This window comes from Eumetopias jubatus, unplaced genomic scaffold (assembly GCF_037043125.1).
Source record: "Eumetopias jubatus isolate StellerSeaLion01/CBP00866 unplaced genomic scaffold, mEumJub1_p1.0 scaffold_145, whole genome shotgun sequence".
Taxonomy (NCBI): Eukaryota; Metazoa; Chordata; class Mammalia; order Carnivora; family Otariidae; genus Eumetopias; species Eumetopias jubatus.
Genome location: NW_028274951.1, coordinates 102589 through 174677, shown reverse-complemented (window position 1 = coordinate 174677; position 72089 = coordinate 102589).

Below are 72089 nucleotides of genomic sequence, written 5' to 3'. Positions count from 1 at the left end.
CAGGTTCTGTGACCACAGTTCCTTGAGCTCCCCCCAAGGGGCCATGGCTCTAGGCTCTACTCCACCTCAGCTACAGCTGCAGGGGGACTCCACATCAATGATATCCACAGGGCACTTGAGCTCCCACATCATCCATGGAAGTGAAAGGGAAAACCCCTAGGGAGAAGAGGAATCTGTAACTTTACTTTCCTCCTTCCTTCTCTCCAATTTATGACAGAATCTCAGCTCTGCATTTTAGAGGTAGCCACATTCCTCCATATCCACAGACACCCTCGAGTTTTCCATATGCACCTGTTCCCACTGTTCCTACTTGTCTCCTTCTCTCCTTTACTCTGTCCATCCACCCATCTACATGGAGCAGCCAGGAGGAATCTATGTGTCTCCCTCACATTCTCAGTGCTTTGGTGGCTAAGAGCAGAGAGTCCAACCCCCCGACTCCTCACTCCTGTCTGTACCTGCCACCCTCACCCCATGGGAACTTGTCCAGAGACAGGGAATTGTCCCAAGCTTCTGGCCTTCCTCTTCCCTGGTTCCCTCATCTTCTTGTCACATTTGCTCTTCAAAGTTCTGCATCCCATAGAAACAGGTAGTCAAGAAATACTTGCTGTGGAAGCGAGAGTTTGGAACCTTCACATCCGGGTCCAGACTCAAATTTGCCACAGCGTGAATGGTATGTCTAGGGGCAAAATCGTTTTTGCAGAAATAGGTCTGTATGGACAAAAGCATATTCTTTTCTTCCTGTTAAAATTGGGCTGAACTCATGAGCTGATCTTGGGTTCTGGAAATCAATATGTCTGATGGTGTTGATGGTGTGAGGCAGATTGTGCTCAGGGTCATCTCGGCATGCTTCAATGACACTTTCTCAGAGCCATGGAGACCCTTGCCCACCATCGGGAGAAGGTGATGATTCATACGGTGCAGTAATGACTTTAAGGCAGGCTGCACATCACAATCACCCAGGAGTCGTTTCTTGTGGATAAGTCGATCTGAATTGATGGTTTTAAATTATTTATTTAGTCCCCTGACAAATATTAAAACTTGCCACAAATCCACTCCTAGAGATGACCACACTTCTTCCAGCTCCCCTTTTATTCCATCTTGGATGGGTGGCTGCGGAGACTTCATCCCCTTGGACAACATTGCTTGGAAGCAAAAGCTTCCAGCAAGACCTTCATGTACCCAAAGTGTCTCCCCACCTTATGAATCTGAGCCTGTCTCTCACCCCACTATTCAGGTTGTTTTCCTAAGGTCTCCACCTCTCCTTCCAGGCAGGAGCACCTCTCCTTCCTCTGGAAGACCTTATTCAATGACTCCTCTGTACTCAGGGCCTAGGGTCTCTTCCATAGCTTCCTCCCAGACCCCCAAATGATCTTCTGCCATGCATTCTATTTCAAACTCTTCAAACGTTTGTTCTGGCTCCTCTTTTTGGGCATGATATCCTTTTCTCCTGAGGAGAACTCCCCAAAATAGAAAGCTACCCAGGTGACAAGCCAGAAGAATCTTAATCTGAAATTCATCTCAGGCCAGTGAAGATTTAATTTCCCTAGTGTCACCTTAGTTAAAGGGCTTCCAGTCAGCCCAGTGTTCAAGGGACTTGTTGGCCCAGTGCACAGAGCTGGGTTGGAGGAGTCATAACCAGAGGGCTCCCAGTCAACCTGTGTTCTGGGAACCCCATTTTCCTATGCTCTATTGGTTTGGAGGACGTTCACTCAGAGGTCTCCTGGTCAGCCTGGTGTCTGAGAGACTGGGCTCAATGCCAAGCTCAAACAGAAGCCCGACGTTCCAGGGGTCACAGTGGGCCTGGTGCTCTACGGACTCAATTGCCAGTGGTCTGCTTGGTAGATGGGCCTCAATTCAGAGGACGTTCAGTCATCCTGGTGTCCAAGTGAGTCCTTTGCCCACTGCCAAGCTGAGTTGGATGGCTTGGGGTCTGAAGGTTCCTGGGTGGCCCAGTACTGTGAAGACTCAGTTGCCCTATGCTTTGTTAGGATGAAGAAATCCTAGTTAGAGTATTCCTACTCAAGCCAGTGTGCAGGGGACTCCTTTCCCCTGTGTGCATTTGTGTTGGATGCGTCATGGTCTCAGGGCATCCAGTGGGCCTGGTGTTCCAGAGACATGGTTGCTGTGCTCTCTGCTACCTTAGAAGAGTACCCCTTTTGCCCCAGTGTCCAGGTGACTCATTTTCTTGGTGAAGAGTTGGGTTGGAGTGCTTGTATTAAGGCTCCTGTTTGGCCCACTGTTCAGATAATGCATTTGACCAATTCCAGGTCTGGTTGGAAGGGTTTTGGTCAGAGGGCTCCTGGAAATCCTGGTGTCCTGGAAACCTGATTGCTTTATGCTCTACTGGGTTAACTAGCTCATCATCTGAGTGTTCCTGCTCAGACTACTCTCCAGGCGATTCATTTGCCCAGTGCCAAACTGGATTGGACAGCTCCTAGCCTGAGATGGCCTGGTTTTCTGGGGACCTGATTGACATGTGCCACACTTGTGGTCTGAGTGCTCCTAGTCAGCATCGTGTTCAGAAGATTCTTGTGGCTAATGCTGAGCAACATTGGACAGCATGTGACTTGAGGACTCCCAGTGGTCTCGTGTTCTGGGAACCCCATGGCCCTGTGCTCTGTTTGGAGGAAAGGCTCCTAATCTCAGTCAGTCAGGTGTCCAGGTGACTCTTTTGCCATGTGCCCAGCTGGGTATTCGAGGAAGGCTCCTGCTTGGTCTGGTGTTGTTAGGACTCAATTGTACTGTGTTCTTCTGGTTTGGAGAGCTCCCAGTTAGAGGACTTCCACTCAGTCCAGTGTCCAGGGGTCTCCTTTACTAGTACCAAGCTGGGCTGGAGAGCTCATGGTCTGGAGACTCCTTGCAAGCATGGTGTTCTTTGGATTTGACTGCCTTGTGTTCTGCTGCACAAGAACAGCAGAAGGGAAGGCTCCTGTTCAGAGGACTGTCCCTCAGCCTTCTGTCCAGGGTCCTTATTTGCACAGTGCAGAGCACGGTTGGAGATTTCATATTCTCAAGGTTCCCAGGAGGCGTGGTGTTCTGCGGACTCAATTGCACTCTCCTCTGTTGCATTGGAAGGCTTGCACTTGGCCCAGTGACTTTGTGATTCCTTTGCCTGGTACAAAGCTGAGATGGAGTGCTTGTGGTCCTAAGGCTCCTGGTCACCCCTCTGTCCAGATGACATGTTTGTCTAGTGCCAAGCTTGGTTGGAGGAGGTTGCTCAGAGGGCTCCAGGAGACTTGACTGCCCTGTGGCTCTCCCACAGTTAAACAACAAAAAGAAATAAAAGAGGGCGCGGAGCAAGATGCCAGAGGAGTAGGAGACCTGGATTTCATCTGGTCTCAGGAATTCAGCTGAATAGGGATCAAACCAATCTCAACACTTACAAACTCAACAGGAGATCAAAGAGAAGAATAGCAACAACTCTCTGAACAGAAAAGCGACCACTTACTGGAAGGTAGGACATGCGGAGAAATGAATCCGAGGTGATACTGGGGAGGATAGATGGCGTGGGAGGGGACCTCTGTCGGCCACTTCTGGCAAGGGATAGAGCCGCGGAGCACAAAATTGGAACATTTAGAAGTCGGCTCCGCTGAGGGACATCACTCCAGTGGCTAACCTAGGGGTGGAACCCTCGCAGGACAGTGTGGTCTCAGGACCCTCGTGGTCACAGAAGGACCAAGGGTGTCTGAGTGCATCAGAGCCCCAGGTATCGGAGTGGGGAAGCCGGCTGCAGAGAGGGAGCCGAGGCGCGGGCTCTCAGGTTGGGTTTGCCATAAACCATGATTCGCGGCCCAGTCGGGCCACTGCTCCTCCAGCAGTTACCCAACTAGTGGCAGAGCCGGGGAGACTCCCCTTCCACCCCTGGGAGGAGCGGCATAGGAATGCACTGTAAGGATTTGCTGGGTTTGGAGACTCTACATGGGGTCGGGTGCCAGAGATAGAAACACTCGGTCACAGGCCGGGTGAGCATGGAGTGCGGCCGGAGACCGGGGAGACAGGACTGACAGCTTTTCTCTGGGGGCGCACTGAGGAGCGGGGCCCCGAGTTCTCAGCTCCTCCTGGCAGAGATTGGGAGGCCACCATTTTCACTCTGGTCCTCCAAAGCTGTACCGAGAGTTTGCAGGGAACAAAACTCCTGAGAGCAAACCCGAGCAGATTGCTTAGCCTGGGTAGAAAAGGGCGGGGCAATTCGCCTCTGGCGACATTTGGAAACCAGGGCAACAGGCCCCTCCCCCAGAAGATCAGCAGGAACAGCCCGCAATTCAAGACCAAGTTTACCGAACAAGGATAACGGGAGAACTCCAGCGCTAGGGGAATACTGCACATAGAATTCATAGCTTTTTTTTACCATGATTCATTAGTTTTTCAAAGTGAATTATTTTAACTGTTTTTTTTTTTTTTTGGAATTTTTCTTTTTCCCTTTTTCAACCAACATCTTATCAATCCCTTCTTTAAAAATCATTTTTTATTTTTCATTTTTAGAGTCATATTTTATTCCTTCATAATAGTTACCCTTATTTGGCATATATATATAAGTTGTTCTCTCTTTAAAATTTTGAGATACAGTTTCTTCTAACAGATCAAAATATACCCTATATCACTAGTGTATGGCTTTGTTCTAGTTTCCTGCCTGATCACATTCTCTCCCTTTTTTTTTCTTTCCTTTTCTTTTTTTTTTTAAATCTTCTTCCTTTTTTCAAACAACTTCTTATCTTATAAAATGCTTTTAAAAAATCTTTTATAATTTTCATCTGTACAGTCCTCTTCCATCCTTTCATTGTATCAATCCTTAATTTGAACATATATAAGTCTTTCTTCCTTTAAAATTTTAGGAGGCACTTTCTTCTAACAGACAAAAATACACCCAAAATCTAATGTGTGGCACTGATCTATGCACTAGCCTGATCATATTTGATCATATTCTTTTTTTTTTTAGTCTGTTTTTGTTTGTTTTTGTCTTTTTCTTTTTATGTTTATTTTTCTCTTTCTTTTTTCTTTCTTTCCCTTTCTTTTCCCCTGGTTTCAGGTCTCTTCTGATTTGTATAGAGCATATATTACTGGGGACGTTGTTAACCTGTTAGCATTTTGTTCTCTCATTCATCTATTCTCCTCTGGACAAAAAGGCAAGACGGAAAAAATCACCTCAGCAAAAAGAACAAGAGGTAGTACCGTCTCTCAGGGACCTACTCAATACGGACATTAGTACGATGTCGGAGATAGAGTTCAGACACATGACTTTAAAGATACTAGCTAGGCTTGAAAAAGCATGGAAGTTATTAGAGAAACCCTTTTTTGGAGAAATAAAAGAACTAAAATCTAACCAAGTCGAAATTAAAAAGGCTATTAATGAGGTGCAATAAAAAATGGGGGCAATAACCTCTAGGATAAATAAGGCAGAAGAGAGAATCAGCGATATAGAAGACCAAATGATGGAAAATAAACATGTTGAGAAGAAGGGAGATAAACAACTACAGGATCACGAGGGCAGAATTCGAGAGATAAGCGATACGATAAGAAGAAACAACATTACAATAATTGGGATCCCAGAAGAAGAAGAAAGAGAGAGAGGGGCAGAAGGTATATTGGAGCAAATCATAGCAGTGGACTTCCCTAATGTGGGGAAGGAAACAGGCATCACAATCCAGGAGGCACAGAGAACCCCTCTCAAAATCAATAAAAATAGGTCAACACCCCGACATCTAATAGTACACTTACGAGTCTCAGAGACAAGGAGAAAATCCTGGAAGCAGCATGGGAGAAGAGATATGTAACCCACAATGGAAGAAACATTAGATTGGCAACAGACCTAGTGCTCTGAAGATATCATGCCAGCACTTTCAGGCCTGCACTAAACGTGAAAGGCGTCCTCTAAGCAATGACAGAGGCTAAAAGCAGCATAGATCAGAAAGGAACACAGACAATATACAGTAACAGTCACGTTACAGGCAATCCAAAGGCAATAATTCATATCTTTCAATAGTTACCATGAATGAAAATGGGCTAAATGCCCCAATCAAAAGCACAGGATATCAGATTGGATTAAAAAACAAGATCCATTGATATACATTTTGCAAGAGACTCATTTTAGACCAAAGAAACCCCCACTTTGAACGTGAGGGGGCGGAAAACTATTTACCATGCTAATGGACACCAAAAGAAAGCTGGGGTGGCAATCCTTCTATCAGACAAATTAGACTTTAAAACAAAGACTGTAATAAGAGATGAGGAAGGACACTATATCCTACTTAAAGCATCTATCCAACAAGAAGATCGAACAATAGTAAATATCTATGCCCCTAACATAGGAGCAGCCAATTATATAAGGCAATTAATAACAAAAGCAAAGAAAAATATTGACAACAATACAATAATAGTGGGGGTCTTTAACACCCCCTGACTGAAAAGGACAGATCATCTATTCAAAAGATCAAAAAGGAAATAATACTTTAAATGAAACAGTGGGGCCAAATGGACTTCACAGATATATTCATAACATTCCATCCCAAAGCAACGGAATACACATTCTTCTCTAGTGCCCATGGAACATTTTCCAGAATTGATCACACATCCTAGGTCACAAATCCGGTCTCAGCTGGTACCAAAAGATTGCAATTATTCCCTGCATATTTTCAGAACACAATGCTTTGAAACTAGAACTCAATCACAAGAGGAAATTCAGAAAGAACTCAAATATATGGAGGCTAAAGAACATCCTCCTAAAGAATGAATGGGTCAACCAGGAAATTAAAGAAGAATTTAAAAAATTCATGGAAACCAATGAAAATGAAAACACAACTCTTCAAAATCTTTGGGATACAGCAAAGGCAGTCCTAAGAGGAAAGTATACAAGCCTTTCTCAAGAAAAAAAGAAAGGTCTTAAATACACAACGTAACCCTACACCTAAAGGAGGTAAAAAAAAAAAAAAAAACAGCAAATAAGCCTAAACCCAGCAGGAGAAGAGAAATAATAAAGATCAGAACAGAAATCAATGAACTAGAAACCAAAAGAACAGTAGAACAGATCAAAGAAACTAGGAGCTGGTTCATTGAAAGAATTAACAAGATTGAAAAACCACTGGCCAGACTATCAAAAAGAAAAGAGAAATGACCCAAATCAACAAAATCATGAGTGAAAGAGGAGAGATCACAACCAACACCAAAGAAACACAAACAAATGTAAGAATATATTATGCGCAACTATATGCCAGCAAATTAGATAATCTGAAAGAAATGAGTGCATTCCTAGAGATGTATCAACTACCAAAATTGAACCAGGAAGAAATAGAAAACCTAAACAGAACTATAACCACTAAGGAAATTGAAGCAGTCATCAAAAATCTCCCAAAAAACATAAGGCCAGGGCCAGATGGCTTCCCAGGGGAATTCTACCAAACATTTAAAGAAGAATTAATACCTATTCTCCTGAAACTGTTCCAAAAAATAGAAATGGAAGGGAAACTTCCAAACTCATTCTATGAGGCCACCATTACCTTGATCCTAAAAACCAGACAAAGACCCCATCAAAAAGGAGAATTATAGACCAATGTCCTTGATGAACATGGATGCAAAAATTCTCACCAAAATACTAGCCAATAGGATCCAACAGTACATTAAAACGATTATTCACCATGAGCAAGTGGAATTTATCCCTGGGTTGCAATTTTGGTTCAACATCTCTAAATCAATCAACGTGATACAATAGATTAACAAAAGAAAGAACAAGAATCATATGATCCTCTCAATAGATGCAGAAAAAGCATTTGACAAAGTACAGCATCCTTTCTTGATCAAAACTCTTCAGAGCAAAGGGATAGAGCGTACATACCTCTATATCATAAAAGCCATCTATGAAAAACCTACAGCAAATATCATTCTCAATGGGGAAAAGGTCAGCTTTTCCCCCTAAGGTCAGGAACGCGGCAGGGATGTCCACTCTCACCACTGCTATTCAACATAGTATTAGAAGTCCTAGCCACAGCATGATGAGCACTGGATGTTATAAGAAACCAATGATTCATTGAACACTACATCAAAAAATAATGATGTACTATATGTTGGCTGATTGAACATAATATATAAATAAAATAAAATAAAAATAAATTTTAAAAACAAAAGAAAAAGGAAAACATAATGGGAGGCATCACGATTCCAGTCTTTAGGTTATATTACAAATGTGTAGGAATCAATGTAATATGGTACAGTCATAAAAACGGACACATAGATTAATGGAACAGAACAAAGAATGCAGAAATAGATTCACACTTATATTAATGAAAAAATATATATACTAATACATTAATACTTGGCCATAAAAAAGGAATGATCTCTTGCCATTTGTAATGACATGAAAGAAGCTAAAGGTATTAAGCTAATTGAAATAAATCAGTCAGAGAAAGACAAATACCAAATGATTTAACTCATATGTAAATTTAAGACACTTGAGAGCAAAGGGAAATAAGGAGAGAGGCAAACCAATAAAAAAACCCTTAAGTCTAGAGAAAAAGCTGATGGTCAGAAGGGCACGGTGTGGGGGATTCCTTAAATAGGAGATAGGAATTAAGGATTGCACATTCCATACAATGGAATATTCCATTGCATATATGGACCACATCTTCTTTATCCATTCATCTGTTGAAGGGCATCTCGGCTCTTTCCACAGCTTGGCTATTGCAGACATTGCTGCTATGAACATTGGGGTGTATATGGGCGTTTTTTTCACTGCATCTGTGTCTTTGAGGTAAATACCCAGTTGTGCAAATGTTGGGTCATAGGGTAGCTCTATTTTTAATTTTTTGAGGTAAGCAGTGATTAAAAACCTCCCCAAAAAAGAGAGTCCAGGACCTGATGGAGTCCCTGGGGAATTCTACCAAACATTTAAGGAAGAAATAATACCTGTCCTCCTGAAGCTTTTTCAAGAAGTAGAAACAGAAGGAAAGCTTCCAGACTCATTCTATGAGGCCAGCATTACCTTAATGTTCAAACCAGGCAAAGACCCCATCAAAAAGGAGAATTTCAGACCGATATCCCTGATGAATATGGGTTCCAAAATTCTCAAAAAAAATCATAGCTAATAGGATCCAATAATACATTAAAAGGATCACCCACCATGACCAAGTGTGTCTTGTCCCCAGGATGCAAGGGTGGTTCAACATTCGCAAATCAATCAATGTAATAGAACACATTAAACAGGAGAGAGAAGAACCATATGATCCTCTCAATTGATGCAGAAAAATCATTTGACAAAATACAGCATCCTTTCCCGATTAACACTCTTCAGAGTATAGGGATAGGGGGAACATTCCTCAAGTTCATAAAATCCATCTATGAAAAATTCACAGTTAATATCATCCTCAATGGGGAAAAGCTGAGAACATTTCCCTTAAGATCAGGAACACGTGAAGAATGCCCACTCTCGCCACTATTGTTCAACATAGCACTTGAGTCCTAGCAACAGCAGTCAGACAACAAAAAGAAATAAAATGTATTCAAATTGGCAAAATAAGTCAAATTCTCTCTTTTGCAGATGACATGATACTTTATGTGGGAAATCCAAAAGATGCCACCCCCAAATTACTAGAACTCATACAGCAATTCAGTAATGTGGCAGGATACAAACTCAATGCACAGAAATCAGTTGTTTTCTTATACACTAGCAGTCTAACTGTAGAAAGAGAAATTAGAGAAACTATTCCATTTACAATAGCACCAAAAACCTTAAGATACCTCGGAATAAATCTAACCAAAGAGGTAAAGATCTACACTCTAGGAACTAGAGAACACTCATGAAAGGAATTGAAGAAGACACAAAAAGATGGAAAAACATTCCATGCTCTTGGATCGGAAGAATAAATATTTTTTAAAGATTTATTTACTTTGAGAGAGTGAGAATGAGAGAGAGAGTACATGAGAGGGGGGAGGGTTAGAGGGAGAAGCAGACTCCTTGCTGAGCCAGGAGCCCGATGCGGGACTTGATCCCGGGACTCCAGCATCATGACCTGAGCCAAAGGCAGTCGCTTAACCAACTGAGCCACCCAGGCGCCCCAGAAGAATACATATTGTTAAAATGTCTGTACTGCCCAGAGCAATCTATGCTTTCTACACCATCCCGATCAAAATTCCAAGGACATTTTTTAAAGTGCTGGAACAAACAATCCTAAAATCTGTATGGATCAGAAAAGATCCCAATTCTGCAAGGAAATATTGAAAATGAAAGTAAAGCTGGGGGCATCACGTTGCCTGATTTCAAACTATATTACAAAGCAGTGATCACCAAGACAGCATGGTATTGGCACAAAAACAGATATATAAACCAAAGGACTAGAATAGAGAGCCCAGATGTGGACCCTCAACACTATGGTTAAATAATCTTCGACAAAGCAGGTAAAAATATGCAACGGACAAAAGACAGTTTCTTCAATAAATAGTGCTGGGAAAATTGGATGAATATTTTCACTTTGCATTTAATTGCTGCAAATGGTTCTCAGTTTACATGTTTGGAAATAATTATGAGTTGTTGTTGTTGTTTTTTAATCTATATCAATGAGCAATCCTGCTGTTGATTAATTTAAAAAGCAATATAACGAATTCTCCTTGGAAAAATTAACATATATATCCATAAATAAAACACAAACATATATAACATACAAATAAAAAATGCAAAACACTGATGCATAATGAAACAAATAAACTTAGCACATTTGAAAGGGGAAAATTCCTGGATTCATGCCAATCTTTATCTTAGATAAGGTTTGTGAGATTTCATTTCCACCCACAGTAGACAGACACGTCATAGAACCGTCGTGGCTGTTAAGTTTTGATGAACTTCAGAAAGGGGTTCTTCTCTGTTCTCCACACCACCAGTGGTTCCTATCCTAAAAAATAATCATTCTTTTTCCCTGGATATCATCAACTTTGCTGCTTAAAGCTTGTCTGATTCAATTGAATTATAAATAGAAAATGCCTAGTAACCATCAGAGTTCTAAACCCATTGTTTGAAATGTACTTCATTTAATGTATAGCCATTCGGGTAAAAGACATGTAGTACAACAATGTTTCTAACATTTTTTTATAAGTGTACCAAGGCTCTGGGTGCCTGTGTAGCTCAGTTGGTGAAGTGTCTCACTCTTGATTTTGGCTCAGGTGATGTGACATGGAGCCCCACATTGGGATCCAAGCTGAATGTGGAACCTGCTTAAAATTCTCTCTCCCTTTCCTTCTTCCCCTCCCCCCACCACTCTACAAAACAAACAAAAAATGAAGTGTACAAATGCTTATATTCCCTTATGTAATGCAAAAAAAACCCTCTCATTTAAAAGAGATGCCAGTTCCTTTGCATATAGTCACATGTTCTTATCAGCATTAGGCACCTATAGGTTTTCATTTAAGTAATCCAGGGTGAGGTTCCATGGCCTGGTCACCTGTTTTATTTGTACAACACTTCCTTTCTTTAAACCTAGTCCAGGAAATCTGTGTTTCTATTTCCACATATTCAATAACCATGTCCTGATAAATTCAATAACCATGTTATGATAATAACACTGTTTCCAAAAAAAAGTGCCAACAAAGTGATATAAATTCAAACTATTTGGCTTTCAATCCAGCTCTCTTTGATTTTGAATACTATTAATACTGATTTTTTTAAGGGGCCTGATGAAACCAGAAATGCCCTTCAGTCTTTCCATGCTGGGAACACATCGAAGTTTAATCACTGAGACTGAGAGTCTTTCATGATGAGCAGCACTGGACAGGACTCGGGTTACAGGGCTGTGACTGACGCACTTCTCCTGCACCAGAAATGTTATCTCTGCTCAGGGAAGTACAGGGAGGGGAGTTCTCATGCACCCACCAGGTCCCAATCGAATCTCATACCTTTGGGGGGCAGGCATGCCAAGGGGTCCCCTGAGCTGTGCTGTTGAAACACTCCACAAGCTGTAGCATCTTGAGCATAAACATGTATAAATGGGATGAAACTAAATGCACCACTTCCTTTGATGCGTTTAAATGTTCTCTTTTTGTGGATTACTCCTGCTTCCCTTTCTTTTTCTCTTTGCCTCACAGTACTGTTCCTAACTGATTAGAGCATCTGACACAGGTTATGTGTTTTGGTTTTATATGGTTCTATGAACATGGCTTCAGCAAAGTGTTTTCTATTACTCTCTGATATTAGCACCAAATTATGCTTCTACTAAAGAAGTAGTCTAACCTGAGAAATAAAACCGATTCATTTCTTGGTTTATGCAGATTTGAATTTATACATAAGACACTTCCATAAAAGTAAATTCATTTGAAAATTCACAATATTCAATTACCAGCTACTTTTAATTGCAAATCAAAATAAGTGACTTCATCAGTGCATCTGCAACATGGGGACAAAGCTTTGTGAAAGCCTAACATGAAGCAGGAAGACTGGGAATTCCCTGAGGGCAGGAGCTCAGTAGGTGTTTCTTACCACTCAATCTCTAGCAGCTAGAGCAGGTCAGCAGACATTGGTTCTCCCAGCTGGGAAAGAGTTAGTATGTATTTGTGTATAGGTATTTTATTTATATATTCTTTCTTTATTTTTAAAAGATTTTATTTATTTATTTGACAGAGAGACAGATAGTGAGAGCAGGAACACAAGCAGGGGGAGAGGGAGCGGGAGAAGCAGGCTTCCTGCCGAGTAGGGAGACTAATGTGGGCTTCTGTCCCAGGACCCTGGAATCATGACCTGAGTTCAAGGCAGACACTTAATGACTGAGCCACCCAGGCGCCCTATATTTTCTTTATTTTAAACTGGTGCCCAAGGATGGGCAAGGAGCAAATTCAAGAACCAGAAAAGGGCACCACAGGGGAGGTTGCAGAAACAGAAGAGGAAGCAGGACAGAGAGGATTGCAGAGAAGAGCAGATGTTGATCTTTTGCTTATATGATCTGTCCATTTCAGTGCGGGAGGTGTTAAAGTCCCCCACTATTACTGTATTGTTGTCAATGTGTTTCTTTGCTTTTGTTATTAATTGCCTTATATAATTGGCTGCTCCCATGTTAGGGGCATAGATATTTACAATTGTTAGATCTTCTTGTTGGATAGCCCCTTACGTAGAATATACTGTCCTTCCTCATCTCTTATTACAGTCTCTGGTTTAAAATGTATTTTGTCTGATATAAGGATTGTCAGCCAAGCTTTCTTTTGGTGTCCATTAGCATGGTAAATGGTCTTCCACCCCCTCTTTCAATCTGGGGGTGTCTTTGGTTCTAAAATGTGTCTCTTGCAGACAGCATATCGATGGGTGTTGTTTTTTAATCCAATCTGATAGCCTGTGTCTTTTGATTGGGGCATTTAGCCCATTTATATTCAGGGTAACTATTGAAAGTTATGAATTCAATGCCATTGTATTGCCTGTAATGTGACTGTTACTGTATATTGTCCGTGTTCCTTTCTGGTCTATGTTGCTTTAGGCTCTCTCTTTGCTTAGGGGACCCCTTTCAATATTTCTGGTAGGACTGGTTTCGTGTTTCAAATTCATTTAGGTTTGGTTTGTCCTGGAAGCTTTTTATCTCTCCTTCAATTTCCAATGACAACCTAGCTGGATATAGTATTCTTGGCTGCATATTTTTCTTCTTTAGTGCTCTGAATATATCATCCCAGTCATTTCTGGCCTGCCAGGTCTCTGTGGATAGGTCTGTTGCCAATCTAATGTTTATACTATTGTAGTTTGCAGATGTCTTCTCCTGAGCTGCTTTCAGGATTGTCTGTCTCTGAGACTCTTAAGTTTTACTATTAGATGTTGGGGTGTTGACCTATTTTTATTGATTTTGAAAGGGGTTTTCTGTGCCTCCTGGATTTTGATGCCTGTTTCCTTCCCCACACTAGGGAAGTTCTCTGCTATAATTTGCTCCAATATACCTTCTGCCCTGCTCTCTCTTTCTTCTTCTTCTGGGATCCCAATTATTCTAATGTTGTTTCATTTTATGGGTCGCTTATCTCTCGAATTCTGACCTCATGATCCACCAGTTGTTTATTTCTCTTTTTCTCAGCTTCTTCTTCTTCCCTCATTTGGTCTTCTATATCGCCTATTCTATCTTCTGCCCCATTTATCCTACCAGTTAGTGCCCCCAATTTTGATTGCACCTCATTCACAGCCTTTTTGATTTCGATTTGGTTAGAGTTTAGTTCTTTTATTTCTCCAGGAAGGGTTTCTATAATAACTCCCATGCTTTTTTCAAGCCCAGCTAGTATCTTTAAAATCATGATTCTAAACTCTAGGTCCGACATCCTACTAATGTCCATATTGAGTAGGTCCCTGGCAGACTGTACTACCTCTTGTTCTTTTTGCTCAGGTGATTTTTTCCGTCTTATCATTTTCTTCAGAGGAGAATAGATGAAAGAGCGAACAAAATGCTAACAGGCTAACAATGTCCCCAGAAATTATACTCTAAAGAAATCAGAAAATTTCTGAAACCAGAGGAAAAGAAAGTGAAAGAGAGAAAAAAGAAAAAACAAGGGAACGATAAAAACAGAACGAAACAAAACAAAAAACAGAATATGATCAAATATGATCAGGCTGGTGCACAGATTATTACCACACACTAGATTTTGGGTGTATTTTTTTCTCTTAGAAGAAAGTGAGTCCCAAAATTTTAAAGAAATAAAATCTTTTATATGTACAAAAATAAGGGTTGATATGATGAAGGGATGGAACATGAATGTAAAGATGATAATTATAAAAAAATTTATAAATGGAATTGATGAAAGGAAGTTGTTTGAGAAAAGAAAGAAGAGGATTTAAAAAAAAGAGAAAATAAAAGGGAGAGAATGTGATCAGGCAGGAGACTAGAACAAAGCCAAACACTAGAGATATAAGGTAAATTTTGATCTGTTAGAAGAAACTGTATATCACAATTTTAAAGAGAGAGTAACATATATATATGCCAAAATAAGGGTAACTACTATGAAGGCACAGAATATGACTCTAAAACTGAAAATAAGAATGTTTTAAAAAAGGGATTGATAAGGTGTTGATTGAAAAAGGGAAAAAGAAAAATTCAAAAAAAAAAGAAAGTTTAAAAATTAACTTTGAAAGACTAAAGAATCATGGTAAAAAAGCCATGAATTCTATGTGCAGTATTTCCCTAGTGCTGGAGTTTTGCCGTTCTCATTGATGGGTAAAATTGGTCTTGGCTGGCTGTTCTTGCTGATCTTCTGGGGGAGGGGCCTGTTGCCGTGGTTCCCAAATGTCTTTGCCGGAGGTGGAGTAGCCCTGCCCTTGTCGCTCCAGGCTAAATAATCTGCTTTGCTTTGCTCTCAGGAGCTTTTGTTCCCTGCAAACTTTCCGTACAGCTTTGGAGAACAAGAGTGAAAATGGCGGCCTCCCAATCTACACCACGGAGGACAAGAGAACTCAGGGACCCCGCTCCTCAGTGCGCCCCCAGAGAAAAGCAGTCCTCACTCCCCCTTCCCTCGTCTGTGGCAGCACGCCATGCTCACCCGCCCTGTGACTGAGCGTTTCTCTCCCTGGCACCCGACTCGGTGTGGAGTCTCTATTCCCAGCAGATCCCTGCGGTGCGCTCCCACGCCGCTCCTCCCCGGGGAGGAAGGGGTGTCTCCCCAGATCTGCCGCATGTTGGGTCCCTGCTGAGGAGCAGTGGCCCAACTGTGCCGTGGGTCATGGTTTATGGCAACCCGGAGCTGAGAGCCCGCGCCTCAGCTCTGTCTCTGCACCCGGCTTCCCGCTCTGATACCTGGGAGCTCTGCAGTACTCAGGCACCCCCAATCTTTCTGTGACCCTACATCCTGAGACCACACTCTCCCGCGAGGGTTCCACCCCTGCTTAGCCACTGGAGCAACGTCCCTCAGCGGAGCCGACTTCTAAATTTCCGATTTTGTGCTCCGCTGCCCTCTCATTTGCCAGAAGCAACTGACGGAGGCCCCCTCCCCTGCCATCTATCCTCCTGAGTACCGCCTCGGATTCATTTCTCTGCATGTCCTACCTTCCAGAAAGTGGTCTCTTTTCTAATCAGAGAGTTGTTGCTATTCTTTTCGCTGATGTCCTGTTGAGTTTGTAATTGTTCAGAATTGTCTGATCCCTATCCAGCTGAATTCCTGGTACCAGATGAAATCCAGGCCTACTACTCCTCTGCCATCTTGCTCCACCCCCCATCCTCCACCCCCCCCCCCAACGCTGACAACTCTTATACACCAAAAGAGAAAAAACTGAAGTTGTCAATGAGAGTTAAACTTTTCTCCCAGCCACAAAAGCAGAGAGAGTCAAATCCAAATGCTGGTGTTGTTGATACAGAACCTCTAGATGCCAAGCTGTCAACATGGCCCATACGAAAATTGCCAGTAGAAGAACCAGCTGGATGTGAGCCTGCGAGGAAAGGGTTCAAAGCCTCTGAGTCAGAGGAGGTGGTTTGCCACACATATGCATGTGCAATCCCACAAGCAACTAATATTGTCGACCAAACCACACCACATACTTGGCGATGGCCAACTCCGCAATTTTCTTCTCACGTGCCACCCATCTAAGCTGACTGATTTCAGTTTCCTGCCTGGCTCCACACCTGTAGCTTCACAAGCTGCCTGGGAGCTGCCATGATGTCATCACAATCAGGTTCCCCAGATGGGGAGGGCATATAGACACCAAACTCTGTGGCTAACCAGTCCTGACTGTAAGAACAAAGGTTGAAAATACCAGGGCACTTACAAAATCAATATTAAAAAAAAAAGGTAATACCAAAAAAAAATAGAAAAATGAAGGTGAAAAACAAAAACATTCAAATGAAAAATGACGAAAGTTACAATACATAAGAAATAAATGTTAACGAAGAAAAGAAAGATAGAAAACAATGTAATGCAGGACAAGGGAACTTAATTAGGAGGCTTGTCTTGGGTGGCCAAAGGTGATTCGAGTTCCACACACACATATGCCAGAATCTGAAGGGATTATCGAAGGGCCTTCACCCAGTCTGGTCCTACACCAGAGTCCCAGAGTCTCAAAACCACGATTCGATGTCAAGGCTGTAATCCCGGAGTAAAGCTCGTGGGAGTGGGAAAGGCACATTGCATCCAGAGGAGAGGGGGCAGGGCATGTCCACCTGCCCAGGGAAAGCACTTGCCTCAAGTGGTCCCGATGTCCTCCTGAAGACCTCTTACACCAAATGTCTGAAAAACTGATGGCAGGGCTACCACAGGAAGCTGTCGAACTGATGGGGGTGGGACATCCAGGGGAGGGCCATCCCAGGCATTGATAAGTCCCATGCTCCGGGTCTTGCCCAGTCGACCAGCCAGTGCTCTGGAACCCAAGTGACTCCATCGACATGGCTCCCACCAGCACATCAAGGAGTAAGTTTCCACCTTATGCCCTGCTCCCTGCTTACATTCCCTAAAGTCCCTGATAATTTTCCAGGGTTTGGGAAAGTAGAAGAGACCAACTCAATTGTCGGCATACATGCTGGAGGGATTGTGATCCAGGGAGGATTGGGGGAAAGGGATAGAGTGAGGCTTGCATATGGCTGCTGTCAGAATGAAAACTGGAGTTGGTGGCCCGGAATCCCAACCAGAGTCCCTCTTTTGCAAATAGGCAATCTAGATCTCAGGTGGCAGAGAACAGGCAAATATTCAGGACCTATTTCAGGTGTCATTTACAACAAGTGAACTTTCACCTCATGGACCAGCACTTAGGATATGTTGTCGGAGTTGACCCTGATGATTTTTAGAAGTGGGTTCCTCTTTTTTTCTCCTAAGGTGCTTTCACCTCTTCATCCCCACCGCGGGTTTCCTCAGTTCATTGGCATGCCATCATATTGTTGGAGAGCAGTTGGTATTTCCCTAGATCTGTGCCTATCACTCATTCCCATAGGCAGGTGTTGGACTGCCTGTCCTATCCAGCAGACCCTTAGTTGGATCCGTGAATGACAAAGACACAGGAAGCGCCAGCCTGGGAAAGTTTCCACAGCTCAGAAAGTGAAGAGCTGAGACCGCACCACCAGTTTGCATTCCTATGAAAGCCTTCCTAATACGGTTGTCATTTTCCCTGCAACAGGCCCCCTCCCATGTGGATCCTGATGGAGGTGGCTTGTTTTGAAGCCAATGCAGCAAGGGGCTCTGCACGCATTGTTCGAGCAGAACCCGTACCCAGGCATCGCCACAAGAGAACGACTGGCCCGAGAGCTAGACATTCCAGAATCCAGGATCCAGGTAGGTTTCAGCTCCATTTGAATTTTCCCCTAGGGACAAGTCGTGGACACAATCAGGCCCAAGCCACTGCATGTCAATCTACATGCTCAGCTGGGGAGCTAAGAAGCTTTGGCCCCTATATGTGCATCTCTGTTCAGCTCATGCCCTTTGAAGTCATTCGAAGTCATTCACTCATGGAACCCAAGTACTATTGGAGCGCAGGCCTGGGACATTCCAACAGGTCAGTACATCTTCGCTGAATTTCCCTAGAGATCATTTTCCCAGTGTTATTGCATGGACCACACCAAACACCCTGAGACCTTAGTTATGAGGAAAAAACAAACATATGTCTATATATATATATATATATATATCATGTCCACCAGTGTTGCCTGACCTTTAGTTCTTTGTTTGCCAATTAGGTGTGGTTCCAGAACCTGCGCACGAGACACCTAAGGTACAGCCGATTGATGTCTGCCAAATCCCAAGGGGAAGGGACACCACATGGACAGGAAAAGCCTCCAGCTTGGACTCAAGGTAACTCCCCAGCATTCAAAACGGGTCTCTTCTTGAGCTTCTCCTTGACACAGGAACGGGTATGCATGGGCTTGCCATGTGTTTGGCAAGAAGGCTTAGCAGAGGGACACATGACCGCTGGTTCCAGCCACCTTTCTGTTCCCAGAGGTGAACAATGTGCATGCCCTTCCTGTTGGGCAAGTGAATTGTTCCTGGGCAAGAAAGGCTTTGAATCTTCTTGTCCTGAAATGGTGGGAAGGACAGAGTCCTCTTCTGGGATCACCTCAGACTTTAGATCCAAGCACTGGCTTGTGTGGGTGGGTCCATGCTGACCTCAGTGGACTCAGGGAAGGAGAGGCTATAGAGAAAATGGAGAAGAATGAGAGAACACACACACACACACACACACACACACACACACACACTCATGCGTGCACACGTACACCAATTTCTCTGTCTACACTGGATGTAGCCCTCCTTTCTAAATCTATTCTCTCTTTAGACATTTCCCAAAGGAAGGAAGGAGGAAACGGAAATCCATTTCTCCATCCCAAACCAGTATCCTCCTTCAATCCTTTGAAAAGAACTGCTTTCCAAGAATTGCTACCAGGGAACACCTGGCCAAACTCACAGGTGTTGCAGAATCCTGCATTCAGGTATATTTTCAGAGTGTGGCCTGTGAGATATTCAACATGGAAATGATAGTGGCACCTGAGACGTTGCTGGGGAATCGTGGGCTCCTTTGAGTTATCCACAGGATCCAGTGCCCAGGCAATGAGGGGAATATGTTGAACTTTCAAGTGAGAGACGGCACAAGGAAGAATTTCTAAACAAAATGCTGTGTGTGTGTAGGGGGGGAATAGGCAGTGTATATGCGTGTAGAAATAATGAGCAGACAAAAGAGGGGAAACGTAAACATTGGCACCTATGTAGAGATCACACAAACTGTCAGCTCTTGAGCAGCGTAGTTGCACTCTCCATGTGGCCCTCAGGATTTCCTGAGTGTGAGTGGGGTTGCTGTCTTGAGTGTGGCAACGTGTTTTTCATTGTCCTGGGCCTCAGGACCCCAGGGAAGGAATGGATTCTACACACAAACCACACCTTCTCTGGATAACCTAATCATCAAGGATAATTGTCCCAAGGATTATTGGCGGGTGGACGAGAGGTCCCATGTGCCATGGTTGAGAAGGCTCCGCAGAGAGTGGTTCCTGGTAAAGGAGTTGTGAAACGCCCTTATGGTATATGGAGGCAGACTCTCTGGAAGCCTCTCCTTTGGGACAAGAGCCAGTGACCCTGCTTCAAGCCGGCCTTCATGGGCCAGTACTCTGACAAATTTTATCCCTGAACACAGGGGAACCTCAACGTGCTCGTTCCTGAAAACTCTTTTTCCCATGTAGCAAATGGAGGAGATGGAGAGCCAAATCTGAATGTGAGTGTTGTTGATGAGGATTCCTGGCTGCCCATGCCTTCCTCTAGACCCATAAGAGTTTTGCTTGTAAACTTACCTATCATGTGTATGTGAGACCAGGAGGGCAATGTAGGGTCTGAACAGCAAGCAGAGCTGAGCGCCTGCCATTTAAGCTTATCAAAGGGGGATGGACTCCAGGCCAGGTGTCCACAATTTCCCTGGGTATTCACCTAGTTTCCAAAGGCCAGGTGAAAGTTATGGACAGAGTTCCCCTGAGATTCAGACCAAGCGTCCTGGCCTTCTCCGAGAGTGATCCCAGGTGGGGTTAGGGGGGAAAGAGAACTGACATCTATCCCTGTGCCTCCCCTGGGTTCCCTCAAAGTGAGCCTCTTGCCCTCAGATCACTTTGGCGTGGGAATGAGGGATCAAGAACAGGACACACATGTCTGCAAGACATCCTCTTGGGCCTTGAAGGCCCCTCCCAGTCTTGGTGAGAGTCAACTTCAGGCACTGCCTGGGGACCACCTGCACTGTAGGGACAGAGAAATCCATAAAAACAACTCAGAGCCACACCAATGGTCAATTACCCTAGCAGCTCCAAACAGGACTTGGCACTTGGAACACCTTGAGGGATTTATGCTTTCCTGAGAGGAACTTTGTTGAGGATGCTGCCCCCAGAAAAGGTGTAGGGCACCCTCTGTGCAGCCCTTTGCTCATGCCTCTCCTCAAGCTACAAGCCACCACTTGGACAAGGCCAGCCTGAAACAGACATTGGAGAGCCACCAACCACCTGGTCAATGTTGCAACCCTGGGGCTTCCAGTAGATGCGTTCCCTCTCTTTCTGTAGACGCTCTTTCTTTGACCTAAAGCCACTGGTTTCCCTGTCACCGAAACACAATTGCACACCAGCAAACCCTCAGACACACACACACTTACCCCTACAATGAGCGATTGCTAATCGACTGCCTTCAAGTCCTGGGAAAATGAGTCCCTTCACCACCTGTTTCAATTGGGTTCTACTTGTCTCCCTTGTAGTACACCTGATGGACGTTCAGAACCCTGTGGCCAAAAGGATACAGGAAGGGAATTTGGGTCTGTGTGTGCTATTTTGTTGGAATTGCTGGTAGTTTGTTTGCTTGCTTAGTTGTTTGGTTGGCCAGTTTCCTACCTGGCTGACACTGGGAGTCCATTGAAACGCTTGACTCGTCGCCCTTTCCAATGGATCTTCTTTTCAAACACCCAAGGGACTTTTACCATGAAGGGGGGTTGGTTACTTTGGAAGCAAACACACAGCACAACCACCACCTTCCCAACACAACAGAAACACCCCAACTTTGAATGAGATGCAACATGGCCCTCCGGTTTCTTTTTTGTTTTGAATTTGTATAATTTTTGTCATCTTCTTCTCATGTTCCTGGAACTGTCATCTCTTTCTCCAGGTCATTAAGTAGTGTTCTCCTTAGAGAGCTCAAAGTTCTCTTGACACACCCTTTCCAGAGCAGTCAAGAGCAAGGAACACCAGATGGAGCCAGTGGAAACCCAAAATGATGGACTCCAACAGAGCACAGACTATTTCTGGGAAACCTAGGGAGGCCTGAATCTGTATCAGACTATGGATAGCATTGCTTCCTTTGCACCAGGATCTGGTAGCATCTCCACTTGCCTTGAACACTGCACGTTCATGGGTCCCATGCTCTTCCTTCAAGTTTCTTCTTCCCATGTGCCCACAAGCACTGAGATTGTCGACCAACCCTCCCCACATACATGGCAATGGCCAACGCACAATTTCCCTTTCACGTGCCTCCTACCTAAGCTGTCTGATTTCACTCTCCTGCCTGGCTCCAAAATTTTGCTTCACAAGCTGCCTTGGAGCTGCCTGGGTGTCAATGGAAAATGGTTCCCCACATGAGGAGGGCATCTAGACAACAAATTAGGTGGCTATCCTGTTCCATTTGGTGAGGGGAAGGTTGAAAACACCAGGACTCTTACAAAATCTTAATTCAAAAACTAACCTAAAAAATAAATAAAGAAATGAAGGGGAAAAAATAAAACACTCACATGAAAAATGACAAAAGTTCCAATAATTAAAACATAAATATAAACCAAGAAAAGAAAGATAGAAAACAATGTATTTCAATACAAGAGAACTTCATTAGGAGGCCCTTCTTCAGTCACCAAAGGTGACTTGAGTTCCACACCCACATTCCAGGATCTGACGCGGTTGTGGAGGGGCCTTCACTGGGTCCGGTCTTCCACAGAATCCCCAGAGTCTCAACAGTACGATTAGATATGAGGGCTGTAATCCCGGAGAAAAGCTAGTGGGAGAGGAAAAGGCACATTGCATCCAGAAGAGAGGGGGTGGGGAACGTCCACCGGCCCAGGGCAAGCACTTGGCTCAAGTGGTCCCGATGTCCTCCTGAAGACATCTTCTACCAAAGGTCTGAACCACGGAAGACATGGCTACCCGCAGGAAGCTGATGGAATGATTGAGATTTGGCCATCCAGGGTGGGCCATCCCAGGCATTGATAAGTCCCACGCTGCCACATCCTGCCCAGTCGACCAGCCAGCATTCTGGAACCCAAAGGACACCATCGGCATGGCTCCCACCAGCACATCAAGGAGTAAGTTTCCGTCAGATGCCCTGCTCCCTGCTTGCATTCCCCAAAGCCCCTGATAACGTCCCAGGGTTTGGGAAATTAAAAGGGACTACCACAATGGCACGCACACGTGCTGGAGAGCTGTGATCTATGGAGGATTGGGGGAAGGGGATAGAGAGAGGCTTACATACGGATTCCGTCAGAATGAAAACTGAAGTGGGTGGCGAGGATTTCCACCAAGAGTCCCTCTTTTGAGAAGAGGAAAGCTAGATCTCAGGTGGCAGAGAACAGGTCAAGTTTCAGCACCTGAGTCAGTCGTCATTTATAAAAAGAGAAGTTTCACTTAATGGACCAATACTTAGGATTTGTTGTTGGAGTTTAATTTGATGTTTCTTAGGAGCAGCTGGAATCTCTTTGTTTCTCCCAAGGTGCTTTCGCGCCCTAACCCACACCCCGTGTCTCCACAATTCGTTGGCATGGCATCACATGGCATGATAGCCGTTGGTATTCCCTTGATTCTTCCTAACATCCATTCCCATAGGGAGATCGCAGACTGCCTATGTCCTATTGAGCACCCACTTACTTGGATCCATGAGTGGCCAAGTCACAGGAATCGCCAGACTGAGAAGATATTGACATGGCATAAAGTGAAGATTTGAGACCACACCACCAGTTTGCATTCATATGACAGCCTTCCTAATAAGGTTGCCATTTTCCCTGCAACAGGCCCACTCCCATGTGGATCCCGATGGAAGCAGCTTGTTTTGAAGCTGATGCAGCAAGTGGCTCTGCAAACATTTTGCCAGTAGAACCTGTACCCTGGCATCGCCACCAGAGAATGCCTGGACCAAGTGTTACACATTCCAGAATCCAGGAACCAGGTAAGATTGAGCTTCTTTTGTATTCTACCTGGGGGTCAAGGTTTGCATAAGATCCTGCTCAAGCCACTGCATGCCAATGTCCATGCTCAGCTGGGGAGCTCAGAAGCTTTGGCCCCTGTTTGTGCATTCCTTGGGAGCCCGTGACATTTGACATCATTCCAAATTATTCACTCGTGGAGCACAGGTACCATTGGAGGGGAAGGCCTGGGATATTCCACCAGGTCAGCACATCTTGGCTGACTTTCCCTAGAGATCCTTTGTCCAGATTTATGGCATGGCCCACTCAAAACACTCTGAGACCTTACCTGTGAGGAGAAAAGAAAGTATGGATCATGTCCACCAGTGTTGCCTGATCATAGAATCTTCTTTTTCCACTTATGTGTGGTTCCAGAACCAGCACATGAGACAAATAAGGCAGACCTGATTTGGGTCTGCAAACTCCCAAGGGGAAGGGCCATGTCATGGACAAGAACAGTCTACACCGTGGACTCAAGTTTACTCCCCAGCATATCAAACAGGTCTCTTCTTGAGCTTCTCCTTGACACAGGAACAGGTCTTCATGGGCTTGCCAAGTGTATGGCAAGAAGGTTTAGGATAGGAACCCATGCTATCTGGTTCCAGCTGCCTTTCTGTTCCCCCAGATTCAGAGAGCACCTCTCTGCCTATTACTCTTCATTCCCCTCAGATCCAGACCCTGTGCATCTCCTTGCTGACCAGAGAGCTCCATCTGAGCTCACTTTTTCAACAAGTAATTAATGGGAGATTACTGTGTGCCAGTGGGGAACAAAAATGGGAGCTTCCAGAACACATTCCTTTTTTGTTTTATAGTGTCAGAGGTAAAATTTAGTGATGCATCAGATTCATGTAACACCCAAAGCTCATTCCCAGTGCCCTTCCTAATGCCCATCAGCTAATTATGCCATCTCCACACCCACCTCCACACAAGCAACCGTGTTTCATCCCTGTAGTTAAGAGCTTCTTATGGTTTAGCTCCCTCTCTGTTTACATCTTATTTTATTTTGTCTTCCCTTCCCCTATGTTCATCGGTTTTGTTTCTTAATTTCCAAATATGAGTGTAATCATATGGTATTTGTCTATCTGTGACTGATAATTTCAAGTAGCATAATACCGACTAGTTCTACCCACATCATTGCAAATCGCAAGGTATTGATTTTCTTGGTGGCTGAGTATCATTCCATTGTGTATATGTAACAAATTTTCTTTATCCAGACATGAAAAATATCTGTATTTGCACCCTGCTGCTGATAATACTTTGCGGTAGCTTCCTCACGCAGACTCTCTCGTCTCCACTATATCCGCAGCTATATCAGAGCAGATTCAAGTCTCCACATTACCTCCCCACCTAACAGTGGTCCCTTTTCTACTTGTAGGCTTGCAGCGTTTATATTCTTAGATCTCTGATTGATCTCTTGGGAGTTCAGAATGATTTGATAAGTATGTAGTTGTATTTGAGGGATGAAACAAACTTAACTCTTCCCCTCAGTACTTTCTGATTGGATGCTGGATATGAAGACTGTGAACCTGGTGACAGGCTGGATTTTCTTGCCCCAATTCTATGAGAGCTGAATGTCCTTGTGTCAAGTAGGTAATGATTTGTGACACAGCTTCATCCTTTCCAGGGTTATGTTTATTGTGGGAAGATGTACCAAACATATATCTACCATTTTCAACACTTACATACAAGTTTTGATGGATGACTTGAGAATAGCATTTGCTCTAGTGCCATGTTGTCCAACGTACCCGTAAAGTGTGACCTTCCATAGGGTCTAATGGCCTATGTCTTCATTAATATCGGTGTCAGTGTTTCAGTGAATGGTGGGTCTTTGTGACACATTTAACTTAGTACTGGTTGAGTCTTTCAGCCTCACCATGAACTTCAGTATAAATACATCCTAAATATGATTTTTTTCTTCTTAAAGGAAACTTAACCTGTTTTCATTAAAAGATGGTTTCCAGGCAATGATGTCAGAGGGGTTACTGATAAGGCCATTGGTCATTGGCCAGTCAAGCTACAAGGGAATTGGCCCACCAAATAGTGTCAACTGGATAGCGCCATGGTGATTGGCCAGGGCATGGTGGTGACATCACAAGAAGGCACTGTGATGCACCAGGGCTGTCATAAAAGCACAAGAGCAGAGGCTAAACTGATGAGAGAGATGACACTTTGGCCACAGCTCTTCCTGCTATTCCTTGAGTTCTCTACTCTGTTCTCTGCTCCTACCCAGGGCAAGCCCCTGCCCACTCCTCCCGCACTGGACCTCTCACCAACGCCTCTGCACACCACCTTCATGTTTGCACTTATCTTTTTGTCCCTCCGTGGTCCTGAGAGGCCCTGAACTTGCACCGGGGAATCCTGGATCCATTTGCCACTCTGAGAATGGCCTGGCTGCTCAGGTACACACTTTGATTTGGCATGTGGTAGTAGGATACTGGGAATCAGTGTACAGTGGATTCTCAGCAAGCTGGGCTCCACACTTCTGAGGTCACATCCAGGCTTAGCATAGGTAACCTGAGTTCACAACCTGACGGAATCACATTATTGGACACAGTGGGAGTCCTTGTATCACAGGTCCTCAGACAATGAGTTGTCTGACCCACATCAGAGGGGACAAACTAATCCCCCAGAATCCTGCCTGATCAGGATCCCATAGACCACAAACCCTCGAAAACAGCAGAACATAAAGAAACTCTGCCCCCAAACAGAATACCCGGAACCTGAACCCTGGGATACCTCTGAAACAATTTGTCACTGGGCAGGTGAGTCACATGGATATGGGGTTGAAAAGGAGCCCTCACACCACAAGCTGGCCAGGCCAGTGTGACACAAGGCAAGTGAGTCCAGAGAACACGAGGCTTGCCATATGCAAAGTCTTGCTTCCCAGCTCAGCACTGGGAAAAGGACTCAACTGGACAGCAGGCTCATCATGTGCCTTTTGACTTGGAGACCAAGAAAGGAGCTCAGGGATAGGCTAAGCAGAAACCTGGACAGAGGGTTCGCTATGTGTCCTTGGGCCTTGAGACTAACAACCCAGCTAAGCACGTTGCTAACAATTCACCTAGACAATGTGATCACCATGTGCAGTTGGACCTGAGCCCTGTTCCACTGCTCTGCATTCAGCCAAGAAGTTACCTGGACAGTGGCCTCACCTCGTGTCCGTGGACCTGGAGAAAAACATATCACTATGCTGGCCCAAGCAGATACATGCACAGAAACCTCATCATGTGCCTTTGGACCTGGAGAACAACAGTGCAGCTCTGTGCTATGCCAGGCAGACACCAGGTTAGCAGGCCCACCATGTGCCCTTGGACCTGGAGACAAACAACTCAGCTCTGGTCTAATCCAAGTAGGCTACTTGACAGCAGGCTCCATCTCATCCCTTGGACCTGGAGACCAACAGTGTGCAGCATTGCTCTAGGCCAAGGAGTCACTTTGACAGTGGGCTCACGCTGTCCTTGGCCAAAATGGAGAGGGGGGCTCACCATGTGCTCTTAGACCTGGCGATCAACAACACATCTCTGTGCTATGGCAAGCAGGAATCTGAACAGAACCCAGCTTCTCTGCTAGGCCACACAAGCACCTGGATTGAGGTCTCACAATGTGCCTTTGGACCTGGAGACCAAGAACTCATATTTGTACTGGGCCAAGCAACCAGGACAGAGGGATCACGATGTGTTCATGGACCTGCAGACCAACAATGGAGCTCTGTGCTAGGCGAAGCAGGCACCTTGACAGCAATATCACTATTTGCCCTTGTACCTGGAGACCAAAACTGTAGCTCTGTGCTAGGCCAAGCACACACCTGGACAGAGGGATCAACATGTGCTCTTGAAACATAAGACCACCAACTCAGCTCTGTGCTAGGCCAAGCAGGCACCTGGACAGCGGGCTCACCATGTGCCCTAGGATGTGGATCCTTCCCCTCAGAGCACAGGGCACTCAAACACTGGGATTGCCAATTTATCTCAGGATATGAGACCTCCAAAGCTGCTCAGTACTACACCTATGTCTCCATTGGTCCTTTGGCCCCATGGGAGCTTTCAAACCAAGAGCCCTCCAGTCATGCTTCCTACTGCACTAAAAAGACACTGGGACAACAGCCTGATCCAAAACCCTCTGATTGGGTGCCTTCCAACTCTGCCGGCAAGTGAGCATTCAAGTCACTTCTCACCTGGGATTTGCTCCAGGGATGTGGGTTTTAAGCTCAGGTGATGTGCAGATCCCAGTGAGCTGGTGCCCACAGGTGACTACCCCTGTGCTGGAATGGGAAGGGCCTAGATCTGTGGTTCCGGGGCTGAGCTCAGTCAAGGCAGTGTGCTCATAACACCCGGGCATAAATGGTTGGAATCAGGAGGAAGCTCCTTTGGGGATGAGAAGTGAACTTCAGGGGCTTGGGAAGTGGGTGGCTTACATCCTTAAGATAGATGGTGCATCAGGTGTTTTGAGGGTGCTGTTTTCAGGAGCCAGTGTGGAGGCTGGTAGAGTGCAGTTCACTTAGATGTAAGGGGGAAGTGGGTCGCTTATGTGATCCCAACACTTAGAATCTCCTGTGCTTAGCTGCTCAGACCTTGCTCACAATACCTTGGGCTCCACAAACATGAGGCTCCTGGGAGGCCTGGCACCCAGAGCTGCTCCCCCCTTGAATCCCTATTCCTTCATTTGTAAAATGGGGGTAACTTTTTTGGGAGGTGTTTGTGTGAGCAGGAGGCAGGAGATGGCAGGTTTGGGGAGGGGATCTACAAGGGCAGGTGACAGATGCCGCCCAGAGGAGGGAGGGAAGAAGGGGGGGTGAGACTGTGAGCCTGGTCCTTGTTCTGGCCTTTCCTGCCCAAAGGCAAAACATCAGCTTTGGGAGGACCGCAGTGTGGGAGTTGCCTCTGTCCCATACCTGGCCTTCTCTGCCCCTAAGGATCACAGGGCATCATAGCCGAGCAGCTGCTGTGTCACAGACCAGCACCAGATCCCTCCTGCCTCCTTCACTGCTGCTTGACACCCACAGGCAGGGTTCTGAGGTCTTTAGTGAAGCTTGGAACTTCCAGCGACCAGGGTGGGACTGCTGGTTTGAGTGACTATTCCGAGGTGTGCTGACAGGCAGAGAACAACTACAGGTAGGTATGGAGGTAGAGCCTTAGAATTATACAGATTCACAGGAAGCCGCAGGTAGTTCAGAAAGATCCCTTCAGAGAGGCACCATTCACTCCTTTTGATTGTTTCCAGTCTTTCAGCAATTACAAATAAACCCGCAGTGAAAATCGTGCACTCATTACCTGGGACCCCATTAACACAGATATCATTTCTCTTTATGGAATCATTGACTATCCAAGTATCCCTTATGACCCAATAGATTTCTTTCTCTCTGCTTCTCAGCCCTCTATTTTCCATCATTTTATCTTCTATAGCACTGATTTGTTCTTCTGCATCATTCATCCACTTTGTTTAGCTTTTACTTGGACTGTACCTGAGTAATAGCATATTTAATGTTGGCCTGTGTAGATTTTAGTTCTTTTATGTCGACAGTAAGGGATTCTCTAGTGCCTTCTATGCTAGAGAGTGCCTTCTGTGCTAGTTTCAAGTCCAGCCAGAATCTGTGTAATCATTGTTTTCAATTCAAGTTCAGACATCGCAATTATGTCCATATTGATTAAATCACTGGCAGTGAGTACAACATCCTGTTCTATCTTTTGGAGTGAATTTCTCCATCTCGTCATTTTCTCCAGGAAGAAAAGAAGAAAAAAAAAGTAATACCAATGATAGCAGAGAAAAACAAGACCAACAAAATTCAAAACAGAAACAATTAAGAAAGATACAAAAAAAAAAAAGTATGCCCTGGTCGTGTTTGATCCGCCTTCCAAAGAATTTAGATACCAAAATAAGAAAATGTATAAAGTTTTGAAAGGAAATATATATGATTTACATAAAAATGGACATCAATATGAATTAAAAAGAATTGAAAGATAAGAAAATAACTGAAAAATAATAAAATATAATAATAAAAATGGAAATAATGTCATATACGGTTTTCCCCAAGAGCTGACGCTTTGCAGCCCTCTTTGATCAGTTAACTTGGTGTGAGCGAGTTGTTTGTGGGAAACTTCTGGGCGAGGAGCCCGTTGAGATGATTCTCAAGTGGACTTGTCCTAGGGGAATAGCTCTCCTAGAGTGCACATGGAGGCATGGCTGGGTGTATGCTCCCCCAGCCTCCAGTAAGTGGCACTGGTTTGCTCCCTGCAGGGTTTCAGAGCTGATGGGTAGGATGAATGTGGCAGTGACCCCATTTCTAGCCCTGGAGCTGAAAATTCCGTCCCCCCACTCTTCAGTGAACCCTCTCATGACAACAATCAATCAGTCTTCCCTCCCTGGTTTCCATCAGAACTCTGTGTTCACCCTGCCTGTGCCTGAGTATTTTAACTCAGGCATGTGACAGAGTTTCAAAAGTCCAAATGTTCAACATGGACCCCAACAATTCTCCCTGTTCAGGATCTCCTGTGCTGCTGCTATTTGCCACCCTATCCCAGGAAAGTGACCGCGTTACCATGCAGCGTTCGCAGTTTATGGCAACACAAAGCAGAAAACCGGCACCTAGTCTGACTGTTCTCAGCCTGCTTTCCCGTTCCTAAAGCTGGGTCATTAGGTAGTTCCAATATTAAATTTTTTGGGGGGGTTTCCTTTTTTTTAATTTTAAGTTCAATTAATTAACAATATAGTGTATTATTAGTTTTAGAGTTCAGTGATTCATCAGTTCCAATATTAAATTTTTGATGTCTGGGAACTCTGCCACAATCAGGCACCGCCCATTCTTCTTGGAACCGTGCCAATCCTGGGACCACTCTGTCACACCTGGGATCCTTCCTGGCCTCCACCTGAGCACATTTAAACCAGGCACATCCCCCACTGTATCAGACTTCTAAAAGTTACGACTTTGTGCTCTGATGCATATAATACTTCGCAGTAGCCTCTTCAAGCAGGATCCCTCCCTTCCACCATGTCCTCGGCTATATCACAGAGGATTCAAACTTTCTATCTCCTACGTTCCAAACCTTAGCAGTTTTTCTACTTGTGGACTTGCACCATTTGTTTTCTCACATCTCTGATTTCTTAGGTGTTGGGAATGATTTGATAACATCATATTTGTATCCAAGGGACAAGACAAATTTAGGCACCCCCTGTGTCCCCACCATCTTAACGTAGGCACATACAGTTGAAGGACCAGATTTCTGATTCTGATTGGCTGGATAAGTTTTAAGCCCTGTAAAAAGGACTCCAAGTCCCCAAGGCAGCCCTCCCTTACACATGCCCAGCAGATGAGCAAAAGTGCCCCACAAGCTCAGGATGCTCTCCTATCTTGAACCCACACATCACCTGCTCCAGTACCCTGCTGGGCCCACAGATACTGAGGTGCCTGACCTTGATGCCTGCCAGGAGCAAGGCTCAACAGCACCCCAATGTTTGCTCAGCATCCCTAACACTAAGAGGCAGTCTCTAGTTGTGGGTTGTAATAAAGATTCAGGAACAGAGAGGGGCTGGATTTTTGCAACATACTGGTTTCTAACTCACTTTTCCTATTGGTTTCTAATCTAATTGTTTTTTAGGTGTAATTGGACTAGATCTAAATATGGCCACATGAAAATTCGAAATGTTTTAATTACACCTAGACCGACCTTTGAAAACAAAATGAAAGCAGTGTCACTGTCCTGTGTAATGAGCTCCATTTGTGACAGTTGTTTTCTTGCATTGAAAAGTCAACCATAATGCTTTCTTTCCTGTTCATTTGTTGAAATATATTTAAGATACAGTGTCATATTAATTTCAGTGGTACAGTACAGTGATTCGACAAATCTGTACCTTCCTCAGTGCTCATCATGATAAGCGTGCTCTTCATCCCTTTTTCTCTTCCTCCCATCCCCCACCCACCTGCCCGCTGGGAACCATCTATTTGTTCTCTAGTTAAGTCTGTTCCTTCATTCGTCTCTCTTTTTCCTTTGATTGCTTGTTTTCTTTCTTAATATTCCACATAAGAGTGAAATTACAGGGTATCTGTCTTTCTTAGACTTATTTGGCTTAGGGTTATACTCTCTATCTCTACACATGTCATTGCAAATGGCAAGACTTTATCCTTCTTGATCACTGAGCAATATTCCCTTGTGTGTATATACCACATCTTCTTTATCCATTCATCAGGCAATGGACACAGAACTGTTTCCATAATTTGCTGATTGTAGATGATGGCGCTAAAAATTAGCGGTGCACGTAATCCTTTGATTGAGTGTTTTTGTATTTTGGAGGTAAATACCCAGTAGTGCGATTGCTGGGTTATATGGTAGTTCTACAATTAACTTTTTGAAGAACCTCCTTAAAGTTTTCCACATTGGCTTCACCAGCTTGCAATCCCACCAACAGTGTAAGAATGTTCCCCTTTCTCTGCATCCTTGACAACATCTCTTGTTTCCCGAGTGGTTAATTTTACCCATTCTGAGAAGTATGAGGTGGTATCTCATTGTGGTTTTGGTTAGCATTTCCCTCATCATAAGTGATGGTGAGCATCCTTTCATGTGTTTGTTGACCATCTGGATATCTTCTTTGGAAATAGTTTTTCAGGCCTTCTCCCTCATTTTTGATTGGATTATTTGATTTTGGGGTGTTGAATTGTATAAATTCTTTATATATTCTAGATACTAACCCTTACAATAATTTAGAGATGGAGAGTGAAATAAATAAATTCTCAAAATGATTTATAAGCTTCTTTTGTTGTTGTTGACTGACATCTTTAGCAACTTATTCTGAGGAAAATTTGGAAAAATTTTAATGGTCATGCAACTGGACATGTCCATTCCTGAATGTGTTCCTTCACTTATGATATAACAGTGAGAACATTCATCAATGCTGACAGGTTCCTTCCAATTTCAAAAAGAAATAAAAAGGACTCTATCTGTCTTCTTTTGTGCCATTAGCCAAGATTGGTCACATAAACAACATGGAAATAAAAGAACCCTGAAGACATCGTTCATCTCTACAAGAGGTTGATTAAAACCTGGCATTTCTTTTCTCTGTAACACCAAGTATCTGGAAGGAGTGGTATATAATTTAGCTGACAATGACTAGAACTGGGTGAGGGCAAGTCAGCAGTAAGTCAGTCCTGAACTGTGTGTCCCTCCACAGTTGGCATCTCAGTACCATCCATGGAGTGGAACAATAATGCTTGTCAGTTATGGGCTTACTAAAATATTTTCACTCCCACTAATCATTAGAAGCGTGGTCACTCCCTTGTCCACATAGGCACTGATTTTATTGAAGCCTCTCTTGCAGCATCTGAGGGCCCACTCAACAGCACACACCATCCCCTCCCAGAATCATTCTGGGCGTTTTCCCAGACTAAAAGGACAGAGCACCAGTGCCAACACCTGGCATGCCACAGGTACTCAAAAATATTGTGACATGAAACATACATGATAAATCAATGCATCATCTCTACTTTGATATACACGGACTTGAGATTTGAATCTTTGTCCCTGGGTGTGAAGTTCCTGTGAGCAGAGCCAGCATATCATCCTCTGGAGCCTTGTCCTATCCCTTACCGTCAAAGCCACTACAACCTTGGCCAAAGTAGACACGATTAAATAAATGCATATGGAATGATGGAGCATAGTCTTACATTTCTGGCTTCATAATTCCCAACTGTGCAAGGATACCAAGGATTGACTATCAGTCAAATTTTATCAGAGATACCAGCCTCCTTCTGCTTCTGTGCTCAGATTTACAGCCTCTCCAGCAGTGGCTCTCAGGTCTCCCTCTTTTTCACAGTAATAACTGTAGGGCTTTCCAGCTGCAAATCTTCCTTCACAATCAGAGTGATCTTCCTGCCTGGGTTTCATCACCCCATGCCTCTCTGCGCAGCAGCTGCCTGCTCCCACAGGGACTCAGCCCTGCCACTATCTTCTGACCATTCTATTAACCAACTGTCAAGAACCATGCCAGGCACCAGAGGTTTATTGTCATTGGGGGTGAGAAGCTACAACCACAGGGCAAAACTCTTCTGAATGAAAAGGGAACCCAGGACCTGCTTCTGCCCTTAACATATGTGATTTAAAGACAGAAGGTAAGGTGTAAAAAAAATGTGTAAAACTGGTTTCATGAAAACTGCAGTCAATGGGCACTGTGGATAATCATATTTGATTGTATATTTGAAGGTTGCTAGACAAAATTCTTAAATATTCTTTTCACAAGAAAACGTGAAACTGTGGGGAGATGCTAACCAGAATGAAGTGGTGATTATTTCACAATATATACAGATATCAGTCTGTCATACACCCAAAAGGAATATAATGTTACCCATTAATTATACCTCAATTATTAAAAATAAATGAATAAAACAGGAATTGGCAAGATGTAAAGTCAGTGCAACCAAAAATAACTGCTTTTACTCATGTAATTGTAGGTGAACCAGGAAAAGTGGAAGTCAATGAAAAGAAATCTGGATGTGAAAATCAGGGAAGACTTCACAGGGGAGGAATTCCACCAGATTAAGAACAGAAGCTATCCAGTTTGAGAAGGTAGGACCTGGTGGGAGAGGGTGTACACCTACACGTTTCAACCTGCAACTGCAAATAATCTTCCTTCACTTTAAACGAATCATAATCGTTCCTTGAGAGGGATGAAAGCCCCTTCTCCCTCCTAGGCTCCCAGTCTCTTCTTTCTTCCAGTCAATTTCTGCAAAATCCACTCCTCAATACAGCCCAGGACCCATCTCTCTGTGTGTCCTCTTCTGGTCAATCCACACCCCCGACCATTGACTGCTTCACACGGCTGGCATTTTAGTGTAGAATGTTGTAGTCTCCAACCCCATTTATTAATTCCTTGTCACATCATGTTCTTTGGATTTCTTTGCTCACTTTCTCCCCCTAATGAACTGATTCCTCACGTTTTTAGTGGTTTGTCTAGGAAGGTATGAATATACACAGTATATTTTTTATTAAACAAATGACAATTTTTTTAACAAAGTAAAAATGAATTACAAGTGTAATTTAATCTACAAATCACACAGGTCTTACAATGAAATGCTTAGGGGGTAGGGCTCACCTAGGATTCTTACCATGAAGTACAAAATACACTTATTTCTCCTTAAAGTGATAATTAAGGTGTTCTTCAAATTTCCTTCATTGTGTCTTCACCAGATAATCTTCCCACCGATAACCTTTCTAAGAAAACTGATTGAGAGCTCATTGACAAGTTAGAGCAATATTGTCAAGCAACATGTTCACATCTCCACCATCAAGGGCTGCATGCATTACAATTCTCCAATGTCCCTCAAATCTGATAGAAACCTCAATAGCAGAGTTTTGTTAATTTTTAATTAAATTCAATTTAATTAACACATACAGCATTTTTAGTTTCAGAAGAATACAGTGATTCATCAGTGACAAATAACATCTAGTGCTCATCCCATCAAGTGCCCTCCTTAATGTGCATTATGCAATTACTCCATCTCCCCACCAGCCCTCCAGCAACCTTCAATCTGTTCCCTACAGTGAAGAATCTCTTGTGATTTCCCTCCTTCTCTAATTTCCTCTTATTTTACTTTTCCTTCCCTTCCCATATGTACATTTGTTTTGTTTCTTAATTTCCATATATGAGTGAGATCCTATGATATTTTTTCTTCCTCTGACTGACTTATTTCACTAAGCATAATACCCTCTATTTCCGTGCATGGCATTGCAAATGGCAAGATTCATTCTTTTTGATGCTGGAGTAATATTCCATTGAGTATATACAAGTGGCCAAAGACACATGAGAAGATGCTCTACATCACTCAGCATTAAAAAAAATCAAATTAAAACCACAATGAGAGACCACTTCACACTGGTAAGAATGGCTAAAATTAACAAGAAAGGAAACAACAAATGTTGGTGAGAATTGCAGAGAAAGGAGAACCCCTAACAATGTTGGTGGGAATGCAAGCTGGTACATCCATTCTGGAAACAGTTTTGGAGGTTCCTCAAAAAGTTAAAAATAGAACTACCTGGGTCATCTGGGTGTCTCAGTCGATTAAGCATCTGCCTTTAGCTCAGGTCATGGTCCCAGGGTAGGGATCGAGCCCCACAATAGGAGACCTGCTCAGCGGGGAATCTGCTTTCCCTCTGCTTGCTCCCCCTCCCCACCTTATGCTTGTTCTCTCAAATAAATATTACCAATCTCAAAAAAATATATAGAACAACATTATGACCCAGCAAATGCAATACTCTGTATTTATCCAAAGCATAGAAACATTATGATTCAAAGAGGCACTTGTATCCTCAAAGATTATAGCAGAAATGTCCACAATAGCCAATATATGGAAAGAGCCCAGGTGTCCGTGGGCACAGGAATTGAGAGAGAAGATGTGGTATATGTATTCAGTAGCAATTTTAAGCTCATCTCTTTTATTTAACAGTTAACTCCACCCAAGTACAACAGAATCTCTACTCTTTCAATCCTTTCTTCTGATTCTAGGGTATCAGGAGAAACAATTGAAGTTGGCATTTTTAGCCTCTTGTGAAGGGGCTAAATGCTTTCATAGTCTGTATTACCAAGACCAAAGGAAAAAAAAAACCCACCACCTGTTTGCCACCTTAACATTTTTTAAGTTAAGGGAGAACTAGAAAACACTATCAGAGCCCCTTCCCCACCCTCCACCACACCACTTATCTCAGCTAAAGACTAAAACTGGAGCCAGCCTCCAGTGCTTTCTTCACCAGCTCCAACCAGAAGACAGTGGCAAACCTAGTGGAGAACAAACAACCCTGAAGTGTGAGTCTTGGGCACGGAAGTGGTCCTTTCTCCTGCACTGACCAGGCTGACTGCATCTGGTTATGACAGCCAGTAGTCTCAGCAGTAACATTTATCAGATCTACCTTTTATCCAGTTTCCACTTGAGGTCCTAAACAGTAAGAATGTCTGCAGTGGTTAAAGGCATAGATAGGGGAAAGCACATTCCATGAACTTTAATCAATGACTAGAGCTGTAAAAGGCAGAGGACGACCCCAGGAGAGTTTTCCCACCTCTAGCAAAGGCTTTCACCAATCAGGCAGTTAACTGTGGTGCTAGTCTCATTGTACCCAGGGCCTCTGGCCTCTTGTTTTGCCCATCTCTCCAGAGGACAGGAAGGGAGGCTTCAGTTAGTGTATCTCAAGTGCAGTTCCTGGTGGGGATGAGCTGGTGAAACCCCCACAGATACTGGGAGGACCCCCAACCCTTGAGCACTTCCTCTGCTCAGGTCTGGGTACTGGTCAGAACTTGGGGAGCTGGACCAGGGAGGAAGAGGGGTTGAGGTGAGGAAGTGCTCCTGAGGGTATTTGCAGGAGCCCTGTCCTGGCTCAAAGACCAGCTGTCCGCATGGGGAGAGGCAGGCACACAGGAGACACCTTCCCTGACAGGAAACAAAAGCCAAATGCCCACCATCAGCACTGGTGCCCTGAGAGCCATTTGGGATCCCCAGGAATCCAGTGCCCGCTGCTCTCCCTCTGCCCAATAACTCATGCCCATTGGTGCCCTCTGTGCTGCTTGCCAGCAGGGCTGATGGACTTGAATGTGGGAGGGATGTGGCTGTAGCTCTCCTATTTTTTTCATAGTCAAAAGTATATTTAGGCGTGCATTGCTTTTATAGTCTAAAAGTTACAGAAAAAGACGAAATCTCAATGTTTTGTTTGTTATTTGTGTGTGTGTGTTTAATTATGTTCAATTCGCCAAAATGTAGCTCTTTTTTCAAGTGCATCTCTCTATTTGTTCCCTGGGTATGAATTCCAGGACTCTTGGCTACTTCCTCCCAGAACCCTCCCCACTCCCACAGTGCTGTCCAAGCTGAGCAAATACCTTCTGTCTGCTCTTCTCTGCAATCCTCTCTGCCTGCTTCCTCTTCTGTTTCTGCAACCTCTCCTGTGGTGCCCTTTTCTGGTTCTTGATTTGCTACTTGCCCATCCTTGGGAGCGAGTTTAAAATAAAGAAAATATAGGGCGCCTGGGTGGCTCAGTCATTAAGTGTCTGCCTTCGGCTCAGGTCATGATCCCAGGGTCCTGGGATCGAGCCCCACATTGGTCTCCCTACTCGGCAGGAAGCCTGCTTCTCCCGCTCCCTCTCCCCCTGCTTGTGTTCCTGCTCTCGCTATCTGTCACTCTGTCAAATAAATAAATAAAATCTCTTAAAAAATAAAGAAAGAAAATATAAATATAATATCTATATACAAATACATACTAACTCTTTCCCAACTGGGAGAACCAAGGTCTACTGACCTGCTCTAGCTGCTAGATATTGAGTGGTAATAAACACCTACTGAGCTCCTTCCCTCACGGAATTCCTAGGCTTCCTGCTTCATATTAGGCTTTCACAAAGCTTTGTCCCCATGTTGCAGATGCACTGATGAAGTCACTTAGTTTGATTTGCAATTAAAAGTACCTGTAGGGCGACTGGGTGGCTCAGTCCATTGAGCGACTTCCTTCAGCTTGGGTCATGATCCTGGAGTCTTGCGATCGAGTCCCGCCTCGGGCTCCCTGCTTGGCGGGAAGTCGGCTTCTCCCTCTGACCATCCCCCATCTCATGTGCTTTCTCTCTCTCTCTTTCAAATAAATAAATAAATATTTTTTTTAAAAAGTAGCTGGTAATTGAAGATTGTGAATTTTCATTTGAATTTACTTTTATGGAAGTGTCTTATGTATAAATTCAAGTCTGCATTAACAAAGAAATGAATCGGTTTTATTTCTCAGGTTAGACCACTTCTTTAGTAGAAGCATACTTTGGTGCTAATATTAAAGAGAAATAGAAAACAATTTGCTGAAGCCATGATCATACAAACATATAAAACCAAACCACACAACCTGTGTCAGATGCTCTAATCAGTTAGGAATAGTGATGTGGGGCAAAGAGCAACAGAATTGGAACCAGGAAGAATCCACACCAAGAGAACATTTAAACACATCAAAGGAAGTGGTGCATTTAGTTTCATCCCATTTATACATGTTTATGCTCAAGATGCTACAGCCTTGTGGAGTGTTTCAACAGCACACCTCAGGGGACCCCTTGGCATGCCTGCCCCCCAAAGGTATGAGATTCGATTGGGACCCGTTGGGTGCATGAGAACTCCCCTCCCTGTACTTCCCTGAGCAGAGATACAATTTCTGGTGCAGGACAAGTGCTTCAGTCACAGCCCTGTAACCCCAGTCCTGTCCAGTGCTGCTCATCATGAAAGACTCTCAGTCTCAGTGACTAAACTTCAACGTGTTCCCAGCATGGAAAGAGTGAAGGGCATTTCTAGTTTCATCAGGCCCCTTAAACAATCACTATTAATAGGATTCAAAATCAAAGAGAGCTGGATTGAAAGCCAAATGGTGTGAATTTATATCACCTTGTAAGCACTTTTTTTTTGAAACAGTGTTATTATCATAACATGGTTATTGAATGTATCAGTACATTGTTATTGAATATATGGAAAGAGAAACACAGTTTTCCTGGACTAGGTTTAACTAAAGGAAGTGTTGTACAAATAAAATAGGTGACCAGGCCATGGAACCTCATCCTGGATTAATTAATGAAAATGTATATGTGTGTAATGCTGATAACAACATATGATTATATGCAAAGGAACTGGCATCTCTTTTAAATAAGAGGGTTTTTTTTGCATTACATATGGGAATATAAGCATTTGTACACTTCATTTTTTTTGTTTTTTAGAGTGGTGGGGGGAGGGGAAGAAGGAAAGGGAGAGAGAATTTTAAGCAGGTTCCACACTCAGCTTGGATCCCAATGTGGGGCTCCATGTCACATCACCTGAGCCAAAATCAAGAGTGAGCCACTTAACTGAGCTACCCAGGCACCCAGAGCCTTGGTACACTTATAAAAAAATGTTAGAAACATTGTTGTACTAAATGTCTTTTACCCGAATTGCTATACATTAAATGAAGTACATTTCAAACAATAGGTTTTAGAACTCTGATGGTTACTAGGCATTTTCTATTTATAATTCAATTGAATCAGACAAGCTTTAAGCAGCAAAGTTGATGATATCCAGGGAAAAAGAATGGTGATTTTTCAGGATAGGAACCACTGGTGGTGTGGAGAACAGAGAAGAACCCCTTTCTGAAGTTCATCAAAACTTAACAGCCACGACGGTTCTATGACGTGTCTGTCTACTGTGGGTGGAAATGAAATCTCACAAACCTTATCTAAGATAAAGATTGGCATTAATCCAGGAATTTTCCCCTTTCAAATGTGCTAAGTTTATTTGTTTCTTTATGCATCAGTGTTTTGCAATGTATATTTGTATGTTATATATGTTTGTGTTATATTTATGGATATATATTAATTTTTCCAAGGAGAATTCAGTTATATTGCTTTATTAATTAATCAACAGCAGGATTGCTTATTGATACAGATTAAAAAATAACAACAACAACTCATAATTGTTTCCAAACATGTACACTGAGATCCATTTGCAACAATTCAATGCAAAGTGAAAAGAGCTGTCCAATTTTCCCAGCACCATTTATTGAAGAGACTGTCTTTTTTCCATTGCATATTTTTACCTGCTTTGTCAAAGATTATTTAACCATATTGTTGAGGGTCCACATCTGGGCTCTTTATTCCGGTCCATTGGTCTATGTATCCGTTTTTGTGCCAGTACCTTGCTGTCTTGGTGATCACTGCTTTGTAATATAGTTTGAAATCAGGCAACGCGATGTCCCCAGCTTTACTTTCATTTTCAATATTTCCTTGCAGATTTGGGATCTTTTCTGATTCCATACAAATTGTAGGATTGTTTCTTCCAGCACTTTAAAAAATGTCATTGGAATTTTGATTGGGATGGTGTAGAAAGTATAGATTGCTCTGGGCAGTATAGACATCTTAACAATTTTTATTCTTCTGATCCAAGAGCAATGAATGTTTTTCCATCTATTTGTGTCTTCTTCAATTTCTTTCATGAGTGTTCTGTAGATCCTAGAGTGTAGATCTTTTACCTCTTTGGTTAGGTTTTTCCCGAGGTATCTTATGATTTTTGGTGCTATTATAAATGGAATAGGTTCTCTAATTTCTCCTTCTACAGTTTCACTGCTAGTGTATAAGAAAGCAAGATATTTCTGTGCATTGAGTTTGTATCCTGCCACATTACTGAATTGCTGTATGGGTTCTAGTAATTTGGGGGGTGGAGTCTTTTGGATTTCCCCCATAAAGCATCATGTCATCCGCAAAAAAGAGAGAGTTTGACTTATTTTCCCAATTTGAATACATTTTATTTCTTTTTGTTGTCTGACTTCTGTTGCTAGGACTTCAAATATTATGTTGAACAATAGTGGCGAGAGTGGGCATTTTTCACGTGTTCCTGATCTTAAGGGAAATGTTCTCAGCTTTTCCCCATTGAGGATGATATTCACTGTGAGGTTTTCATAGATGAATTTTATGAACTTGAGGAATGTTCCCCCTATCCCTATACTCTGAAGACTGTTAATCAGGAAAGGATGCTGAATTTTGTCAAATGCTTTTCTGCATCAATTGAGAGGATCATATGGTTCTTCTCTCTCCTGTTTAATGTGTTCTATCACATTGATTGATTTGTGAATGTTGAACCACCATTGCAACCCGGGGACAAGTCCCACTTGTTCATGGTGGGTGATCCTTTTAATGTAATGTTGGATCCTATTAGCTATGATTTTCTTGAGAATTTTGGAACCCATATTCATCAGGGATATCGGTCTGAAATTCTCCTTTTTGATGGGGTCTTGCCTGGTTTGCATATTAAGCTAATGCTGGCCTCATAGAATGATTCTGGAAGCTTTCCTTCTGTTTCTATTTCTTGAAAGAGCATCAAGAGGAGAGGTATTATTTCTTCTTTGAATGTTTGGTAGAATTCCCCAGGGACTCCATCAGGTCCTGGACTCTCGTTTTTTGGGGGAGGTTTTTAATCACTGCTTACCTCAGAAAATTAAAAATAGAACTACCGTATGACCCAACAATTGCACAAGTGGATATTTACCCCAAAGACACAGATGTAGTGAAAAGAACAGCCATATGCACCCCAATGTTCATAGCAGCACTGTCTGCAATAGCCAAACTGTGGAAAGAGCCGATGCCCTTCAACAGATGAATGGATAAAGAAGATGTGGTCCATATACACAATGGAATATTACTGAGCCATCAGAAAGCATGAATACCCAACTTTTACATCAGCATGGATGGGACTGGAGGAGATTATGCTAAGTGAAATAAGTCAAGCAGAGAAATCCGATTATCATATGGTTTGACTTATTTGTGGAACATAAGTAAGAGCATGGAGGATATTAGTGAGAGGAATGGAAAAATGAAGGGGAGGGAATTGGGGGAAGCACTTGATCATGAGAGACTATGGACTCTGAGAAACAAACTGAGGGTTTTTGAGGGGAGGGTGTTGGGGGATGGGTTATCCCGGTGATGGGTATTAAGGAGGGCACGTACTGCATGGAGCACTGGGTGTTATACGAAAACAATGGATCGTGGGTCACTACATCGAAAACTAATGATGTACTGTTTGGTGACTAACATAACATAGTAAAAAATAAATTAAAAAAACTAATGATATTCTGTGTGGTGACTAACATATTAAAAGATAAAAAAATTAAAAATGAAGGTTTATATAATGGGGCAGAATGAAAGTAAAAAAATGCATGTTCAATAAGAAAAATGGTGTTCTGAGGATTGTAAGGTTAAATAGGGTAGAGAAAGAAAGGAAAAAATGTTTCATTAATCGATATTTCAGAAAATTGAATGAAGGCAGTAATCTGCATGAGAGAATAATTTTTCATATAGTATTTTATTCACAATAATAGCAAGAGGACTTAAACATTATATAAGAGAAGAATTTTATAATATATAGGATAACTATCTAAAAGTCTCTAAATTAGCGCAAGAAACTATAAACCAGCTTCACCTGGCATGCATGGGTCGATACTCTGACAACTCTTATACACAGATAGAGAAAAAGTGAAGGTGCCAGTGAGAGTTAAACTTTTCATCCAGCCACAAGAGGAGAGAGAGGCAAATCCAAATGCAGGTGTTGTTGATTAGGAACTTCTGGATGCCCAAGCCTTCCCCTTGGCCCAAGAGAGATGTGCCAGTAGAGGTACCAGGTGAATGTGAGGCCTGGAGGAAAAGGTCCAAAGGCTCTCAATCAGGGGAGCTGCTTTGCCACACACACTCATGTGTGCAAGCCCACAAGCAACTCAGAGTCTCGACCAATCTTCCCCACATACATTGCGATGGTCAACTCTGCACTTTCCCTCTCACGTGCCTCCTATCTAAGCCGACTGATTTCGGTGTCCTGCCTGGCTCCACAACTATGACTTCACTAACTGCTTGGAAGCTGCCATGATGTCATCAGAATCGGGTTCCCCAGATGCGGAGAGCATCTAGACACCAAAATAAGTGGGTAACCAGTCCTGATTGGTGGGCGGTTGGTTGAAATTGCCAGGGTGCGCGCGCGCGCGCACACACACACACACAAATAAATAAATAAATAAATAAATAAATAAATAAATAAATAAATAAAGATTTAATTTATTTGACAGAGAGAGACACAGCAAGAGAGGGAACACAAGCAGGGGATTGGGAGAGAGAGAAGCAGGCCTCCCACTGAGAAGAGAGCCCGATGTGGGACTTGATCCTAGGATCCTGTGGTCATACCTGAGCCAAAGGCAGATGCGTAATGACTGAGCCACCCAGGCCCCCACAAAATCAAAATTAAAAAATAAATGTAGTACCAAAAAATAAAAATATAAATGAACGGGAAAAATGAGAACAGTCAAATGAAAACTGACAAAACTTCCAATAAACCAAAATAAATGTAAACAAAGAAAATAAAGATAGAAAACAATGTAGTTAAATACAAGGGAACTTAATTAGGAGGCACTTCTTGGGTGGCCAAAGGTGATTCGAGTTCCGGAGAGAGGCTTGCCTATGGCTGCTGTCAGAATGAAAACTGAAGTTGGTGGCCAGCATTCCCACCAAGAATTCCTCTTTTGATATAGGCAAGCTAGATGTCAGGTGGCAGAGAACGGGTCAGGATTCATCACTTTTTCAGGTGTCATTTACAAAAATATAGCATATACCTCATGGATCCACACTTAGGATGTATTGTTGGAGTTTACCTTGATGTTTCTTCGGAACAGTGGGCTTTTCCTTGTTTCTCCTAAAGTGTTTCTTTTTAACTATTTTTTTCCGTTTTTTCAACCAACATCTTATCAATCCTTTTTTTAAGAAACATTATTATTTTTAATTTATAGAGCCATATTCTGTCCCTTCATAGTAGTTACCCTTATTTTTGGCTTGTTCTCTCTTGAAAATTTTGAGATACATTTTCTTTTAACGTCAAAATATGCCTTAAATATCTAGTGTATTGCTTTGTTCTAGTCTCCTGACAGATCACATTTTTTCCCTTTTTTTCCTTTCTTTTTTTTAAATCCTCTTCTTTTTTTCTCAATCAACTTCTTATCTCATCAATTCCTTTTATAAAATTTTTTATAATTATCATCTTTATATATTCCATCCCTTCATCATACCAACCTTCATTTTTGTACATATGTAAGTTTTACTTTCTTTAAAATTTTGGGGGCACTTTTTTCTAAGAGACCAAAATACAGCTAAAATCTAGTGTGTTGTAATGATCTTTACAGCACCTTGACCATATTTGATCATATTCTGTTTTTATCTTTTTCTTTTTCATTTTTTGCTTCTTTTTTTTTTTTTTTATTTCCCTTTCTATCCCCCTGGTTTCAGGTCTTTTCTGATTTGTTTAGAGTATATTTTCTGAGGACATTGTTACCCTGTTAGCATTTTGTTCTCTCATTCATCTATTCTCCTCTGGACAAAATGACAAGACGGAAAATAACACCTAAACAAAAAGAAGCAGAGTTAGTACCAACTCCCAGGGACCTACTCAATATGAACATTAGTTCGGCATTGGACCTAGAGTTCAGAAACATGATTTTAAGGATATTATCTGGACATGAAAAAGCATGGAAGTTATTAGAGAAACCCTTTCTGGAGAAGTAAAAGAACTAAAATTTAACCAAGGCAAACAAAAAGGCTATGAATGAGGTGCAATCAAAAATGGGGGCACTAACTGCTAGGATAAATGAGGCAAAAGAGAATCAGTGATATAGAAGACCAAATGTTGTAATATAAAGACGCTGAGAAAAAGAGAGATAAACAACTACTGGATCACGAGGGCAGAATTCGAGAGAAAAGCGATACCCTAAGACAAAACAACATTAGAATAATTGGAATCCCAGAAGAAGAAGAAAGAGAGAGAGGTGCAGAAGATATAGTGGAGCAAATTATAGCAGAGAACTTCCCTAATTTGCAGAAGCAAACAGGCACCAATTCCAGGAGGCACAGAGAACCCCTCTCAAAATCAATAAAAATAGGTCACCACCCCGACATCTAATAGTAAAACTTACGAGTCTCAGAGACAAAGAGATATTCCTCAAAGCAGCTCAGGAGAAGAGATCTGCATAATACAATGGTAGAAACATTAGATTGGCAACAGACCTATCTATAGAGACCTGGCAGTCCAGAAAGTACTGGAATGATATATTCAGGGCACTAAACAAGAAAAATATGCAACGAAGAATACTATATCCAGCTAGGCTGTCATTGAACATAGAAGGAGAGATAAAAAGCTTGCAGGACAACAAGAGCCAAACTGTGGAAAGAGCCAAGATGTCCATGAACAGATGAATGGATAAAGAAGATGTGTATAAATGAAATCTTTAAAAAAAACAAATAATAAATAAAATCTTAAAAAAAAATAAGGGGCGCCTGTGTGGCTCAGTTGTTAAGCGTATGCCTTCGGCTCAGGTCATGATCCCAGGGTCCTGGGATCGAGCCCTACATCGGGCTCCCTGCTCTGCGGGAAGCCTGCTTCTCCCTCTCCCACTCCCCCTGCTCGTGTTTCCTCTCTCACTGTCTCTCTCTGTCAAATAAATAAATAAAATCTTAAAAAAAAGAAGTGGTATATATGCACAATGGAATATTATGCAGCCATCAACAGGAATTAGATCTTGCCATTTGCAATGATGTGGATGGAAATGGATTGTGTTATGCTGAGTGAAATAAGTCAATCAGAGAAAGACATGTATCATATGACCTCACTGATATGAGGAATTCGTAATTTCAGGAAACAAACTGATGGTTGCTTGAGTGGTGGGGGGTGGGAGGGATGGGGTGGCTGGGTGATAGACATTGGGGAAGGTACGTGCTATGGAGAGTGCTGTGAATTGTGCAAGACTGTTGAATCACAGATCTGTACCTCTGAAACAAATAATGCAATATATGGTAAGAAAAAAAAGAAGAAGAAGATAGCAGGAGGGGAAGAATGAAAGGGGGGAAATCGGAGGGGGAGACCAAACATGAGAGACGATGGACTCTGAAAAACAAACTGAGGGTTCTGGAGGGGAGGGAGGTGGGGGGATGGGTAGCTGGGTGATGGGTATTAAAGAGGGCACGTTCTGCCTGGAGCAATGGTTTTTATGCACAAACAATAAATCATGGAACACTACTTCCAAAACTAATGATGTAATGTATGGTGATTAAAATAACAATTAAAAAAAAGCTTCCAGGACAAACCAAAACTAAAGGAATTGGTAACACAACACCAGCCCTACAAGAAATATTGAAAGGGGTCCTCTAAGCAAAGAGAGACATAAAAGCAACATTGACCAGAAAGGAATACAGACAATACACAGTAACAGTCAGCTTAGAAGCAATACAATGGCACTAAATTCCTAACTTTCATTAGTTACCCTGAATATAAATGGGCTAAATGCCCCAATCAAAAGACACAGGCTAACAGATTGGAATCAAAAAACAAGACCCATGCACATGCTGTCTGCAAGTGACTCATTTTAGATCCAAAAACACCACCTGATTGAATGTGAAGGGGTAGAAAATCAGTTACGGTGCTAACTGACACTAAAAAAAGCTGGGGTGGCAATCCTTATATAAGACAAATTAGATTTTAAACCAAAGACTGCAATAAGTGTTGAGGAAGGACACTATATCATTCTTAAAGTGTCTCTCCAACAAGAAGATCTTACAATTGTCAATAGCTATACCCCTAACATGGGAGCAGCCAATTACATAAGGCAATTAATAATGAAAGCAAAGAAACACATTGACAACAAAAAATAAGAGCGGGGAAATTCAACAGCAACCTCACTGAAATGGACAGATCATCTAATCCAAGGATCAACAAGGATATAAAGACTTTAAATTCAGGGGACTAGGTGAAATAGGGTCCCCTACTTCTCTGCCATCCTGCCTCCCCCCCAAGTAGCCTAGACATTTTAAAAATATTTGTTCTTCCAATCCATAAGCATGGGATATTTCTCCATTTCCTTCTGTCTTTTCAATTTCAGTTATATGTATTCTGTAGTTTTTAGAGTTCAGATCTTTTATCGCTTTGGTTAGGTTTATTCCTGGGTATCTTACGGGTTTTGGTGCAATTCTAAATAAGATCGATTCCTTAATTTCTCTTTCTTCTGTCTTGATGTTAGTGTACAGAAATGCAACTGTTGGGGCGCCTGGGTGGCTCAGTTGGTTAAGCGACTGCCTTCGGCTCAGGTCATGATCCTGGAGTCCCGGGATCGAGTCCCACATCGGGCTCCCTGCTCAGCGGGGAGTCTGCTTCTCCCCCTGACCCTCCCCCCTCTCGTGCTCTCTATTTCTCATTCTCTCTCTCTAATAAATAAATAAATAAATAAATAAATAAATAAATAAAAGAAATGCAACTGTCTTCTGTGCTTTGATTTATATCCTGCTACTTTGTTGAATTCCTACATGATTTCTAGCAATTTTGGGGTGGGATATTTTGGGTTTTCAATATAGAGAACCATGTCATCTGTGAAGAGTGAAAGGTTGACTTCTTCTTTGCCAGTTTAGATGCCTTTTATTGCTTTTTGTTGCCTGATTTCTAAGGTGGAACTTCTAGCATTATGTTGATTAACTGTGGTGAGACTGGACATCCCTGTCATGTTCCTGCCCTTACGGAAATGCTTTCATTTTTTCCCCATTGAGAATAATATTCTCTGCGTGCTTTTTGTATATGGATTTTATGATACTGAAGAATGTTACCTCCAGACCTGCACTGCAGAGAGTTTTAATCAAGAAAGTATACTGCATTTTGTGAAATATTTTTTTGCATCTATTTAAAAGATTATGTGGTTCTCGTCCTTTCTTATATTAATGTAGTGTATCACATTGATTGATTTGTGTATTTTGAACCACACTTGCAGCCCTGGAATAATTTGTACTTGGTTGGTGTGAATAATCCTTTTAATGTAATGTTGGATCTTATTAGCTAGTATCATGGTGAGAATTTTGGGATCCATGTTCATCAGGGATATTAGTCTTTAATTCTCCTTTTGGGTGGGTCTTTGGTTTTTTCTTCAAGGTATTGCTGGCCTCATAGAATGAGTTTGGAAGTTTTCCTTATGTTTCTATTTTTTTAAAAAGCTTAGTACACTATATATTATTTTTTAAAAATGTTTGATAGGATTCTCCTGGGAGGCAAACTAGTCCTGGACTCTGGTTTGTTGGGAGATTTTAATTACTCCTTCAATTTCTTTGTTCGTTAAGCATCTTTTCAGGTTTTCCATTTCTTCCTGTTTCAATTTTGATAGTTCATATGTTTCTAGGACTAAAGGCAACCTATGGAATGAGAGAAGATATTTAGAAATGGCTTATCAGATAAATGACTAGTATCCAAAATCTACAAATAATTTCTCAAACTCAACAGCCAATAAGCAAAATATCCTGTCAAGAAAAGGGGAGAAGCCATGGACAGACATTTCTCCAAATAAGACATACAAGTGGTCAAGAGACACATGAAAAAATACTCAACATCACTTAGCATCTGGGAAATACAAATCAAAAGCACAATGAGATGACACTTCACACCAGTCAAAAGGGCTAAAATGAACAATACAGGAAAGAAGAGAAGTTGGTCAGGATGCAGAGAAACGGGGAACCTCTTATATTGTTGATGGGAATGCAAACTGGGGCAGCCATTCTGGAAAACAGAATGGAGGATCCTCAAATAGTTAAAATTGGAGTTATCTTTGCCCCAGCAGTTGTACTACCGGGTATTTATCCAAAGGATACAAACATAGTTATGCAAAGGGGCACCTGCACCCCAATGTTCATAGCAACAATGTCTACAGTAGCCAAATACAGAATGAGTCCGGATGTCCATTGACAGAAGAATGAAGAAGATGTGGTATATGTGTAAAATAGATTATTACTCAGCCATCAGAAAAGATGAAAACTTACCATTTGCAATGATGTGGAAGAAAATAGAATGTATTATACTAAGTGAGGTAAGTCAGTCAGAGAAAGACAAATATTGTATGACTTCACTCATATGTGGAATATAGGAAACATCATAGAGGATCATAGGGGTAGGGAAGCAAAAACAAAATAACAGGAAATCAGAGAAAGAGACAAACCATAACAGACTCGTAACAATAGGAAACAAACTGAAGGTTGCTGGACGGGAAGTGGCTGTGCAGATGGGGTAACTGGGTGATGGACATTAAGGAGGGTACTTGATGTAATGAGCACTAGATGAATCACTCATGCACTTAGCAACTGATGAATCAATAAATTCTACCCCTGATAATACACTCTATGTTAATTAATTGATTTCAAATGATAAAAAATTTCAAAAAAAGAAATTGTTAGAATACAAGATTTCAGCAAATTCACGGGATACAAAATTAAGGTGTAGAATTTTTTGCATTTCTACACAGCAATCAGTAAGCAACAATAAGAAAAATCAAAGAATCAATCCCACTTATAATTGCAACAAAACCTATGATACCTAGGAATAAAACTAACTGAATAGGTGAAAGACTTTTTCTCTGAAACTATAAAACACGGATGAAAAAAATTGAAGACAGAACAAAGAAATAGAAAGATACTCCACTCTCATAGATTGAAATAACAAACATTGTTGAAATGTCTATACAACCCAAGGAAATGTGCAGATTTAATGGAAATCCAATCTAATTACCAATGGCATTTTTCACGGAGCTAGAACAAACTATCACAAAATATCTATGGAACCACAAAAGACCCGAATACCAAAAACAATCTTGAAAAGGAAAGAAAAGTTGGAGGCATCGTAACTCCAGACTCCAAGTTATATTACAATGGTGTAGAGATCAAGACAGTATGTTACTGGCACAAAACGAGACAGAAGATCAATAAAACAGAATAGAACACCCAGAAATGAACCCACAGCTGTATGGTCATTTAATCTTCAACAAAGCAGAAAAGAATAGTCAGTGGGAAAAAGACAGTCTCTTTAACAAATGGTATTGGGAAAACTGGATAAAACACTCAAAAGAATGAAATTGGACTTCTTCCTTTCACCATACAAAAATTTATTCAAAATAGAACAGATCTAAATGTGAGACGGGAAAACTTTAAATCCTAGACAATAACATAGACAGTACCTTCTTTGACCTTGGCCATAGTAACTTCTTACTAGATATGAGTCCTGGTGCAAGGGAAACGAAAGCAAAATAAACTATTGGGTTTTCATCAAATATAAAGCTACTGCACAACAAAGGAAATAATTGAAAAAACAAAAAGGCAACCTACAGAATGGGAGAATATAGTTGGTAATGACAGATATGATAAGCAGTTAGTACTCAAAATGTAAAAAGAATTTTTCAAAGTCGAGGAGGGAGGCAAGGTGGTGGAGGAGTAGGGGACCCCATTTCGTCCGGTCCCCTGAATTTAGCTGGATATCTATCAAACCCTTTTGAACACCCATAAAATCCGCCTGAGATGTAAGAATATATATCTGGATCTCTACAAGCAGTAAAGCTACTCCTTTTTGCAAGGTAAGATGTGCGGAATCATGAATCTCGGGGGAGATTTCAAAAGATTAACAGAAGGGCGCCTGGGTGGCTCAGTTGGTTAAGCGACTGCCTTCGGCTCAGGTCATGATCCTGGAGTCCCGGGATCGAGTCCCGCATCGGGCTCCCTGCTCAGCGGGAAGTCTGCTTCTCCCTCTGACCCTCTTCCTTCTCGTGCTCTCTATCTCTCATTCTCTCTCTCTCAAATAAATAAATAAAATCTTAAAAAAAAAAAAAGATTAACAGAAGGGGAGGGCCTCCATTTACTATCTCCTGGAAAATGATATAACATCAGAACGCAAAATAAGAACCCTTAGAAATCTGCTCTAGGGAGAGACAGCTCTCTCTGTAAAGGGGCTCTGGAAATGAAAAGGTAGAATTCTAGGGAGGCCAATGTGTTCCTGGGATCTGAGGAGTCACAGAGCTACTGGGGTGCCTGAACAGGTAAGAATGCCTGAGCAGTGGAGCAGGGAAGCATGTTATTGTCAGTGAGCCCAACAGGGGACTCTCACCTTGGGTCTTCATAAACCATGAACCAAGCTGGTTGGTAATCGCTCTTTTCCTGAGCAGCCTGAAAATAATGGAACCTGAGCCTGCAACCGGCCAAAAACTCACAGTGGAGTAGAGCCCCAGAAAGGTCATTAGACAGGCATCTAGACATGATCTAAGAGTACTGGTTTCGTGCAAGAGCCCATGGCTGCTCACGGTTTTAGTCGCACTCAGGGGCCTCTGGGACTATCTCTGAGAGAGCTATACAGTGGGTGTATGCTGCAGGAGATGTGGTTTTTCTCGCATACAGAAGTGGATACTTATTGTCCCTGAGGTTTTATTAGAGGGCAGACTGCAAAATTTCTGTCCTGAGCCAGAGTTTTGGCTATGGGCATTTTTGCTTTGATCCTCTGAAGAGGCGAGGACATCCTCCACCGAAAAAAAGCCACACAGAAGACCACTTTACACTGAACCCTTCCCGCTGACAGGGCGTGGGGCAACTCCGTCCAGGCAGGGATACCTGAGAAACATCGTGGCAGGCCCCTCCCCAAAAAGAAAGTCTGGAAGAACAGGTGGACTACAAGACTATGGATTCCACGACACAGTAAAATTACAACACCAGGGGAAAATAGTTTATTGAGTGCAGGTGTTCCCTCAGGACTCCTTTATTTTTTGGATAAAATTCTCATGTGTGTTTTTTTTAATTATCTTGGGTATTTTTTTCTCTTTTTCTTTTTACTTTTACATTTTTCTCATTTCAACTAGAGCTTATTATATAACTTATATTTCATAGTCACGTTTTAGCTTGCAGGTTTTCACATCTACTTTTTTAAAGATATATGCTTCATTTTTGCTCCTTTTTCACTCTCTACAATTTTGTCTTTATATATATATATATATATGCTTTACATTCACTGTTCAGTTTTATCTTTATATGTAGTATGTTCCTTGCAATATTGGAATGTAGGGTTTTCTAACACACAGACCAAAAATCACTCAGGAAAAGTAGAACACACTCCTTTGACATATGCTGTCCAGAAGAGAACATTTTTTTTTACTTTTTAAAGGTTTTATTTATTTTTTTGACAGAGATAGACACAGCGAGAGAGGGAACTCAAGTAGGGGGAGTGGGACAGGGAGAAGCAGACTTCCCGCTGAGCAGGGAGCCCGATGGGGGACTCGATCCCAGGACTCTGGGATCATAACCTGAGCTGAAGGCAGATGCTTAATGACTGAGCCACCCAGGCACCTGGAGAAGAGACTCATTTTGAACCTAAAATCACCTCTATATTGAAAGTGAAGGAATTGAGAACAATTTACCATGCTAATGGATGTCAAAAGAATGCTGGGGTAGCAATCCTCATATCAGACAAATTAGATCTTAAACCAAAGACTGCAGTAAGAGTTGTGGAAGGATGCTATCTCATCCTTAAAAGGTCTATCCTACAAGGAAATCTAACAATTGTAAATATCTATGCCACCAACGTGGGATCAGCAAAATACATAAACCAACTAATAACCAAGATAAAGAATCATATGGATAATAATGCATTATTAGTAGGACACTTCAACACTCTACTCACAGCAATGGACAGATCATCTAAGCAGAAAACCAACAAAGAAACAAGAGGTCTGAAGGACACATTGGACCAGATGGACTTCATAGACCTTTACAGAACATTCCATCTTTAAACCACAGAATACTCATTCTTCTCGAGTGCACATGGATCTTTCTCCAGAATAGATCACATGCTGAGTCACAAATCGGGTCTCACTCGATACCAAAAGATTGAGATTAGTCCATGCATATTTTTAGACCACAATGCTTTCAAATTGGAACTCCATTACAAGAAAAATTTTGGAAGGAACTCAAAATTTGGAGGTTAAAGAACATCCTGCTAGAGAACTTATGGGTCAACCCGGAAATTAAAGCAGAACTTAAACAATTCATGCAAAGGAATGAAAATGAAAACACAGCAGGTTGAAACCTATGGGATGCTGCAAAGGTGGTCTTAGGAGGGTAGTAAATGGCAATCCAAACCTCTCTCAAAAAATTAGAAAAATCCCAAATGCACAAGTTTACTTTAGACCTAAATGCCCTTGAGAGTGAACAAGAAATAAAGCCTAAACCAAGCAGGAAAAGAGAAATAATAAAGACTAGAACAGAAATCAATGAAATAGAAAATGGCTGAACAGTAGAGCAGATCAACAAAACTAGAAGCAAATTCTTTGAAAGAATTGATAAAATCAATAAACCTCTGGCCAACCTTATCCAGAAGACAATAGGAAGGGCCAAATTAATAAAATTAAGAATGAAATAGGAGAGATCACGACTACTACCAAGGAGATAGAAACAAGTACTAGAAATTATTATCAGCAACTATAGGCCAACAAATTAACCTACCTGGGAAAATGGATGTTTTCCTGGAAACTTATAAACTACCAAGAATGAAACAGGGAAAAAACAGACTATCTGAACAGACCAATAAGCAGCAAGGAAATTGAAGCAGTAATCAACCCCCCCCCCCCAAAAAAAGACCAGGGCCAGATGGCCTCCCAGGGGAATTCTACCAAAACTTACAGAATAAATGATGTCTATTCTACTGAAGCTCTTCCAAAAATAGAAACAGAAAGAAAAGTTCCAAACTCGTTCTATGAGGCCAGCATTACTCTGATCCCAAAACCAGGCAAAGACCCCATCAAAAAGGAGATTTACTGATATCGGAGGGAGCAAGATGGCGGAGGAGTAGGAGACCTAGATTTTGTGTGTTCTCAGGAATTCAGCTGAATAGGGATCAAACCATTCTGAACACCTACGAACTCAACAGGAGATCGAACAGGAGAGTAGCAACAACTCTCTGAACAGAGAAGCAACCACTTACTGGAAGGTAGGACGTGCGGAGAAGTGAATCCGAGGCGATATTCGGGAGGATAGACGGCGGGGGAGGGGCCTCCGCCGGCCGCTTCTGGCAAGTGCTAGAGCCGCGGAGCACAAAATCGGACCTTTTAAAAGTTGGTTCGGCGGAGGGACGACGCTGCAGTGGCTAAGCGGGGGTGGAATCCTCCCGGGACAGTGTGGTCTCAGGACCCTTGGGGTCACAGAGAGACCGGGGGTGCCTGAGTGCGGCAGAGCTCCCAGGTGTCGGGGCGGGGAAGCCGGCTGCAGAGACGGAGCAGAGTCGCAGGCTCTCAGCTCGGGGTGGCCATAAACTGTGACCTGCGGCCCAGTCGGGGCACGGCTCCCCCAGCAGGGACCCAACAAGCAGCAGATCCGGGGAGACTCCCCTTCCTTCCCGGGGAGGAGCGGTGCGGGAACGCACCGCAGGGATCTGCTGGGTTTGGAGACTCCACACGGGGTCGGGTGCCAGAGATAGCAACGCTCGATCACAGGCCGAGTGAGCACGGAGTGCGGCCGGAGACCGGGGACACGGGAGTGACTGCTTTTCTCTGGGGGCGCACTGAGGAATGGGGCCCCGAGTTCTCGGCTCCTCCGGGCGGAGACTGGGAGGCCGCCATTTTCACCCTGGTCCTCCAAGGCTGTACCGAGAGCTTGCAGGGAACAAAAGCTCCTGAGAGCAAACCCGAGCAGCTTCCTTAGCCCGGACCGACAAGGGCGGGGCAATTCCGCCTCCGGCAAAGACATTTGGGAACCACGGCAACAGGCCCCTCCCCCAGAAGATCAGCACGAACAGCCAGCAAGCCAAGACCAAGTTTACCGATCAAGGAGAATGGGAGAACTCCAGCGCTAGGGGAATACTGCACATAGATTCATGGCTTCTTTTTTTTTTTTTTTTTTTTTACCATGATTCATTATTTCATCAAAGTTAATTTGTGTTGACTTTTTTTTATTTTTCTTTTTCCCTTTTTCAACCAACATCTTATAAATCCCTTTTTTAAAAAAAAAAAACATTTTTTATTTTTTTTTTCATTTTTAGAGTCATATTTTATCCCTTCATAGTAGTTATCCTTGTTTTTGGCATATATATATAAGTTGTTCTCTCTTTAAAATTTTGAGGTTCAGTTTCTTCTAACAGATCAAAATATACCCTAAACCACTAGTGTATGGCTTTGTTCTAGTCTCCTGCCTGATCACATTCTCTCCCTTTTTCCTTTTTTTTTTTTCCTTAAATCTTCTTTCTTTTTTCAAACAACTTATCTTACCAAGTCCTTTTATAAAATCTTTTATAATTTTCATCTTTACAGTCATCTTCCATCCCTTCATTGTATCAACCCTTATTTTGTACATATATGTCTTTCTTCCTTTAAAATTTTAGGAGGCACTTTTTTCTAACAGACCAAAATACGCCCAAAATCTAGTGTGTGGCACTGATCGATGCACTAGCCTGATCATATTTGATCATATTCTGCCTTTTTTGAATTGTTTTGTTTTTGTTTTTATCTTTTTTTTTCTTTTTTTCTTTTTCTTTTTCTCTTTCTTTTTTCTTTCTTTCCCTTTCTTTTCCCCTGGTTTCAGGTCCTTTCTGATTTGTATATAGTATATTTGCTGGGGACGTTGTAAACCTGTTAGCCTTTTGTTCTCTCATTCATCTATTCTCCTCTGGACAAAATGACAAGACGAAAGAAATCCCCTCAGCAAAAAGAACAAGAGGTAGTACCGTCAGCCAGGGACCTACTCAATACGGACATTAGTACGATGTCGGACCTAGAGTTCAGAATCATGACTTTAAAGATACTAGCTGGGCTTGAAAAAAGCGTGGAAGTTATTAGAGAAACCCTTTCTGGAGAAATAAAAGAACTAAAATCTAACCAAATCGAAATCAAAAAGGCTATTGATGAGGTGCAATCAAAAATGGGGGCACTAAATGCTAGGATAAATGAGGCAGAAGAGAGAATCAGCGATATAGAAGACCAAATGATGGAAAATAAAGAGGCTGAGAAAAAGAGAGAGAAACAACTACAGGATCACGAGGGCAGAATTCGAGAGATAAGTGATACGATAAGATGAAACAACATTAGAATAATTGGGATCCCAGAAGAAGAAGAGAGAGAGAGGGGGGCAGAAGGTATATTGGAGCAAATTATAGCAGAGAACTTCCCTAATGTGAGGAAGGAAACAGGCATTAAAGTCCAGGAGGCACAGAGAACCCCTCTCAAAATCAATAAAAATAGGTCAACACCCCGACATCTAATACTAAACTTATGAGTCTCAGAGACAAAGAGAAAATCCTGAAAGCAGCTCGGGAGAAGAGATATGTAACCTACAAGGGTAAAAATATTAGATTGGCAACAGACCTATCCACACAGACCAGGCAGGCCAGAAAGGACTGGCAAGATATCTTCAGAGCACTAAACGAGAAAAATATGCAGCCAAGAATACTATATCCAGCTAGGCTATCATTGAAAATAGAAGGAGAGATAAAAAGCTTCCAGAACAAACAAAAACTAAAGGAATTTGCAAACACGAAACCAGCCCTCCAAGAAATATTGAGAGGGGTCCTCTAAGCAAAGAGAGAACCTAAAAGCAGCAAAGAGCAGAAACGAACACAGACAACAGACAGTTAACAGTCACCTTACAGGTAATACAATGGCACTAAATTCATACCTTTCAATAGTTACCCTGAATGTAAATGGGCTAAATGCCCCAATCAAAAGACACAGGCAATCAGATTGGATTAAAAAACAAGACCCATCCATATGCTGTCTGCAAGAGACTCATTTTAGACCCAAAGACACCCCCAGATTGAAAGTGAGGGGGTGGAAAACCATTTACCATGCTAATGGACACCAAAAGAAAGCTGGGGTGGCAATCCTTATATCAGACAAACTAGATTTTAAAACAAAGACTGTAATAAGAGATGAGGAAGGACACTATATCCTACTTAAAGGGTCTATCCAACAAGAAGATCTAACAATTGTAAATATCTATGCCCCGAACATGGGAGCAGCCAATTATATAAGGCAATTAATAACAAAAGCAAAGAAACACATTGACAACAATACAATAATAGTGGGGGACTTTAACACCCCCCTGACTGAAATGGACAGATCATCTAAGCAAAAGATCAACAAGGAAATAAAGACTTTAAATGACACACTGGACCAAATGGACTTCACAGACATATTCAGAACATTCCATCCCAAAGCAACGGAATACACATTCTTCTCTAGTGCCCATGGAACATTCTACAGAATTGATCACATCCTAGGTCACAAATCAGGTCTCAATCGGTACCAAAAGATTGGGATCATTCCCTGCATATTTTCAGACCACAATGCTTTGAAACTAGAACTCAACCACAAGAGGAAAGTCGGAAAGAACTCAAATACATGGAGGCTAAAGAGCATCCTACTAAAGAATGAATGGGTCAACCAAGAAATTAAAGAAGAATTTAAAAAATTCATGGAAACCAATGAAAATGAAAACACAACTGTTCAAAGTCTTTGGGATACAGCAAAGGCAGTCCTGAGAGGAAAGTATATAGCAATACAAGCCTTTCTCAAGAAACAAGAAAGGTCTCAAATACACAACCTAACCCTACACCTAAAGGAGCTGGAGAAAGAACAGCAAAGAAAGCCTAAACCCAGCAGGAGAAGAGAAATCATAAAGATCAGAGCAGAAATCAATGAACTAGAAACCAAAAGAACAGTAGAACAGATCAACGAAACTAGGAGCTGATTCTTTGAAAGAATTAACAAGATTGATAAACCCCTGGCCAGACTGATCAAAAAGAAAAGAGAAATGACCCAAATCAACAAAATCATGAATGAAAGAGGAGAGATCACAAGCAACACCAAAGAAATACAAACAATTATAAGAACATATTATGAGCAACTCTATGCCAGCCAATTAGATAACCTGGAAGAAATGGGTGCATTCCTAGAGATGTATCAACTACCAAAATTGAACCAGGAAGAAATAGAAAACCTGAACAGACCTATAACCACTAAGGAAATTGAAACAGTCATCAAAAATCTCCCAAGAAACAAAAGCCCAGGGCCAGATGGCTTCCCAGGGGAATTCTATCAGACATTTCAAGAAGAATTAATACCTATTCTCCTGAAACTGTTCCAAAAAATAGAAATGGAAGGGAAAGTTCCAAACTCATTTTATGAGGCCAGCATTACCTTGATCCCAAAACCAGACAAAGACCCCATCAAAAAAGAGAATTACAGACCAATATCCTTGATGAACATGGATGCAAAAATTCTCACCAAAATACTAGCCAATAGGATCCAACAGTACATTAAAAGGATTATTCACCACGACCAAGTGGGATTTATTCCTGGGCTGCAAGGCTGGTTCAACATCCGCAAATCAATCAACGTGATACAATACATTAACAAAAGAAAGAGCAAGAATCATAGGATCCTCTCAATAGATGCAGAAAAAGCATTTGACAAAGTACAACATCTTTCTTGATCAAAACTCTTCAGAGTATAGGGATAGAGGGTACATACCTCAATATCATAAAAGCCATCTATGAAAAACCTACAGCGAATATCATTCTCAATGGGGAAAGGCTGAGAGCTTTTCCCCTAAGGTCAGGAACGCGGCAGGGATGTCCACTCTCACCACTGCTATTCAACATAGTACTAGAAGTCCTAGCCACAGCAATCAGACAACAAAAAGAAATCAAAGGCATCCAAATCGGCAAAGAGGAAGTCAAACTCTCACTCTTTGCAGATGATATGATACTGTATGTGGAAAACCCAAAAGACTCCACCCCAAAACTGCTAGAACTCATACAGGAATTCAGTAAAGTAGCAGGATATAAAATCAATGCACAGAAATCAGTGGCATTCCTATACACCAACAACAAGACAGAAGAGAGACAAATCAAGGAGTCTATCCCATTTACAATTGCACCCAAAACCATTAGATACTAGGAATAAATCTAACCAAAGAGGCAAAGGATCTGTACTCAGAAAACTATAAAATACTCAGGAAAGAAATTGAAGAAGACACAAAGAAATGGAAAAACGTTCCATGCTCATGGATTGGGAGAATCAACATTGTGAAGATATCAATGCTACCTAGAGCAATCTACACATTCAATGCAATCCCCATCAAAATACCATCCACTTTTTTCAAAGAAATGGAACAAATAATCCTAAAATTTGTATGGAACCAGAAGAGACCCAGAATAGCCAGAGGAATACTGAAAAAGAAAAGCAAAGCTGGCGGCATCACAATTCCGGACTTCCAGCTCTATTACAAAGCTGTCATCATCAAGACAGTATGGTACTGGCACAAAAACAGACCCATAGATCAATGGAACAGAATCGAGAGCCCAGAAATGGACCCTCAACTCTATGGTCAACTTATTTTTGACAAAGCAGTAAAGAATGTCCAATGGCAAAAAGACAGTCTCTTCAACAAATGGTGTTGGGAAAAGTGGACAGCCACATGCAGAAGAATGAAACTGGACCATTTCCTTACACCACACACAAAAATAGACTCCAAATGGTTGAAAGACCTAAACGTGAGACAGGAGTACATCCAAATCCTAAAGGAGAACACAGGTAGCAACCTTTTCGACCTTAGCCGCAGCAACTTCTTCCTAGAAACATCGCCAAAGGCACGGGAAGCCAGGGCAAAAATGAACTATTGGGATTCCATCAAGATAAAAAGCTTTTGCACAGCAAAAGAAACAGTCCACAAAACCAAAAGACAACCGACAGAATGGGAGAAAATATTTGCAAATGACATATCAGATAAAGGGCTAGTATCCAAAATCTATAAAGAACTTATCAAACTCAACACCCAAAGAACAAATAATTCAATCAAGAAATGGGCAGAAGACATGAACAGACATTTCTCCAAAGAAGACATCCAAATGGCCGACAGGCACATGAAAAAGTGCTCAACATCGCTTGGCATCAGGGAAATCCAACTCAAAACCTCAATGAGATACCACCTCACACCCGTCAGAATGGCTAAAATTAACAAGTCAGGGAACGACAGATGTTGGCGGGGATGTGGAGAAAGGGGAACCCTCCTACACTGTTGGTGGGAATGCAAGCTGGTGCAACCCCTCTGGAAAACAGTATGGAGGTTCCTCAAACAGTTGAAATTAGAGCTACCGTTCGATCCAGCAATTGCACTACTGGGTATTTACCCCAAAGATACAAATGTAGGGACCCGAAGGGGTACGTGTACCCCAATGTTTATAGCAGCAATGTCCACAATAGCCAAACTGTGGAAAGAGCCAAGATGCCCATCGACAGATGAATGGATAAAGACGAGGTGGTATATATACACAATGGAATATTATGCAGCCATCAAAAGGAATGAGATCTTGCCATTTGCAACGACGTGGATGGAACTGGAGGGTGTTATGCTGAGTGAAATAAGTCAATCAGAGAAAGACATGTATCACATGACCTCACTGATATGAGGAATTCTTAATCTCAGGAAAGAAACTGAGTGTTACTGGAGTGGTTGGGGGTGGGAGGGATGGGGTGGCTGGGTGATAGATATTGGGGAGGGTATGTGCTACGGTGAGCGCTGTGAATTGTGCAAGACTGTTGAATCACAGATCTGTACTTCTGAAACAAATAATGCAACATATTTTAAGAAAAAAGAAAAAGAAGAAGATAACAGGAGAGGAAGAAAAGGGGAGTATGTCAGAGGGGGAGACGAACCATGAGAGATGATGGACTCTGAAAAACAAACTGAGGGTTCTAGAGGGGAGGGGGGTAGGGGGATGGGTTAGCCTGGTGATGGGTATTGAGGAGGGCACGTTCTGCATGGAGCACTGGGTGTTATGAACAAACAATGAATCATGGAACACTGCACCAAAAACTAATGATGTAATATATGGTGATTAACATAACAATAAAAAAATTATAAAAAAAAAAAAGGAGATTTACTGACCAATATCCCTGATGAACATGGATGCCAAAATTCTCATCAAGATCCTAGCCAATAGGGTCCAACAGTACACTTAAAGGATTGTCCACCACGACCAGGTGGGAATTATTCATGGGATGCAAATGTGGTTCAGCATTCGGAATTCAATGAACATGATAGAGCACATTAATAATGAAAAGACAAGAACCATATAATCCTCTCAGTTGATGCAGAATAAGCATTTGACAAAATACAGCATCGTTTCCTGAATAAAACTCTTCAAAATATAGGGATAGTGGTACATATCTCAATGTCTTAAAACCCATCTATGCTCACAGTGAATAACAATCTCAATGGGGAAAAATTGAGAGCTTTTCTTTTAAGGCCAGGAACATGAAAGCGATGCCCACTCTCACCACAATTGTTTGATATAGTACTAAAACTCCTAGCCTCAGCAATCAGACAAAATAAATAAATGTCATTTAAATTGGCAGAGAACAAGTCAAAATCTCTCTTCACAGATGACATGATAGTTTTGGTGGAAAATGCAAAAGATTGTAGCAGCAAATTGCTAAACCTTATAAAGCATCCGGGAATGTGGCAGGATATGAAATCAATGCAGAAAAATCAGTTGCTTTCCTATAAACTAAAAATGTATCTGTAGAAAGGGAAATTAGGGAATCGATTCCATATACAATAGAACCAAAAAAAATAGGATACCTTGAAATAAGGCTAACCATGAACGTAAAGTATCTATACTCTAGAAACCACAGAACACTTATAAAAGAAATTGAAGAAGACACAAAGATAGAAAAATATTCCATGCTCATGCATTTGAAGAATTAACATTTTAAATCTCTATGCTGCACAGAGCCATCTATATATCCAATGCGATCCCTATCAAAATGCCATCAGCATTTTTCACAGACTTGGAACAAATAATCTTAAAATTTTTATGGAACCAGAAAAGACTGAAAATCGCCAGGAGAATGTTGAAACAGAAGACTAACCCTGGAGGCATCACATTGCCTGATTTCAACCTGTATTACAAAGCTGTCATCATCAAGACAATGTGGTACTGGCACAAAAACAGACACATAGATCAATGGAACAGTTTAGAGAACCCAGAAAAGGACCCTCAACTCTATGGTCAACTCATCTTCGACAAAGCAGGAAAGAATGTCCAATGGAAAAAAGACAGTCCCTTCCATATTTGGTGCTGTGCAAATTGGACCCCCATGTGCTGAAGAATGAAACTGGACCGTTCTCTCTCTTTTTTAATTTTTTATTGTTATGATAATCGCCATATATTACATCTTTAGTTTGTGATGTAGTGTTCCGTGATTCACTGTTTGTGCCTAACACCCAGTGTTCCACGCAGAACATACCCTCTTTAATACCCCTCACCAGGCTAACACATCCCCACAAACCCTCCTCTCTAGAACCCTCAGTTTGTTTTACAGAGTCCATCGTCTCACATGGTTCGTCTCCCCCTCCGACTTACTCCCCTTCATTCTTCCCCTCCTGCTATCTTCTTCTTTTCTTTTTTCTTAACATATGTTGCATTAGTTGATTCAGGAGTACAGATCTGTGATTCAACAGTCTTGCACAATTCACAGCGCTCACCATAGCACATACCCTACCCAAGTCTACCACCCAGCCACCCCATCCCTCCCACCCCCCACCACTCAAGCAACACTCAGTTTGTTTCCTGAGGTTAAGAATTCCTCATATCACTGAGGTCATATGATACATATCTTTCTGTGATTGACTCCTTTCACTCAGCATAACACCCTGCAGTTCCATCCACGTTGTTGCAAATGGCAAGACCTCATTTCTTTTTAGGGCTACATAATATTCCATTGTGTATATATGCTAAATCTTCTTTATCCATTCATCCATCGATGGACATCTTGGCTCTTTCCACAGTTTGGCTATTGTGGACATTGCTGCTATAAACTTTGGGGTACACATACCCCTTCGGATCGCTACATTTGTATTTTTGTGTTAAATACCCAGTGGTGCAATTGCTGGATCATATGGTAGCTCTATTTTCAACTGTTTGAGGAACCTCCGTCTGTTTTCCAGAGTGGCTGCACCAGCTTGCATTCCCACCAACAGTGTAGGAGGGCTCCCCTTTTTCCGAATCCCCGCCAACATCTGTCATTTCCTGACTTGTTAATTTTAGGCATTCTGACTGGTGTGAGGTGGTATCTCATTGAGGTTTTTATTTGGATTTCCCTGATGCCGAGCGATGTTGAGCACTTTTTATGTGTCTGTTGGCCATTTGGATGTCTTCTTTGGAAATATATCTGTTCGTGTCTTCTGCCCATTTCTTGATTGGATTATTTGTTCTTTGAGTATTGAGTTTGATAAGTTCTTTATAGATTTTGGATCCTAGCCCTTTATCTGATATGTCATTTGCAAATATTTTCTCCCATTCTGTCGTTTGTCTATTGGTTTTCTGTACTGTTTCTTTGCTGTGCAAAAGCTTTTTATCTTGATGAAATCCCAATAGTTCATTTTTGCCCTGGCTTCCCTTGCTTTCGGCGATGTTTCTAGGAAGTTGTTGCTGTGGCTGAGGTCGAAGACGTTGCTGCCTGTGTTCTCCCTGAGGAGTTTGATGGACTCCTGTTTCACGTTTAGGTCTGTCAACGATTTGGAGTCTGTTTTTGTGTGTGGTATAAGGAAATTGTCCAGTTTCATTCTTCGGCATGTGGCTGTCCAATTTTCCCAACACCATTTGTTGAAGAGACTGTCTTTTTTCCACTGGACATTCTTTCCTGCTTGGTCAAAGATAAGTTGACCATAGAGTTGAGGGTCCATTTCTGGGCTCTCTCTTCTGTTCTGTTGATCAATGTGTCTGTTTTAGTGCCAGTTCCATATTGTCTTGATGATGACAGCTTAGTAAAAGAGCTGGAAGTCTGGAATTGTGATGCCGCCAGCTTTGCTTTTCTTCTTCAATATTCCTCTGGCTATTCGGGGTCTTTCCTGGTTCCATACAAATTTTAGGATTATTTGTTCCATTTCTTTGAAAAAAGTGGATGGTATATTGATGGGGATTGCATTGAATGTGTAGATTGCTCTAGGTAGCACTGACATCTTCACAATGTTTGTTCTTCCAATCCATGAGCATAAAAAGTTTTTCCATTTCTTTGTGTCTCCCTCAATTACTTTCATGAGAATTTTATACATTTCTGAGTAAAGATCCTTTCCTTCGTTGGTTAAATTTCTTCCTAGGTATCATATGGTTTTGGGTGCAATTGTAAATGGGATTGACTCCTTGATTTGTCTCTCTTCTGTCTTGTTGTTGGTGTGTAGGAATTCCACTGATTTCTGTGCATTGATTTTATATCCTGCTACTTTACTGAATTCCTGTATGAGTTCCAGAAGTATTGGGGTGGAGTCTTTTGGGTTTTCCACATACCGTATCATATCATCTGCAAAGAGTGAGAGTTTGACTTCCTCTTTCCTGATTTGGATGCCATTGATTTATTTTTGTTGTCTGATTGCTGTGGCTAGGACTTCTAATACTATGTTGAATAGCAGTGGTGATACTGGACATGTCTGCCGCGTTCCTGACCTAAGGGGAAAAGCTCTCAGCTTTTCCCCATTAAGAATGATATTCGCTGTAGGTTTTTCATAGATGGCTTTTATGATATTGAGGTATGTACCCTCTATCCCTATACTCTGAAGAGTTTTGATCAAGAAAGGATGCTGTACTTTGTCAAATGCTTTTTCTGCATCTTTTTAGAGGATCATATGATTCTTGTTCTTTCTTTTGTAAATGTATTGTATCACGTTGATTGATTTGCAGATGTTGAACCAACCCAGGAATAAATCCCACATGGACATGGTGAATAATCCTTTTAATGTACTGTTGGATCCTATTGGCTAGTATTTTGGTGAGAATTTTTGCATCCATGTTCCTCAAGGATATTGGTCGGTAATTCTCCTTTTTAATGGGGGTCTTTGTCTGGTTTTGAATCAAGGTAATGCTGGCCTCATAAAATGTGTTTGGAATTTTCCTTCCATTTCTATTTTTTGGAACAGATTCAGGAGAATAGTTATGATTTCTCATTTAAATGTCTGATAGAATTCCCCTGGGAAGTCATCTGGCCCTGGGCTTTTGTTTGTTGGGGATTTTGGATGACTGCTTCAATTTCCTTCGTTGTTATAGGTCTGTTCTGGTTTTCTATTTCTTCCTGGTTCAATTTTGGTAGTTGATACATCTCTAGGAATGCACCTATTTCTTTCGGTTTATCTAATTTGCTGGCATAGAGTTGCTCATAATATATTCTTATAATTGTTTGCATTTCTTTGGTGTTGGTTGTGAACTCTCCTCTTTCATTCATGATTTTGTTGATTTGGGTCATTTCTCTTTTCTTTTTGATAAATCTGACCAGGGTTTTATCTGGTCATGTTAAGAATCATGTTAATTCTTTCAAAGAACCAGCTCCTAGTTTCGTTGATCTTTTCTACTGTTCTTTTGGTTTCTATTTCATTGGTTTCTGATCTGATCTTTATTATTTCTCTTCTCCTGCTGGGTTTAGGCTTTATTTCCTGTTCTTTCTCCAGCTCCTTTATGTGTAGGCTTAGGTTGTGTATTTGAGGCCTTTCTTGTTTCTTGAAAAAGGCTTGTATTGCCATATACATTCCTCTCAGGACTGTCTTTGCTGTATCCCAAAGATTTTGAACAGTTGTGTTTTCATTTTCATTGGTTTCCACGATTTTTTTAAATTCTTCTTTAATTATCTGGTTGACCCATTCATTCTTTAGTAGGATGCTGTTTAGCCTCCATTTATTTGAGTACTTTCGACTTTCCTCTTGTGTTTGAGTTCTAGTTTCAAAGCATTGTGTTCTGAAAATGTGCAGGGAATAATCCCAGTCTTTTGGTACCAGTTGAGAACTGATTCGTGACCTAGGATGTGCTCAAATCTGGAGAATGTTCTATGGGCATTAGAGAAGAATGTGTATCCTGTTGCTTTTGGTTCTAATGTTCTGAATATGTCTGTGAAGTCTATTTTGTCCACTGTGTAATTTAAAGTCTTTATTTCCTTGTTCATCTTTTGTTTAGATGATCTGTCCATTTCAGTCAGGGGGGTGTTAAATCCCCCACTGTCATTGTATTGTTGTCACGTGTTTCTTTGCTTTTGTTATTAATTGCCTTTTAAAATTGGCTGCTCCCATTTTAGGGGCATAGATATCTACAATGGTTAGATCTTCTTGTTGGATAGGCCCTTTAATTGGATATAGTGTCCTTCTTCATCACTCATTACAGTCTTTGTTTTAAAATCTAATTTGTCTGATATAAGGTTTGCCCCCCCAGCTTTCTTTTGGTGTCCATTAGCATGGTAAATTGTTTTCCACCCCCTCACTTTCAATCTGGGGGTGTCTTTGGGTCTAAAATGAGTCTTTTGCAGACAGCATATGGATGGGTCTTGTTTTTTAATCCAATCTGATAGGCTGTGTCTTTTGATTGGGGCATTTAGCCCATTAACATTCAGGGTAACTATTGAAAAGTATGAATTTAGTGCCATTTTATTGCATGTCGGTGACTGTTATTGTATATTGTCTGTGTTCTTTTCTGATATATGCTGGTTTTAGGCTCTCTCTTTCCTTAGAGGACCCCTTTCAATAGTTCTTGGAGGGCTGGTTTCGTGTTAGCAAATTCCTTTAGTTTTTGTTTGTCCTGGAATCTTTTTATCTCTCCTTTAATTTTCAATGAGAGCCTAGCTGGATATAGTATTCTTGGTTGCATATTTTTCTCGTTTAGTGCTCTGAAGATATCATGCCAGTCCTTTCTGGCCTGCCAGGTCCCTGTAGATAGGTCTGTTGCCAATCTAATATTTCTTCCAGTGTAGGTTACATATCTCTTCTCCCGAGCTGCTTTCAGGATTTTCTCTTTGTCTCTGCGACTCGTAAGATTTACTATTGGATGTCGGTTGTTGACCTATTTTTATTGAATTTGATAGGGGTTCTCTGTGCCTCCTGGATTGTGATGCCTGTTTCCTTCCCCACATTAGGTAAGTTCTCTGCTATTATTTGCTCCAATATACCTTCTGCCCCCCTCTCTCTTTTTTCTTCTTCTGGGATCCCAATTATTCTAATGTTGTTTCATGTAATGTTGTTTCATCTTATTATATCACATATCTCTCGAAATCTGCCCTCGTGTTCCTGTAGTTGTTTATCTCTCTTTTTCTCAGCCTCTTTATTTTCCATCATTTGTTCTTCTATATCGCTGATTCTCTCTTCTGCCTCATTTATCCTAGCAGTTAGTGCCCCCATTTTTGATTGCACCTCATTAATATCCGTTTTGATTTTTACTTGGTTAGATTTTAGTTCCTTTATTTCTCCAGAAAGGCTTTCTCTAATAACTTCCACGCTTTTTTCAAGCCCAGCTAGTATCTTTAAAGTCATGTTTCTGAACTCTAGGTCCGACATTGCACTAATGTCCTTATTGAGTAGGTCCCTGGCTGATGGTACTACCTCTTGTTCTTTTTGCTGTGGTGATTTTTTTTCGTCTTTTCATTCTGTCAAGAGGAACATAGATGAATGAGGGAACAAAATTCTAACAGGTTAAAAACGACCCCAGCAAATATACTCTATACAAATCAGAAAAGACCTGAAACCAGGGGGAAAGAAAGGGAGAGAAAGAAAAAAGAAAGAGAGAAAAAAAATAAAAAGATAAAAACAAAAACAGAACAAAACAAAAAAATACCAGCATATGATCAAGTATGATCAGGCTAGTGCATAGATCAAAATCACACAAGATTTTGGGCATATTTTGGTCTGTTAGAGAAAAGTGCCCCCTAAAATTTTAAAGGAAGAAAGACTTATATATATACAAAATAAGGGTTGATAAATTGAAGGGATGGAAGAATAAAATAAGGATGAAAATTATAAAAGATTTTATAAAAGGAATTGATAAGATAAGAAGTTGTTTGAAAAAAGAAAGAATAAGATTAAAAAAAGAAAAGAAAAAAAAGGGACAGAATGTGATCAGGCAGGAGACTAGAACAAAGCCATACACTAGTGATTTAGGGTACATTTTGATCTGTTAGAAGGAACTGTATCTCAAAATTTTAAAGAGAGAACAAGTTATATATATATATGCCAAAAATAAGGTAACTACTATGAAGGGATAAAATATGACTCTAATAATGAAAAATAAAAAATGTGTTTTTTTAAAGGGATTGATAAGATGTTGGTGGAAAAAGGGAAAAAGAAAATTAAAATAAACAGTTAGAAAAATTCACTTTGAAAAACTAATGAATCGTGTTAAAAAAAAAAAAAGCCATGAATTCTATGTGCAGTATTCCCCTAGCGCTGGAGTTCTGTTCTCCTTGATCGGTAAACTTGGTCTTGGCTTGCTGGCTGTTCGTGCTGATCTTCTGGGGGAGGGGCCTGTTGCCGTGGTTCCCAAATGTCTTTGCCGGAGGCTGAATTGCCCCGCCCTTGTCGGTCCGGGGTAAGCAAGCTGCTCCAATTTGCTCTCAGGAGCTTTTGTTCCCTGCAAGCACTTGGTACAGCTTTGGAGGGACCAGGGCGAAAATGGTGGCCTCCCAATCTCCACCTGGAGGAGCTGAGAACTCACGGCCCCGGTCCTCAATGCGCTCCCAGAGAAAAGCAGTCACTCGCGTCTCCCTGGTCTCCGGGTGCACTCCGTGCTCACCCGGCCTGTGACCGAGCATTTCTATCTCTGGCACCTGACCCCGTGTGGAGTCTCCAAACCCAGCAGATCCCTGCGGTGCGCACCCGTGCCGCTCCTCCCTGGGGAGGAAGGGGAGTGTGCCAGCTCTGCTGCTTCTTGGGTACCTGCTGGAGGAGCAGTGGCCTGACGGGGCCGCGGATCACAGTTTATGGTAACCCCGAGCTGAGAGCCGGCGCCTCGGCTCCCTCTCTGCAGTCAGCTTCCCTGCTCCAATACCTGGGACCTTTGCCACACTCAGGAACCCCCGGTTTTTCTGTGACACCGAGGATTCTGAGACCACACTGTCCCGCGACGGTTCCACGCTCTGCTTAGCCACTGGAGCGACATCCCTGAGCAGAGCCACCTTCTAAAAGTTCCAATTTTGTGCGCCGCGGCTCTATCACTTGCCAGAAGTGGCCGAGGGAGGCCCCCTCCCCCATCGTCTATCCTCCCGAATATCGCCTCGGATTCACTTCTCATGTCCTAACTTCCAATAAGTGGTCACTTCTCTGTTCAGAGAGTTGTTGCTACTCTCTTCTTCGATCTCCTGTTGAGATCGTAGGTGTTCAGAATGGTTTCATCCCTATTCAACTGAATTCCTAAGACCAGACGAAATCCAGGTCTCCTACTCCTCTGCCATCTTGCTCCTCACCGAAACTGGACCATTCTCTTACACCAAATATAAGACAAACTCAAAATGGATGACAGACCCCAATGTGTGTGGAATCCATTAAAATCCTAGAGGAGACCATAGGCAGTAACCTCTTCGACAACTGCCACAGCAACTACCTCTCTACATCTCCACATATCTGTAGTAGGTCTCTACCTGTCAGGGCACCTCAGAATAGTTTCCTAAATCTCTCAGTCCCACCCTGGTTGCTGGAGCTCCAAGCTTCCCTAAGGGCCCCAGGACACTAAGGTGTGAGTGTCAAGCAGCAGTGAAGGAGGCAGGAGCGATCTGTCACTGGTCTGTGACTGGGTACGTGTTGGGCTCTGATGCCCTGTAAGCCTGAGGACCAGAGAAGGTCAGATGTGGGACAGAGGCAGCACCCAGTCTGATGTCCTCCCAGACCCAGATCTAATGTTTTACATTTGAAGAGGAAAGGCCAGGACAATTACCAGGCTCACAATCTACCCTCCCCCTTGTCCCTTCTCTACTCCGGACTGTACCTGTCCCTTGCTCTTTTAGATTCCTTCCCCATCCCTGCCATCTCCTGCCTTCTGCTCAAACAACCACCTCCCAACAAAGTTGCCCCCATCTTACAGATGAAGGAATGGGGATTCAAGGGGTGAGCAGCTCTGTGGTGCCAGCCCTCCCAGGAGCCTGATATTTGTGGAACCCAGGGTATGATGTACAGGGTCTGAGCAGCTATGCACAGGAGATTCTAAGTGTTGGGATTACATAAGCGACCCACATCCCCTTATATTTAAGTGACCTAGACTCCACCAGCCTCCAGACTCCTGAAAGCAGCACCCTCAAACCAGATTAGACAACATACATCACAGAGATGCAAGACTCACACTTACCAAGCCCCTGAAGGTCACTTCTCATCCCAAGAAGCTTCCTCACGGTTCCATCTGTTTATGCCCAGGTCCTATGAGCACACTGCCTTGTATTTCTCTGATTGACTTACTTCACTTAGTATAATACACTCTATTTTCTTCCACATCATTGCAAATGGTAAGGTTTCATCTTTTCTGATGGCTGAGTAATAATCTATTTTACACATACACCACATCTTCTTCATTCATCTGTCAATGGACATCTGGACTCATTCTGTATTTGGCTAATGTAGACATTGTTGCTATGAACATTGGGGTGCAGGTGCCCCTTTGCATAACTATGTTTGTGTCCTTTGGATACATACCCGGTAGTACAACTCCTGGGGCAAAGATAACTCCAATTTTAACTATTTGAGGATCCTCCATTCTGTTTTCCTGAATGGCTGCCCCAGTTTGCATTCCCACCAACAATGTAAGAGGGTTCCCCTTGCTCTGCATCCTGACCAACTTCTCTTCTTTCCTGTATTGTTCATTTTAGCCCTTCTGACTGGTGTGAAGTGTCATCTCATTGTGCTTTTGATTTGTATTTCCCGGATGCTAAGTGATGTTGAGTATTTTTTCATGTGTCTCTTGATCACTTCTATGTCTTATTTGGAGAAATGTCTGCCCATGGCTTCTCCCCTTTTCTTGACAGGATTATTTTCTTAGTGGATGTTGAGTTTGAGAAATTATTTTTAGATTTTGGATACTAGCCATTTATCTGATAAGCCATTTCTAAATATCTTCTCTCATTCCACAGGTTGCCTTTAGTCCTAGAAACGTATGAACTACCAAAATTAAAACAGGAAGAAATGGAAAACCTGAAAAGATGCTTAACGAACAAAGAAATTGAAGGAGTAATTAAAATCTCCCAACAAACCAGAGTCCAGGACTAGTTTGCCTCCCAGGAGAATCCTATCAAACATTTTTAAAAAATAATATATATTGTACTAAGCTTTTTAAAAAAATAGAATCATAAGGAAAACTTCCAAACTCATTCTATGAGGCCACCAATATCTTGAACCAAAAACCAAAGACACACCCAAAAGGAGAATTAAAGACTAATATCCCTGATGACCATGGATCCCAAAATTCTCACCATGATACTAGCTAATAAGATCCAACATTATATTAAAAGGATTATTCACAACAACCAAGTACAAATTATTCCAGTGCTGCAATTGTGGTTCAAAATACACAGATCAATCAATGTGATACACTACATTAATATAAGAAAGGACGAGAACCACATAATCTTTTAAATAGGTGCAAAAAAATATTTGACAAAATGCAGCATACTTTCTTGATTAAAACTCTCTGCAGTGCAGGTCTGGAGGGAACATTCCTCAGTATCATAAAAACCATATACAAAAAACACACAGAGAATATTATCCTCAATGGGGAAAAATGAAAGCCTTTCCCGTAAGGGCAGGAACATGCCAGGGGTGTCCAGTCTCACCACAGTTAATCAACATAATGCTAGAAGTTCCACCTTAGAAATCAGGCAACAAAAAGAAATAAAAGGCATCTAAACTGGCAAAGAAGAAGTCAAACTTTCACTCTTCACAGATGACATGGTCCTCTATATTGAAAACCCAAAATATCCTACCCCAAAATTGCTAGAAATCATGTAGGAATTCAACAAAGTAGCAGGATTTAAATCAAAGCACAGAAGACAGTTGCATTTCTATACACTAACAAGACCGAAGAAAGAGAAATCAAGGAATCGATCTTATTTAGAATTGCACCTAAACCCGTAAGATACCCAGGAATAAACCTAACCAAAGCGATAAAAGATCTGAACTCTAAAAACTACAGAATACATATAACTGAAATTGAAAAGACAGAAGGAAATGGAGAAATATCCCATGCTTATGGATTGGAAGAACAAATATTTTTAAAATATCTATGCTACTTGAGGGGGCGGGATGGCAGAGAAGTAGGGGACCCTATTTCACCTAGTCCCCTGAATTTAAAGTCTTTATATCCTTGTTGATCCTTGGATTAGATGATCTGTCCATTTCAGTGAGGTTGCTGTTGAATTTCCCAGCTCTTATTGTGTGT